The sequence below is a fragment of the Raphanus sativus genome, chromosome 6 (genome assembly GCF_000801105.2).
Source record: "Raphanus sativus cultivar WK10039 chromosome 6, ASM80110v3, whole genome shotgun sequence".
Taxonomy (NCBI): Eukaryota; Viridiplantae; Streptophyta; class Magnoliopsida; order Brassicales; family Brassicaceae; genus Raphanus; species Raphanus sativus.
The window spans coordinates 17,504,378-17,568,394 of record NC_079516.1 but is presented as its reverse complement, the minus strand read 5'-3'; the positions used below and the strand labels follow the sequence as shown (position 1 = coordinate 17,568,394).

General features: G+C 34.0%; 7 protein-coding genes and 1 non-coding gene across 9 annotated transcripts; 4 read left to right on the top strand and 4 right to left on the bottom strand.

The window, feature by feature from the left end:
- Window positions 1-15,158: 15,158 nt before the first annotated feature.
- On the top strand, window positions 15,159-19,016 carry LOC108831495 (dihomomethionine N-hydroxylase-like). Its single transcript, XM_056988376.1, has 3 exons — window positions 15,159-16,091; window positions 16,162-16,435; window positions 18,629-19,016. Exons 1-3 carry the CDS (start codon window positions 15,159-15,161, stop codon window positions 19,000-19,002), a joined length of 1,581 nt encoding a protein of 526 aa, XP_056844356.1. The 3' UTR covers window positions 19,003-19,016.
- Window positions 19,017-20,595: 1,579 nt separating this feature from the next.
- Window positions 20,596-22,656, bottom strand: LOC108809957 (NDR1/HIN1-like protein 13). Its single transcript, XM_018582087.2, has one exon. The coding sequence runs from the start codon at window positions 21,869-21,871 to the stop codon at window positions 20,774-20,776; it is 1,098 nt and encodes a 365-aa protein (XP_018437589.1). The 5' UTR covers window positions 21,872-22,656; the 3' UTR covers window positions 20,596-20,773.
- Window positions 22,657-22,744: 88 nt separating this feature from the next.
- On the bottom strand, window positions 22,745-24,020 carry LOC108831496 (uncharacterized). The gene is made up of 3 exons (XM_018605037.2): window positions 23,861-24,020; window positions 23,450-23,777; window positions 22,745-22,983 (listed from the first exon to the last, which is right to left on the bottom strand). Exons 2-3 carry the CDS (start codon window positions 23,740-23,742, stop codon window positions 22,974-22,976), a joined length of 303 nt encoding a protein of 100 aa, XP_018460539.2. The 5' UTR covers window positions 23,743-23,777; window positions 23,861-24,020; the 3' UTR covers window positions 22,745-22,973.
- Window positions 24,021-33,929: 9,909 nt separating this feature from the next.
- Window positions 33,930-34,036, bottom strand: LOC130497223 (small nucleolar RNA R71). Its single transcript, XR_008936233.1, has one exon. It is a non-coding gene; the product is annotated as a small nucleolar RNA R71 (small nucleolar RNA).
- A 12,554-nt stretch (window positions 34,037-46,590) lies between these two features.
- On the top strand, window positions 46,591-49,107 carry LOC108831493 (dihomomethionine N-hydroxylase-like). The gene is made up of 3 exons (XM_056988264.1): window positions 46,591-47,534; window positions 47,605-47,878; window positions 48,596-49,107. The coding sequence occupies exons 1-3, from the start codon at window positions 46,599-46,601 to the stop codon at window positions 48,967-48,969; spliced, it is 1,584 nt and encodes a 527-aa protein (XP_056844244.1). The 5' UTR covers window positions 46,591-46,598; the 3' UTR covers window positions 48,970-49,107.
- Window positions 49,108-56,372: 7,265 nt separating this feature from the next.
- Window positions 56,373-59,980, top strand: LOC108838051 (uncharacterized). Of its 2 annotated transcripts, XM_056987715.1 has the most exons (13): window positions 56,373-56,570; window positions 56,655-56,821; window positions 56,920-57,070; window positions 57,148-57,586; window positions 57,673-57,734; window positions 57,817-57,980; window positions 58,048-58,145; window positions 58,232-58,290; window positions 58,650-58,784; window positions 58,857-59,065; window positions 59,143-59,302; window positions 59,363-59,438; window positions 59,501-59,980. In XM_056987715.1, exons 2-13 carry the CDS (start codon window positions 56,742-56,744, stop codon window positions 59,791-59,793), a joined length of 1,926 nt encoding a protein of 641 aa, XP_056843695.1. In that variant the 5' UTR covers window positions 56,373-56,570; window positions 56,655-56,741; the 3' UTR covers window positions 59,794-59,980. The 2 variants fall into 2 exon arrangements, with proteins under 2 accessions (XP_056843695.1, XP_056843696.1); XM_056987716.1 differs by lacking the exon at window positions 56,373-56,570 and having other exon boundaries at window positions 56,650-56,821; window positions 59,504-59,980.
- A 200-nt stretch (window positions 59,981-60,180) lies between these two features.
- LOC108806922 (uncharacterized) lies at window positions 60,181-62,222 on the bottom strand. Its single transcript, XM_018579135.2, has 5 exons — window positions 61,948-62,222; window positions 61,666-61,877; window positions 61,129-61,446; window positions 60,901-61,050; window positions 60,181-60,816 (listed from the first exon to the last, which is right to left on the bottom strand). The coding sequence occupies exons 1-5, from the start codon at window positions 62,138-62,140 to the stop codon at window positions 60,265-60,267; spliced, it is 1,425 nt and encodes a 474-aa protein (XP_018434637.1). The 5' UTR covers window positions 62,141-62,222; the 3' UTR covers window positions 60,181-60,264.
- A 64-nt stretch (window positions 62,223-62,286) lies between these two features.
- On the top strand, window positions 62,287-63,972 carry LOC108805812 (glycine-rich RNA-binding protein RZ1A). Its single transcript, XM_056987717.1, has 4 exons — window positions 62,287-62,426; window positions 62,772-62,910; window positions 63,031-63,629; window positions 63,709-63,972. The coding sequence occupies exons 2-3, from the start codon at window positions 62,800-62,802 to the stop codon at window positions 63,610-63,612; spliced, it is 693 nt and encodes a 230-aa protein (XP_056843697.1). The 5' UTR covers window positions 62,287-62,426; window positions 62,772-62,799; the 3' UTR covers window positions 63,613-63,629; window positions 63,709-63,972.
- The last annotated feature ends 45 nt before the right edge of the window (window positions 63,973-64,017 follow it).

Below are 64,017 nucleotides of genomic sequence, written 5' to 3'. Positions count from 1 at the left end.
ATTTTCAAAAAAAAAAGCCTTACAAATTTTTTAAAAGATTTTGCTAGAAAGGTCAATTTAATTTATTTTCATATAAATTTTAAATTTAGAAATAAAACAAAAAATATTTAAAGTAGTTTTGTTACATAATAATATTCTCAAAAAAAAATTTGTTACAGTAATATAAAGTTACAATAATAAATAAGCCAATAAAATATTTTACTATAGAAAAAAAACCTGCACGGTTGTGCGGGTCGAGATCTAATGTTAAATTACGAAATAGTAGTTTTGCACGGGACATTTTAAAGAACTAGCAGTCGAGATGGTATTAGTTTGGGTATTGACACTCCAAACCCAAGTTCAAGTTTCCAAATAACACTTTTGTAATAATATTCTTTAAAATTTATATATGCAAAGAAAATTATTGGACCCACCACTAGAAAGTGTATTAAAATGATTTAGTTTAGGTTCTTTAATTTTCTAAAATATGCTTTCCACTAGACCATCACCTTGTCGTTAATATATTATACTAACCAATATAACAAGACCATGAAAATTTATAAAGGACAGATCAATTTTTTTTTTTTTTGAATTGAAGATCAAAATCAAATTTATGAAGTCTAACTGATATATACAAGAAAATGAATTTAAATTATTAACTGTATGAGTTAAACATTCAAGAAGCCTTCTAATTGTATACTATGTACAATCAACAGTCGAGAAAAGAGTCAAGAAGCCTTCTAATTGTAAACCTTCATTAGTATCAGTATATGTTTATTGTTTAACCAAACAACTTAAAGTTATATGAACCCAAATAAGCCTTTATTAAATATATATATGAACTCAAATAAAGGCTAGGTATTATCCGCTAACTTTGATTTGATTTGTTATTCGCTTCGATCCGATCAAAAAATTTGAATATCCATAAGTTTTTGAAGTAAAGCAAATAATAAAAATCAATAACCGTTAAAAACGAAGTAAATCACAAATACTTAAAAATTTAGAGACGAATATCCGATCCGCTCCAACTTTTATACAAATAGATGTATATCTACAATTAAATAAATAGTTTTAAATGTATAATATTATATAATTATTATCTAACATATATATTATTAATTTTTATCTTGAAATTTAGTTATAAAAATATTAAATTAAAAAATAGAATACAAAATCTTTATACAAAACTACTATTTTTCTAAAAACATTTGTTTTATAAGAAAATTATAATTTAAAAAGTTTATAAAACATATAGTTTCATTTTTTTACTTTATATTTTTACTATGTTAAAAGATATTTCTAAAAATAGATTGGTATTATTTTCTAGATATACTTGTATTGAACAAAGTGATGAAGTATCCGTAAATATACGTAAATATTCGTAAATATCAAAAAATCTAGATATCCGAAAGACCAAATATCCGTATTTTACAAAATAAAGTAATTCAAAAATATAATATCCGTGAAATACAAAATAAGTAATAAATACCGAAAATCCTCTATATATTAAAGGAGAAACATTTAAAAGTTATAATTTGTAATTTTTACTAATTAAAAATGATCTATTGAGTTGTCACATAATTAAAATGTTAATTTTGCTTACGTGGCGGCTTGAAAATCAATTGAGAATTTTATTGGTCCAAAATGAAATTGCTAGGTAATCCCCTAGACTATATTTGAGAAGTAATTTTGCCACATGTCCTCTTTACAATCATTCTCACAAAAATAATATGACATGGCTACTAAAATTGATGACATGTCTTATAAATTAATATGACATGTACAATTATATTTAATGTTAATTTATATTTTTGGTAAACTTTTTAAAATATGGTAATAACTCATATATTACATTTATTGTCGATTTACATTTTTAGATTTATTTAGAATATGGTAATAACTCATAAACCATTATTAAAATAAATATATTCAACTATGGCATTTCAAATTTCGAAATATCATTTAAATTATAAAATTTTCAAAAATGTATACATTTTTCAGAAAATTATAAAAATTAAATCGTAAAATCAAATTAAATCGTAAAATCATTAGTATCTTATATATATCTACAATTTTTATAAGTATTGTTTAATTTTAAATTTTGACAATTATGAAAATTTACATATTTATTTAATATACTTAATTAAAATAAATAGATAGAAAAATCTACCTAAGATTATAATTTTAAATATATACATGCACATTCTTAAATATAATTTAAAATAAACAAAATTATTTTATCTTAATTTTAATGTTTATTTAATTCAAATTTATATTAAAATATTGATAAGAAAAAGAAAATTTACAATATTAATTAAAAATTAAATATAATTTATATTTATCTATTAAACATATTTTAAACTTTTTTTACTGCACATGGTGCAGGAAAACACCTAGTTTTATATTATATAGTACGTCCATTATAGACCATTCATTTATCAAATTGAAATTTATTATCTACTTTTTCCTTAATAAAATCTACAGAATTACCTTATGTGATGAATATATATATATATATATATATATGACAATTAATGATTTAAATAATAAAGATTTGCTAATAATATGTATATTTTCTATCATTTTGTTTAATTCTTCATTATTAAAATAAATTATACAATAATATTAATCACATAATAAAAAATTTAGATTTTTTGTATATGTTGTATTTTGAATTTTTCAAAACGAGTATAAATTACTAAAACTGTTGAAAGTCTCACATAAACTTTTATGATTAAGCTTGATTTTTTATGCAATAAGATACAATGACTATAAAACCATATGAATAAATAATTTTATTTAATAGGTGTTTATGTATATATATATTTATTTATTTATTTATTTCATATTGTTTAAATTAAACTATACATCATATGAAAATACATATTTATATTTTGATATTTGCATTGAATATATATTGAAAAGTTAATATTTTAATTTTGAAATCTTCATTATTTTTAAAAATTATTATAAATTATTGAAACCACTAACTATCTCACATTAAAAACAATTTGTTGGTGTAAAATTTTGTTACACAATATGCAAATAATCATAAAATCATATGAGTAGAAACCTCATTTACTAAATATCGATATTAAAATTATACTATATATCTATGTTAATATCATTTAAATTTAATTATACATCATATACATATATAAGATTGATTGTTTTGATATACTTATCCCAAAATGATTTCCGAACAAACAAGAGTGATCATTTAATTTTTATGAGCACGGCAATTTAGTACAGAATAGTAACTGATTTCTTAGTTATTTAATATATAATTATTATTTCATAATATGCACAAACATAAATTCATAGATATAAAATATCTATTCTGCACAAGACATATATCTTAACATAAGTATGTATCTCTTTAATAATTTTAAATCTTAAACATTTATAAATCTTATGCCAAAACAAAATAACAAAATGAGAATAAATTTCAAAATAAATATTTATATCGAACAATAACTAAGATGAAAAAAAAGCGACATAAAAAGAGAAAAATATTGAAGATAGATATGATTGACATGTGAACGTAAACTTCTTATAACCATAACTAATTTTTAAATTGCTAAATCTTGATATAATACCGAGCTAACATAATTTCATTGTAATCAAATAGTAGGCACGAGATTCTTTAGTCTAAATGTTAGGTTCTTAAGCGATAAGTGATTTTTTGATCTAAAATACTTTAAAAATGTGATCAGCTCGTCAGTAAAAAATTATGTTATTAACAAAAAACCTTTTTTAAAAATTGTCTAAAGGGCAAAAATATTAATTCGATCAAGAATATAAATTTTTTTTTTCATACAATATTTTTTAAATAGTTTTAATATATATTCATCATGCGAAAGGCAAAGACGCATGTTTTATCCTATTATGCTATTATTCGTTATGTGTCTAGGCCTCGGCACAGATTGGATATCTCAGCTTTTGAAAGTATTTGTGATTTGCTTCGAATGTGATGGATATCTAATTTTCCGATTTGCTTTGTTTCGAAAAAATAAGGATATTTGGAAAAACGGATATCCGAAAAATAAATAGATATTTAAGGATATCTCATTTGTTTTGATTTATACAAATAATATTAAAAATTCTATACAAAATTTTTTTTGTAAAATATTTTTTTTTGCATGATATAAAAGATAAAACTAAAAGAAATAGTGAATCTACATATTTTGTAAATTTTTACACTTAGTTAACATTTATAATAATACAAAACTGAAGAAAAATCTATAATGGTCATAAATATTTTCTCTTCTTTTTATATAATACTTTGATATAAGTAATAATGTGAATATAATCTATCAAATCATATGTTGGAGTAATAATTATATAGTTTTATACATTTAAAACTTTAAATATAATAAAAAATACATGTATTTATATATTGACGGATCTGATCGGATATTCGCTTCCTAAAATTTTAATATTTGTAATTTGCTTCGATTTTAATGGATATTAAATTTTAGTATTTGCTTTGCTTTAAAAACGTACAAATATCTTAAATTTTTGGAAATGCGACGAAGAAAGAATCTAATCAAATTTAACAGATAAAACTATTTTAACTAGGTTTATCCAAGTACACGATGTAGACGATGGTAAAAAAAAAAAAAAAGTTAGATGAGCACACGAGTCACGACGACAAGACCGTAAAAAACATGAATCACGTGCGACAAAGACAGCTTAACTAAACCTACCCTTCCCTACCTCTTCATATTAGGATTTAGTCGAATTACTTGATCAGGGGTCGTCAATAAAGGCTACTAGAGTAGAAAGTCTGGAATTCTTTTCCCACGTGATTTTATGTAACTGTATATATTGTTATTATTTATACTTTTTTGATAAATAATAATAGTATTTGAGATAAATAAAATTATTTATAAAATTAATACAGTTTGAAATTACTTTTAAACTGAAAGTAAATATAATTTACATTAGATTTGTAAAGTAACATCTTTTATATAACGAAAAAATGTTATAAAATAGAAGGAGTATCTGCAAATTAATGAAAAACTGTTTAATATTAAAATCTTGTTGTTTCATAAAACGTATACACTATTTTTGTTATACAAAATATCACTTGACAATTTGACATTATTATTATTATTATTATTATTATTAAATTTTAAATTCACCAGCTTTGAAAAATAAAATCAGAAGTATATTTTTATAGTCTAGTATTTTTTATTTAGTTTAACTAGTTCAGTTTAATTTTATTTAAATTTCGATAGAGTAAATAAAATTTTACAAAAAAATACTTTTTATATTATATTAAATGATTATTTTAAATATATATTTTATTATTAAGTTATAAATTTTAATTTTAATTTTGCTTTAGCTAAAATGATTTAAATTGGTGTAAGTCATATGTTAATTAATCTACGAACCGATAAATTTAAATAAAAGTTTAATTATTTTATTCCTAGAAAAAATTAATTTGTTTAGTTATAATATATATGATATATAAATTGATGTTTAATCGTGATATATTAGTTATTAGTTACTCATGTATTTCAAATGTTTTGCCAAAAATAAATATTATGAATAAAATTTATATTAGTGATGATATAAAAATTATTAGTTATTATTATATTTAAAAATATTACCAAAAATATAAATGTGTATGAGGAAAATTTTCTATGTTACAGATTGATATCATGTAATTTTTTTCAAAATTTCGTTATATTGTTTTTGATACTGCATATGGTCATGATATATGTACAAATCTCTTTGTAAATAATACTTAGAAGATTTATACATATTTTAAATTTAATATTTAATATAAAGTGCCTTGTTCTTATAACTAGATTTTTTTAATCTCAGAAACTATTAGTTAAATAAATATAATTATTAAGAAAATAGATATATTTTCTTTATTTTTAGTTCAATCATTTTTATTTGTGTAAAATTATCAAAATAAAATCTTTTGTGAATTGGAGAGAGTAGTTGTGGGTTCTAGATGTAAAAGTATATGTCAATTTAATTTTGAATAGTTCTGAATTTTTTTTTTGAGCAAATAAAATTATTTATTGAAGAGTTATCTAAGAATTTTTTAATAATTTGTAGTAAAATTGTATATATTTAGACCACAGAAAAAAGAACTTTAAAGATTCTTTATATAAATTTCTTTTATTGAATTATACAAGACGAGAAAACAGCGGTCGAGGCCTTTTAAGTAGGACTGGGTAAATAAACCGAACCCAATCCAATAAAAATTTAATCCAAACCAATCTGAACCCGACATATACCGAATGGAGCTTGTTTTATGGTATTTTGGGTTATGGGTATTATCCAAACCGAACCTGAATCTAAATAGATATCCAATAGAACCCGAGACATTCAAAACCCTATAAAAAATATGTACCGAACATGATCTTAAATCCTAATATATATCAAAAATACACTAATATATATTGAACATCTAAGATATTTATCTACTACATGAAGGTTGGTGGTTCTATTACATGAATGTTGATGGTTGAAGGGGGCGGTTAAAGGTTTGAAGTTTTCAGATTTTGATTTTGTATTCACTGAACAATGTTTCTCATTTCATAAAACTTGGTTTTGGTTTTATGCTTTTCTTTATTTGGTTTTCTTTCTATCAATATATATATTTACCATTCGTTTGATTTCGAATGATCACGCTTGATGTTCATTTCTTATTTTTGAATCGATTTTGTTTATGTTTTGGTTACAAAATAGGTACAAATCAGGTATTTTAAAACCGAAGAACCGATTTTACATATGTTTTGGTTTAAAATAGGTATAAATTAGTTAAGTTTAAACCAAAAAACCGATTGGGACCCAAACCCGAAAATACATTGGGTTGTACATGTTCTTTAAAGATTTACTAATCCCGATTCGAATTCGATAGAACCCGAACTGGTCCCGAACCGAACTTATATATAATCCGTGTGGAATTGATTTTGATAAACCCAAAAAAAAACAAAATCCGATTGGACAAAACCGAAATTCGATTGGGATCCCGGATGCTCAGGTCTGGTTTTAAGTATCAGCCCAGAAAGAAGAAGTTCAAGACTAAAAAAACACATAGATACATCAATACATGCATTAAGGGCTAATTTTCCCGTACAAATTGGTTTAACTCGAGATCATTTTGTAGTTTTCTTTTTGATAATATAGTGATTGTAGTTCAACAAGGGTGTTCCACAAAGGAGTAAAGGATTATTGTTTAGTCAATCCATTCTATTATTCTTAATTTTCCAAATGGTGCTTAAATTATTCAAGTCGAATGAACTAGCGCTTAATAATTTATTTCAAGTAAAAACAAAAAATTTAAGTCAAATTTTTTTTTTCAATCAGTGCCGGTCTTACTATGGTTTATACCGCCGAAGCCAAAATGAAAGTAAATGTACTTATATATATTTTATCAAAATCACAAAATAATTAAAAAAAAAGATCACAAAATAATATTAAATAACATAAAAAATCAAATTACGGAAACTGTTTATAACAACTATTGATATTTAGGATACTTCCTATTGAAATATATATATATATATATATTTTAACTAAACATATATACTTTAGTCTTTCAACCATAGCTGTCAAAATTGATAATATAAAAATTCTATTTAACTTTTCTTGTGGCAGGTAGACTGCAAATAATTTTTTTATCACCTTTAGTTTCGAAAAAAAATCAGCTGTGGTAACTGGTATCAGTATAGTTAATAATATGCGATAAGAAATTTATGTGTTTTGATAACAATTTTTGATACTTTTGTTTCAAAACTCAAGCATTTCAATAGGCTTTCAACTCTATTCTCGAAAAATCTTTAGTTTTACAAATAAACCAATACCAATTTTGTGTAAATGCATACAAGTAAATAATTTATAAAAAAACTTAAAATTTTATATTAAAACTTATATAAAAATAAAAAATATTTATAAAGTTACTTACTTTGACTTGCAAAATTATATTATTAATTTATTTCTAATTTATTAAAAAATTGTAAGAGCTTCAAAAATATTTACAAAAATGTATAAGTATATATAAAGGATTTATAAATCATATAAAATTGTATTATACATAACTTAATTTATCAATATTTTTGAATTCTATAAGAGTGTAAAAATTATTAACACTAGTTTAAATTAATTTTAAGAGTTCTTATAAATAGCTTACTATAACTTACTATCCTTTATAAATTATTAGATAGTTTTATCTGTGAAACTTTAATGTTTATAAATGATTTATAAGAGCATACAAATATTTTATGAAATATTTAAAATTATAAACCAAAATAAAGTATTTATAAATACATATAAACAATTTATAGGAGTTTATATTTTTAATAAAATTTTAAAAATCTTTTATGAAGGTTTCTGAATCATTTAGAAGATATAGTTAATTTATTTTCATATATATAAATAACAAAAAAATATTATTTCTAATGTAAATTACAATAGTTGTATCTAAGAATGTTCTAATGGATCATGCTTAATAGTTTTATTAGAAAAAGAAACCGGCAATACAAGAATACAACAAGAATAGACAAGATAATCAAGGACTCTGCAAATTCAAGTTTGAACAAACTTACTTCACTTCACAGCTACCAAGTCAAGCCAAAATCATTAATAAACCAAAGAAGAAGACAAAATCAAATCAAGACAAGTTCAAAAATTACTGCAACATGAAGACACTACTCAGCACTCAAGGCTTCAATACAAGGACACGCCATCATAAATTCTTTCCATCAAGTTAGTATAATTAAAGAATCAAGGTTTTGTAAAAGGCAAAGTGAATTTGAGCGAGACTTCTCTAAAATTCCTTGCACTACAAACTCTAAATATTTTTATCTTTCTGTTGTATTTTTCACTTGTGTATTTAAAACTTGTATTTCAAATGAAATCAATAAAAGTAAGTTTTAATTCAAATATTGTTTACAATTTCATTTCAGCATTTAAATTTAATAATTTACACTATACGATCTCTTGTATGTTCTTAAATTATAAATATAATAATTTCTTGAATATTCTTAAATTATAAATATAAGATCATAACCTGGGTTTTACAAAGTAAATGGTGTCAGAGCCTTTCAATTTTTTGCCGATTATAAGTACTTAATTTCCAGTAAATAAAGTGAAAATTATTAATTAAAATTTTCAAAATTAAAAATTATATGTTTAAACTATACTTTTTCTTGTGAAAATCAAACTATCAGAATCTTGCCGGTTGTGTTGTCAACCTAGGTGTAAATCCTAAAGACAGTGAGTCCGTTAGTAAGCCATCATTCTGTCCCTGTTAAGAGTCGATTAGTTTGTATTTAAATTTGAGTTATAGTATAATTTAAACATGGCATCTTCAGGTAGGAAATGGTTTAAATTAAAACATGCATCTTCTTCTTCGTCTCAAAAGACAAATAATTTAAGAGAAATTATGTCAAAAATCACAACATTTAATCAAGAAATATCGCATGATTAACTACCCCAATTTAGTCCAGAAAATATATATCAAATAGAAAATTTTGATTTTAAAACTGCATATTCTATTAAAGAACATGAACAAACTATATCATTACAAAACGAATTTGAAGAAATTAAATCATTATCTTCTATTGCTTTGGACAAGTATATATAGAAGAAAAAACTTTAACAGTATTCATTTCGGATTAATACAAATAACAATCAAACCTTTGTCTAGGACAGGGATTGATTATCCAATACTTATGTTATTAAGGGATGAAATTCTATTAAATTTTGAATTCATTCTTAGGAGCTGTACAAGCAAACTTATGTAACGGAGCTGTATGTTTTAATTGCGCTATGAATTTTAAAGTAAATCTACATAATCCAATAATATTTAATACATTAGTTTAAATGTACACCTATCTGAAATTAAATTTCAACAAGAAAGACATGGCTATCTATTGTTATATAGAATATACTTTAAGCAATCTACATCAGAATTTAATCTTAGATGTTTATTACAAAACGATAAAGGAGAAACAACAATATTAGCTGTTTATAGTAAAGATACTCCCACATCTACTTACACTCCTAAGCAACTAAAATGGACAGAAAATAGTATTCATGACCAATGGATAATTGATATTACCCAACCACCAAGAAATTTTGAACAAAAAACTATCACTAGTATAACTGAACTACTAAAATTTGGATCCTTTAGAGAACCATCCTTATTAAAAAAAATCAGTTCCTTTTACCCAGGATCTTCCTTTTCTGGTATGGCTAATACTCAATCAGATGAAAGTGTAGAAAACAAATTAATTAGGAATCCAGAAAAAAAATTCCAATTAATTTGCAACCACCTATTGCTTAACCTATTCAAAAATCTGAAGTAGAATCTAATTTTCCCACTTCTCAAACACCTTGAGACTTTAAATCTGTAAATGTTATTTAAAAAAATTTGAAATTGATAGACAACATTTTAAAGAAGAATTTTTATCTCATAAGAATACAGATAAAAGACAATGGTATTTTAAAACATTTAATACTAAAGAAACAACTATTAGCTATCGAGAAAATTGGTATGATCATATGAATAATATAAAAACTAATATTCAATTCTTTACATGGTTTGAAACATATTCCCAAGAAAATGAAACAGATTACCCTTACAAAAATGAATCAATTAATACTAGTCCAACTTTGTATAATATATGGGAAATAACTAATGGAGAAAATATTAAATCAGTTCATCCACCTTTAAAAGATATAAAGTTATATACACCTCAAAGATAAGTAATAGCTACTCCATTTAGAACTGGGAAAATAGAGATGATAAAGACATAGTAAATTATATGTTTTCTCTATTGTAATACATATTATTAATTTTATTATTGAAATTTTTATGATTCACTTATGGCAATCATAATGCTCGCACAGCTCTATAAATATGACAGACCTAAAAATAGTTTACGAACAGAATAATAGTTAGCTACGTCAATCTTTAACTGCCAATAGTTAGACCACCCACAATAGGAGTGTTGAAACACACTTTCAACAGTTGAAATTCATGCAGTTTCAATGGCTGAAAAACAAATTGTGGTCCACGCAGCCAAATCTCACTCTATGGTTGGCCAGAATATTTAAAGCGTGTGTACACGCGTGCGGAGTACCACGATTCCTTTTTTATTTTTTAAATATGGATAAGATTTAAATGTTGTGTTCTAATTGGTTGTGTAGATTACTTTAGATTTTTATCCCCACCTAATAATTAAAACGCAACTTTATATAATAAAACTTTTTTCTTAAAATAAAAATTATATCAAAATTTTAGATATTTTTTCTCTATAAATAGAGACCACCCTCATTTCATTTGGACACTGGAAAAACATCATTTTCACTATAATCAACTATTTTAGTGTTTAATTTTTTTTTTTGTTAAATAGATCCTGATAATAATTCTTTAACACTCAAAATTCTTCTAATTTTCTTTTTACTTCCAAAATCCCAACAATTATCAATTATTAAAAGTTATGTTATTTTAATTTGGATAAACTATCTATTTCACCACGAGAATATAGCATCAAATCCTCATCGAAGTATGACCTCGTGCTAGATCTCTCCGGATTAAAAGTTTCAAATCTGTTTATCCACGAATTAAAAGTTTTAGATTTATTTCTCCCCAAATTAATAATGGAAAACTTATTTACCCATTGATCTTGGTTTAAACTTGTTTAATGTTAACCAAATAACTTTAAATTAATTAAACCAAAAAATACCAATTTGAGTAACAAAAAACTGACCTTAAGAGACGTCGGCTGGGTAATCATGATAAATTACTTTTGTTTTCCTGTGCTTTTGAGATCTTCTTCGTTTATGTGCTTGGATGAGAGAGCTGTTCACTTTCTGACTGAAGTGAAGGGCTATGAGAGACAACATAAGACTCTGGAAGTTTTGAGAAGGAGAAACTATGAGAATTTTTTTAGGCTGATAGATCTGAGCCGTTAGTAAAGAGAAGTTATATGGTTTCTTCATTGTCATTGCTACTGAGTTTGGAGCCATGAATCACATGTTGAATCCGATGGTTTTTATGTCAATCCGAGAAGTTAGACGACGTCTCGATGAAATTGAGTCGGAAATCGAATCTGGGCAAATTTTCTTGTTACTCGATTGGTTTTTGTTTGGTTTAATTGATTTAAAATTATTTGGTTAACATTAAACCAGTTTAAACCAATATCAATGGATAAATAAGTTTTTGATTATTAATTTAGGGAGAAATAAATCTAAAAATTTTACACTACAAGAAAAATAGGGTTTAATAGGAAACCAAAATAGCGTTTTTTACGATTGTGCTATGTTTGATATACATGTTAGTTTTAGATAGCGTTTTATATATTTGGAAACGCTATGATAGAGTGGTATATTTGAAAACACTATGATAACATATGGTTTTATATGTCACACTTAAGTTTAATAGCAAAGCATGATTAAAAACGCTATGTTTGGTTTTTGAAACACTAAACCCTAAAACAAGTTCTTAAACCTTAAACTCTAAATACAAACTTTAAACTCTATTTTAACATGAAATGATAAATTTAACTTCAAATGTTAGATATAAACTAAAAATTAATCTTTTTCAAAAATTTATCTCAAATCTTAAACCCTATATTCATACATTTATTCCAAACTCAAAATTTTAAATATAAACAAAAAAATTGGTTTAGTCTTTTGTAATACAACTTTATAATTTATAAATAAATTTTGATTTAAAATAAAATGTAATCATAAGTTCAATTTCGATTTATATTTTAATTTTTTATAAATATTTATTTTTAATAATGTAAATAATAACAAAATTTAAACGTTATTAAAGAATATTTAATTGCATACAAAAAACAGCGCTATGGTATATTACAATACGATACCAGTACAAAAAACGCTATTTAAATTCTGATCTACTATTACGGACGATGATACATCGCTTGTTAAAACACTATAGTATTGTTAGATAGCATTTTTTGACCGCTGAAAAAAAACTTTTCTCTTGTAGTGTTAATTCGTGGATAAATAGATTTGAAATTTTTAATTCGGAGAAATTTAGCACGAGATCATACTTCGGTGGAGATCTGATGTTATATCATACTTTTCGGGAAAAAATAGATCGTTTAACCTTTTAGTTTTTAAGTTAATTGTTAATATGTAATTGTTATGTTGTAAGAAACAAAAATATGAAATAAAATTTGTGGGGTAGGGTATTGATTTTTGTAAACAAACCATTGTATAGGCTTAGAATAAAATGAGAATAAAATATCATACATGTGTCACTTGGAGAGAGTTTCTTACAAAATCTACATAAATGTGTTCATACTATATATTTTTTTCAATATAAATTCACATGCATAGTTCTAATAAAACTCATGTTATCCAATTTTTTTTTGTTTCAATCAAAACAGACAACGAATTAAAGGACAAATTATATATTTTTATTGTTTACGGATAAAGCTGGGCAAAATATTCATAAATTGATTAGATTAGTTATCCATTTTTATTTGAACCAAAAAATTTAGATATCTGTAACTCTACGAAACAAATCAAATACTAAAATGCAATAACCTTAAAAAAAAACAAATCGTAGATAGCAATATTTTTAAGACGGAATATCCAATTCAATCTGTTATATGTATATATATATACACATATATTTAAAGAATTATATGTATATATAAGTTATATATAAAAATATTTAAATAAGTTTTCTAATATTTTATGTATTAAATTTATTATATTAGGTATTAGAATTTAAAATTTTAAATAATGTTTATTTTGTAATAAAATATTATTATTATTATTATATTTTCATTTATTTATTTTTTCATTTTATTTACGGATCAAATTGGATATGCTTTAAACTAAAAACTTTGGTTATCCGAGACATCGAATGTCTGGGTGGATACAGATCGAATAGACATGAATGCCTCCAAATACCTAAATATTCGATATGTTCCCACCCCCTATTTACGGATACAATTTGATTTTTTTATATGTAAAAACTCACTAATATCTAGACCTATTTTATTTTTATTTGTTTTAGGTTAAATGTTTTTATCTTTTATTTGTTATTTTGGATAAAAGTATCATTTAGTATTAATTAACAGTATTTTATATATTTATCAACCGTCTTTATATACTTTTATGTACACATACATGTGCACATTGACGTAAGCACTTAATAACTAAATATTCACCACAACTATCTAATTTTTTTGGAAATTGAAATATTCTTTTTTCTTAATGCGTCTTTCACTATCGACCAAATTGTAGTGAAATAATTTGTATTAATATTTTTATTTTCCTATTTTTAACTATTATCCGTTTAGAAACTATAATATGAAACCATTGATTCGACATTACGACTATCTAAAAATCATAACATAAAGACAAACAAATAATAGTAATTTTTGGTTATCACCAGAAAAATACAAAAAAAAATAAACATTTTAAACGAACAAACTAAAATAAATATTGATTTAGAATGATAATTATATTTTAAAAGATTAAAAAAAACCAAAAAATAACGTAAAACCGAATCGATATCCAAATTATATAGATTAGATTTAGTGTCTCTTTGTTAAAAATAAAGCAACTGATAATTACATTCTGTGCAAGACGCAGGTTATTACCTAGTGGGTATTAAATAAATGAATTGAAAGAAAAAAAGAAAATTGTGGAAGCATCGTAGCCTAATGGTTAAGGTTTAAAGGCTTTTACACCCATGTCTGGGGTTCGATTCTCAGACTATGTAATTTATTGCAGATTATCTCAAATTCAAGTTTCAAATCCCAGAGAAAGCGCGATTTATTAGGCAACTATGTAGATTATGGAAAGATGAATGAAGTATTACAAGGAAATTGTAATATCATAATAAATCAGCGTTAAAAAAAAACTACGTGGAATATTAAAAGAAAAAAATAAAGATGTTAAAAATGGGAAGGGTGTTGAAATCACGGTCTACGGTCTTAGCTACGTCAATCTTTATCCGGTTTTTGACTGATAATAATAGTTTTCCAGAAACTGAATATTTATACGGTTCTATACGGAAACTTGAAATGTATAAATAGATAGTACGGAAAACGTACGTATTACTCACTTGTAGTAAGAGTCATCCACTACTAATAGCTCAAAAGTAAAACCTCTTTACACTTCCAAATAAAAAGTCCAATATACCAAACTGTTTAGCCATGAGCATGAGTACCATGAACCCATCTTATTCTAGTTTCACATTTGTTGTGTTGTTGGTCTTGGTTCTCGCTATGATTTCCTTGAGATCCAAGAAACCAAAAGGCCAGCTTCCTTCGGGCCCACGAGGATGGCCGATTATAGGGAACTTGTTCCATATGATCATGAACCGACCGGTTCACGTGTGGATCCACCGTTGCATGGAGAACATGCAAACGGAGATAGCTTGCTTCCGCTTCGCTCGCGTCCATGTCATCACCGTAACCTCAAGCGAGATCGCCCGAGAAGTGCTTAGAGAAAAAGACGAGGCTCTTGCAGACAGAACAGAGTCGTACTCGAGCAATCTCGTTAGCCATGGCTACAAAGAAGTTGCTTTCTCTTCCTACGGAGAGAGATGGAAGCTGATGAAGAAAATGATGACCACAAAACTAATGTCTCCGACAACATTGAACAAAACATTCAGTGATAGAACCCTAGAAGCGGATAATATCGTCACGTATGTTTTCAATCTACCCCGACAAGGGTCCATAAACGTGAGAGATGTTGCCTTAACGTATTGCCATGCTGTGATGATGAGGATGATGTTTGGCCAGAGACATTTTGATGTAGCGGCTGAGGACGGAGGTCTCGGGCCAAAAGAGAAAGAGCATATGGACGCAATTTACCGAGCTCTAGATTGTCTTTTCAGCTTTAATGTAACGAATTACATACCTTTTCTTAGAGGGTGGAACATCGATAACGAGGAGGCAGAGGTCAGAGAAGCGGTTGATATCCTCAACAGATGCAACGACCCAATCATCCACGAGAGAATGAATCTGTGGAGGAAGAAAGGTGGAAAAGAGAAGGAAGAAGATTGGCTCGATATTCTCATCACGCTAAAAGATGACCAAGGAATGCCTTTGTTCACATTTGATGAGATTAGGGCTCAGTGCAAGGTAACTATCCAATTGTGACAAAACATTGATTAGGGTTTAATGTTTTACGCATACATCTTCCCATATTTAGGATATCAATGTTGCAACAATTGACAATACGATGAACAACGTGGAGTGGACGATCGCAGAGATGTTGAATAATCCTGAGATTCTTGAGAAAGCCACTAATGAATTGGACGTGGTAGTTGGCAAAAACAGACTCGTGCAAGAATCAGACATACCACAACTCAACTACATCAAAGCTTGTAGTAGAGAATCTTTCCGGCTTCACCCTGCTAATGCCTTCATGCCTCCTCATGGAGCCCGACAGGATACTACACTTGCTGGTTATTTCATTCCCAAAGGTAAAATCATTCAAAAAAAAAAAAAAAAAAAGGTAAAATCATTCATTTATTATTATTATTATTATTATTATTATTATTATTATTATTATTATTATTGTGGTTAGAAGAAACCAGTAAAATAAATATTTTGTACAAATATAATAAAATATAAATACGTATAGAAGTAATCAACCTTTTTTGGTTTTAAAAGTTAATAGTATCATACAGCTTAAGTTCGGGATTGTAAACCATGGACAAAACTTAGGATCACCTTTTAAAGTGAATCTTTAAATTTATCATACTCCTTCATAACTAATCAAAGTGTCACGTAGATAAATGAATAAAAATATTAAATATTTAAAAATTAAAATAGTTTAAAAATAATAATGATAGTTTAAAAATTGTCAATTTTTCTCTAACACACTTTCTTATAGTTTAATTATCTTTTTATAAGATATTTTTTTATTATTTTTGCTACCTAATAGAGAAGATTTTATTTTCCCCTTTTAATATTATAATTTCCAAAATAAAATTTATATTTTACTAAAGTTTAGTTTACCAATTATTTTTATTAAGTTTATATTTATTTTGATATTTAAATTAAAACTAAAAATTATAATAAAATTGTGATGTGCAGTATAATTTTACGGTTTTACTTAAAAGAAAATTTAACAATATGAAAATTGGTTTCTTTTTTATTTAACTCTATTTTCAAAAAAGTGAAAAAAATATTTTAGATATTTTAATTTAATTTAATTTAATTTGATAAATTATATTGATATACGTATATTGTTTTTCACATTAAGTTTATTTTCTAGATCCTGTATAGTTATTTTTTTAATTTATAACCTGTATATTTTTGGGTCTTAATGATCATATGTTGACAAAAAACATATATATAACCTGTATACGGTTATGTTTACGATGATGAGTCAAAATTGGCTTTAATCTCAGAATACTCAATTATTATGATATCTTGAAAAAAATAATTTAGCAATATATCAGTATATATAATTAAGAACACTATTTTGACATCAACTTGTCTTGTGCCATTCATAAGCGGTACAAGGTACAAACTATATATACTTGACATATCAGTTTAATTACAAATATTTATTTATTTTAATAATAGTCTTTTATACAAATAGAAACTATAAATAAAATTTCAAATAAAATGAATTAATCATTGATTAATCAGACCAATTAATTTGTGACGTAATTTGGTATGACATACTTTAGCAGGTAAGTAACGTACATGGGCAATAATCTAGTATGTGAAGAAGGAAACATTTGAAAATGCAATCTGACATATGTTCCTGCTGCTATATATGTTCATTTAGTTTAGATAAGAAAAAGACAAAAAGAGTAGTTTCTCAAAAGAAGAAAGTAGTATAATCGTTTCGTTATCCAATTAAGACAAAAAGGACGACGAGTACATGAGCTCTGTTTAACGTTATCCATCTATCTTATTAAAACAGAAATATTCTGTTGGACCTAACATTTATTTTATAAGTTTTTAAATTAAATACACATTTATACTTTATAGTTAAACCTACATTAAATCACTAATGTTCCTTTCTTTATACTACTATCCATATTTCCAAACAATATACTTATTTTTTTATACTACTATCAATGTTTCCAAACAATATATTTTTTATACTACTATCAATGTTTCCAAACAATACAATAATTAATCTTAGTTATTTTATATATATATCATTTTCTCTTTAAAATTTTGTAGAAACGTTATAATTTCATAAATTGCAAAATAATGAAATTTAAAATTTGGATTATAAGAGTACAAATTATGAAACTATTACAATTTAAATCCAATTAGATTACATATCGGTCATCCATCAGTTCGATCGGTTAGTCTCGGGTTTTAGTGATTTTTTAATATGAATATTTTAAAAATCTAAATTGAATTGTCAGATCTTCGGATTAATCGGTATAATCACAATCGGGTTGAATTTAAAAACACGAATTTAAATGCAAAAATGTTTTAAATACACACTCTTTAAAAATTACCAAAATATTTGTTAAGTTATTAGTGAAATTTTTCATCGTAAAATATTCCGAAAAATCTAGTTGATATTAAGTTCCGAAAAATATAGTCGAGCATTAAATCATTAAATGAAATATATATAGTACTCCAACTGGATGTAGGCGAACATTATATGACGTGTTTGATTAATCTTCTTGCAATAATAGGTAGTCAAATTCTTGTGAGCCGTCTAGGGCTTGGTCGCAATCCTAATATATGGGACGAGTCTAACGTATTCAAGCCAGAGCGCCACCTTGCTGGCCATGTTGGAAACTCAATGGACGTGACTTTGATGGAGCCTGAGATGCGGTTCGTAATATTCAGCACTGGTCGACGTGGCTGCGCAGGTACTAAAATTGGGACATCTATGACTATAATGTTGCTAGCCAGGCTTCTCCAGGGATTCGAATGGACCCTCCCTTATGATACAAGTCAAGTCGAGCTTGTTCCGGGGGATACTAACTTGTTCATGGCCAAACCTCTACTTGCATGTGCGAAACCTAGGCTGACTCCAACTTTATATCCCAAAATTCAGGTCTAAAATTCGGAGAAATTATTCGCTGGAAAAAAATTATCAAGATATGTTATATAGTTGAAATAAGGTTGTGTATATATACTACTAAAACCATGTATCCTACTACTTACGTTGTACTCTTTCGTCATCTTTGTAATCCAATATTGCAATAATAAGACTTATTGTTATGTCAACTTAACAACGGATATATATGTGTGTATATATAACCATATTTTTGTTGCTTTTTATTATGCTACGCTTTCTTTGAGTTTCCCGAAGGTTATGCGTTTTTGATAAAATGAAACTCCAATAACCATTTTTTTGTTGTTTTTTTTTTGTTTTTTTTTATAAAAAATTAAATCCAAATCTATTAAAAATACAAACTTAACTTCCGAGTGGAGGTGTAGTCTCCGAGAGACTCTCTCTCTGAAATTTATACGGATGTATCCACAATCATGGTAAATAGAACAATGGCAGGAGGATCAAACCAAGAATGCAGTTGCTTTTTTATTATGGTACACTGTCTTTGAGTTTCCAGCTCCAGCACCTCTTCTTGTTCCAAGAGAAGTAATGTCTGAATTTGAGATCAACGGCTACATGGTTCAACCCAAGACACTGCTCTATGTGAATGCATGGCTATCGGATTCGGACGTGATCCAGAGACATGGAAAGATCCAGAGATGTTTCTCCCCGAGAGGTTTATGGATAATACCATAGATGCAAAGGGGCGGAACTTTGAGCTGTTAACCTTTGGAAGTGGTAGGAGAATATGTCCTGGAATGTACATGGGGACAACAATGGTGGAATTTGGTCTTGCTAATATGTTGTTTCAGTTTGACTGGAAATTACTAGAAGACATGGTGGTCGAAGATATGGACATGGAAGAATCTCCTGGACTCACTGTGGGCATGAAAAATGACCTTCTACTTGTTCCTGTCAAGTATTGAGAACGTTGATCGCTTCAAAGTTAAAAACTATATATATTGTATGTGTGTTCTTTACAAATTAAAATGTAGCACCCATTGTATCGAAATAAAGTATTTCTTGTGTTCATTTTTTTTCTTCTTATCGTATAATCCAACCAGAATTGTTGCATTACGTTCCAAAACATTGTTATTTGTTCATGAATCATGGATTCATGGGACATTATTTGGCTTGTTTCTTAGTTAACACGTCTACGTATTGAATGTAAATGATGTCTCTCAAGGGATAGTTTATATTTTTTTTTTGGTGCTTTAATGGACAAAAGAATCTCATATGACTTTTTTGAGTTTTAGTATGCAAGTAATCAGGAACACAAGTCAAAGGTTTAACATAGGAAAAAAAACATTACAAGCAAAACGTTTGGTATTATTCTTTTCCTCTCGTGTAACATCTATAAAGTTAAAAGTCATAAAACAATTACCTCTTAATTTTAGTACATCAGAACACTTTAATAGGTAAGTATTACAAGATTTTTCAGAAAAAAAATAAACAAATCAAGAAGAGACTCATATTAGAACTTGTGAAATATTCATGAAAAACTAGGTTGTTTTTGGTATCTTCAAATTGGTTTAATTTTGTAATATTAGAAATAAGCAAATAACAAACTTGTACTAAATTACTATATTAAAGTATTTAAACTATATTATACTAATTGAGATGTTTGTTTAGTTCTACTTTGCGAAAACTAGTACAGCATATGGAATCAAATGATTACAGAAAATTAATAAACTTTGTAGCATCAATGAGTACCGAAAATTAATTATTTCTAAAGATGTCAAGAAAAAAAAAATGGAACAAACGCAATCACAATATGCTAGCGTTTGGTACTGCATCTTCTAGCTCGCATAGTTCCTGAAGGAGGACTATTCAAGGAAAAGCTACAATGAGTATGCAACCGATACGAGTACCTAAACAACGCCCCTAAGTTCGAACGTGCATGAAACGTTCCCCTCAGGTTCAACAAGACCGGACCGGTTTCAATCTGACGCTGCAGCTCTCTGCTCTGCTCTTGCTGGAGCCTGACTTGACTGCTCACGAGATGAACGTTAGCAAACATTGACATCTTCTTAGGAATCTCGAAAGGCGCGACGTACGAACTCGCTATAAGAGTGTTGTAATAGTAAAGATCGAAGGTCAAGTAGTTGAACTCAACGCTGCTTTTCTTGTTTGGGTTTGTGAAGTTCGCTAAAACGGTTAGGTCACCGTTGAGGAGAAACCCCATGTCGAGGTAAGCAGCGTGTAAGTTAGCGGATGAGATGTCGATGTGAGGAGAGCGTGGACGGTACACTAGGTAGACGATGAGGACGATAAGACCTGCGAGAATGAGAATGATCCAGAAGATTACACAGCAGAATGCAGCTGACCAAGTCATTGCGTTTGTTTGGTCTGTTGAAGGTGGTGGTGGATGTTGCTGGCCTCTGCGGTGATGTGGGGATGGTGTTGGAGCGTTTCTCCATGGAGTTGGTTTGGCTATTGGAGGTAGTGTTGTTGTGTAACCTCCGGGGGAAACACGTGGTTGTTGTTGTTGTTGTGGTGGTGGTTGAGGTGGAGACCTTTGTTGTTGTTGTTGTTGTTGATGATGGCCTTCAGGGCTTAATAGTAATGGTCTTTTTGAAGATTTTGGAGGTTTTTTGGGTAGTGGTTTCTCTTGAGGGGGTGATAGTAATGGTATTTTGGAAGAGTTTGAAGTTTTTCTTGGTGGTAGTCTCTCTTCAGGGCTTAGTGGTAAAGGTGTTTCGGAAGGAGGGATAGGAGCTTTACGGTGGCGATCACGAGTCTTGATTAGGATTCCAGGTGGAGGAGCATTTGGGTGAGATTGTGAGGTAGAGGCACCACCACCTTTGAGAGGTTGATTCTGCGATGGAATGCGCGCGAAATGAGGGTTGGTTTCATGGTGATGGTGGTGAGACATTTAGAGGAAGAAGGGTAAGAGATCATCAAAAGGAAACTGAATCAAAGAGGAGCTGAGATGAAAGCATGAGAGGAGGGAGGGAGGGAGATTTCAACTGTTTCCCAGTTTCTAAATTGGTTAGAGAGATAGATGATAACTTGATGAGAAGTTCAAGTAAGGATTCTTGTTGTGGGGGAACTAATCTCTCCAACATAAAGAATGAAACTAATACACCCAAGCAAGTAATCTTTTTTTTTTTTGTAGATTCTTTGTCCTTTGCACTAAACAAAACACAAAGAAACACTATTGAACATTCTCTCTTTTTTTTCCTCTCGTTTAATAAGTTCCTTGTAATTACTTAGCTCAAATTTCTTTTCTTTAATCCAGGGGTTAAGAACTTACAGGTTAGGAGTACTAGAGATTCTTCTGATGTATATATGAGAACTTCTTAAACAGACTATACTCTATCCAGATCGGCAGTTAAGAATCCTCAATCCTTAATTTGTAAAATGTTACAGAGAGGAGCCGTTGCGTGCCTCACTGAGCTATCATGGCCAGCGTTGGTCCTATCCTTATGAAGGCTAGAAGCCAAAATCATAAAAAAGGCCGAAAAATTAATGTATGCAGTGTGGCCTATGCTTCCCTGCTTGTGGCCAGGGCCGGTACTGATCATGGCTTTGAATATGGTTGTTCACTACTATGCCTTCTTTAGCATGAATAGTGGCTAGAACAGAAAAGACAATACAAGGAGAGAGGCTGATCGTCACTCAACGGCGCAGATAAGCAGGGCTCTGACTCCTCCTGTCATGATCTATCTAATATCACATTTTCAACTTTCAGTATATTAACACTTCTTGGATCTGAAGTTGATTATGGAAATTGGAAAACTTAGAAAAGAGAAGAGCATTTATTCATATAGTAAACAACTACTGGTATTCCAAGATTATACCAAATTCCACATAGAATGATTCCATTCCTCAACAAGTTCAAAACGAAAAAAAAAAAAACAATTATGGATCACAAGTGTGTTATATCACAGATACTAAGCACTGATCAACACTCGTTCCTCCGAAAATGTAATGATAAAAAAGATGATGAATGGTTATAGCAGCAGCTCAGGCTCTCATAAACCTCTGCAAAGAAGAACATGAGAGAAACCATTACAACATGTTGATTCCTATTATAAACAACAATGGTTCGAGAAAAGATCCTAGAGTGATTGTTCTTGCAGCATCTTTACTGAAAAAACTCAAGCTTTTTCTCATACCCAAATCATTCAAACCAAACAAAACCAAAAAAATAGTTCATAAGCAGATCAACCAACAATTAAGCTTATTCTGCAATAAATAGTCCAAGAACAGATCCTTGAGTGTATGTTCTTGCAGCATCTATACTAAAGTCTCAACCTTTTTTATCAAAATGAGTACACATATCTCATCTCACCAACCAAACAGAGCAACCATTAAGCTAATTATACAACAATGGTCCAAGACCAGAACCTAAAGTCTAAGTTCTTGTACCATCTTAACTAAAGTCTGGACCTTTATTTTATTCTCATCTCACCAAACCAAAGCATCAACCATTTAAAAACTCCCATACCTGACTTTCTTGATGAGGATGGACTGTAGCTTGCGAGCAAAGTCAATGGATTTGATCTTGCGTTCAAGATTCTTCCTAGCGAGGACCTTCTTCTCCGAGTTCTTGATGTGATGAGTCTGCTGCGCTTTGATCAGCCTCTCCATCCCGCTCGACTGCATCTTCCTCTGCAGAATCGTCAGCGCCTTGTCTAGATCCCCCGAGAACACCTTCACCCTTATCCCTCTCTCCTGCTGCATCTGGCTCTGACTCGGTCGAGTCAGCAGTCCCGTGACTCGCTTCGCTATCGTGTTCATCTTCGCAAATGTTATCTCTTTCTTTCACTTGGTTTCTGAGACCAAACAGAGTCTCGAGATTGTGAGCATATGAGAGAGAGAGAGAGAGAGAAACCTAACGGATCTGAGTTCGACTTACCTGTCACTTCGTTTGTCGGAATCTCGCCGGCGAGAGATCAAAGATGATGGAAAAGAATAATGACTAAAATTAGATACGGGCTTAAGCTAGCGATGGAGGAAATGAGACAAATCAGAGAAATTAGGGGTGACTATGTAATTACATTAGATTATGAAGACATGTTTGCAAATATCAAGTAACATAAACCTCTGACTAACTTAGAGAGTGTTGACTTTTTAAGATGAACATAAAAGTTTAGAAAAAGTTCTGATTAGTGGCGAGCTCTTGCTAGGGGATAGGCCTGGGCATTCGGGTCGTCGGGTCGGGTTCGGGTCGGGTTCGGATCGGGTCCTTTCGGGTCCGGGTCTTTCGGATCTAGGAGCTTAGGATCTGATAGGGTAATTTTAAATTTTCGGTTTCGGGTCGGTTCGGGTCGTACCGGGTCCGGGTCGGTTCGGGTCTTATATAGTTGGACCCATTCGGGTAATTAGAATTTATCGGTTCGGTTCTGGGTCGGGTTCGGGTCGGGTTCGGTTCGGGTTCGACCTAAAATATACCTAAAAATACAAAAAAAATTTGAAAATATTTATATATCCGAAAATAATTAAAATTTTATTTAAAGTTTGTGTTTTTATTATATTAAAATATGTATATATACTAAATTATGCGAGATAGAACAATAATTGGTTGTATCCTAGTGGCTAACTCCCTTACTCTATAGACAAATAACCCGTCTTTGACTCCCCCTCAATTCATTTTATATAATTTACATTATTAATTCGGGTATCCGTCGGGTTTCGGGTTCGGTCCAGGTCGGGTCCAAGACCCGCGGGTCCTCTACAACAAGACCCGATAGAGTAATTTGATCGGATCGGTTCCTACCCGGACCGGGTTTTTTCGGGTCGGTTTCGGGTCGGGTCTTCGGGTCCAGGTAAAATGTCCAGGCCTACTAGGGGAGTCGTTTGAATTTTCGGAGATAACAATTTAAAGTACATTTGAATTTTATGATTTTCGATAAAATTCGCATCAATATTACATATACAATTCGGATTCGGATATTCATTTCAATTATTTAAGAATATCAAAAATCTAATTATACCTTAAAATCCAAAAATTGTATAATATATAATTTGAATAATATAAGATTAAATACATGAAAATGGTATAATTTGGAAATATGGCAGATAATAAGTAGGTATTTAGAAATTTCTAATGTTTTGAGCATTTGAATAAGTTTATTTTCTTGGTAATTTTTGGATGATTTCATTTATTTTGAATATTTTTGTAGATATTAAATCTACAATAATTAATATCTAATCTAAGGTAATTGATATATTTATTTGAGGGTGAAGTCATGACTCTACCTTTAGTTAAAAACTAGAAACATATATAAAAACTAGGGGAAATTTGTGCTTCACGTGGAATATGTTATTTTGATCTCTAATATATTTACTTAAAATGATTGTTATAAAGTTGTGTGATTGAAAGATGCTGAATCCAGATATTGGTTTGGTTTTGATTTGGTTCTAATTCATTTTTTTGTATTCTGGTTTATAAAAATTAGCTACCATATTAATTTCATATCTACTTTGGTTTGGCTTATATACTATTGTATTTTGGTTTGTTTGATTTTATACCAAAATCATTACTATATTTACTTCTAAAAAATTAGTTTATATGATTAGAATTTATTAAAACGTAATTTATATTCCGTATTTTAATTATCAAATAAAATAATTTCTGTTTTATTTAACTATCAAAAATAATAATATAGTAATAATATTAAGTAACTATATTACATCATAAATATTTACCAATTTAATAAAAAAAGAAAAATAAAATAACACTTTTTACTCAGAATGAAATAAAATTATTAAAATCAATGTTTTAAATATAAATATCACATTAATAAATAAATCATATATATATGATTCATTTTATTATAAATATATATAAGTATACGAATATATTTTAGTTAATTGGTTTCTTTAATTTATTCGGTTTTATCGGTTTATATCGAATCCATATACCGTGATTTTCTTAAAAATATTCTCCAGTAGATTTATTCACAGTATTATCAAATCCTAACTAATTTTGTATTTTAGTTCAGTTCGATTTTAGTTGGTTCGATTTTATCCGATTGAACACTCTTAATCTTGTGTCTATGTAACATATAAAGTAATTTTTGAAATTTAATCCAGATATTACAAAAGGTATACGGAGACCACGTGGTTAGATATGTCTGCTCAAATTATGAAAAAGAATTTAGTTATTTATTTGTATGAGTACTTAGTAGCATGAGCCACATCCATTTTAAATGTTATTGAGGTGGCATGTAGTTGCAAGTCTTGTACTCCCTATAATTTTCCGAATAAGCTAAACAACATTCAAGTTATTTGTCTGTTTTTTTTTTTTGACTAACAGTTATTTGTCTGTTAGGTAGTCATTGTTTGTGAAAATTATACATTTCCAACATGGTATGTTCATCGTGATTGTTTTTGATAAATAACAAAAAGCAGAATATACAAAAAGATTTGCTTTCCATGATTTTCTAGTTTCCTGTGTTTTCTTAATCTAGGTATATTACACGTTAACCCCGTTCATAATTAATAATTTTGAGAGATAAAGGTGAGTCTCCAAAAGTTGAGACCTTCCAAACAATCCATAAGGTTTTACTCTGAATCATATGAGTCATCTAATATCACTAAACTCGTAAGAGAACTTCAATTCGATATAGAAACACATGGTCAAAATTATAAAATAAGAAAAATTAATTACTAAGATATAAGAGCTTTTCTACTTACGACGTCCTTTCTCATCATGTAGTGATGTTTCATCTTTAGCCTAATGAGAACTGAGTTTATCTATAAATCTATGCTTCAATAACACTGCTCGCAATAATAATAGTAATTACTTCTTTCCTTTTATGTAAGTGCGTGCAATTTTTGTTACAAAATAACTACCGAGTTAGAATTTAGGTAACAATTTTTTTAGAATTATATGTTATATGATTTTATATTTTATAGTTTATTTTTTATTGGTTGAAATGCAGTTAATTACCGAAATGAAATGGAGTATCAAATAAAATATAATGAAACTATATTATATACACCAACATAAATTAATTCTTATTTCAGTAGTTTAATATATGTTTTATCAATAATTCTACATCAATAGATCGGGATTTCGAAGTTGTTAAGAAGTTGGTATTTCAAATTTATTCACAATTTATATGGAAATTTATATAATTACATTATTAATAATATTTAAATAAGCCAAATGTCTATTTTATGACACCAAAGGCAAATATACAATTTAAAGGATTAACTTTTCATCATATTTGAAGGATTTTTTTCAAGAAAACCTCTAAAATGATTTTTTTGCGTATTAAACCGCAAACTTGAAAACTCAGAAGTGTCAGGTCAAACTGTCATACAATCCTTAACCGTGTTGTATAAGAGTATATTTTTAGTTGAAATCAAAATGACGTTGTTTAAAGCAATTTATTTATTTTGTAAATACATAAATAGAGTATCTCTAGTTTAGCCATCGTTGACCAAACCATTTACGCTATCGTGTTTCCTTTTGTAAACCATTAAACACAACCAGAGTTGGCCCTGGATTAAAACCCATAAAGCAAAAGATTTAAAGACTGGGATTTGTTTAGTTGTAATGAGAGATATTTGGTGTAGTGGTATGTATGTGAATTTAATTGGATCTGTAGGCGCAAGTTAGAGTGTGCTTGTTTTATTTTTTGATATTTTTTTGTCTTTTTAATAGTCACACAATACGTAAAGAAGTTTGATCGTAAACTATGATTACCCAAAAATGTAATTTCGTTTTATGTCGATATCTACTATAATAACTGAAAAAGTTTAGAATAACTACATAAATTAAATAGTAATTAATTATCTTCTTAACCTTTACCATTGCATCTTATAATGTACCTGGAGATGAAGAGGAATTGGTTTCAGATCCATGAATTCAACTTGGCCCTTTTAGCTAAATAGCTGTGGCGTCTTGTTCAGTTCCCAGATTCGTTAATTGCAAGGGTATTACGAGGCAGATACTATCGACTGAGCTCGCCGTTGCGAATATGTTCAGTAGATACCCATCTTATGTGTGGACAAGTATCATAGCAGCAAAGAAGCTATTGATGTTGGGTATTAGAAATAAAGTACATTCAGGATATGAGATTAAAATATGGAAGAATCCATGAATCCCATCATTGCCAGCAAGATCAGCCCGACCTAGTGCTCCAATGGTACATCCGGATATGAGAGTTAGTAGTCTTATTAACTTTGAGATAAAAGAGTGGAATTTACGAATGCTGGAACAGTATGTGCATCATGAAGACATACCAAGTATACAGAGTTTGGCCTTAAGCCTGACTCATCGACAAGATACATTATGTTGGAACTATACCAAAAATGGTCAATACACAGTAAAATCTGGATATTGGACAGCCACAAACATACTGAAGGATGACTGGGAAAAACAAGTTCTGGAACCCAGCATTACTAAACTCCAGACCTTTGCATGAAAAGTGAATGCTCCACAAAAGATTCGCCATCTTATGTGGCAATTGATTACATGACAAGTAGCGGTTACGAGGAACCTAGTACGAAGAAATATGCACTGTGACAATTACTGTCCAAGATGTGGAGAACCAGAAGAAACCGCTTCTCATGCAATCTTTAAATGTCCATCAGCTCTACAAACATGGACGTTATCATCAACACCATCCAGTCATCAAATATTCCTTACCTCGAGCATATACTATAACATGGATTATTTGTATTGGAGGAAGAATAGCATAATGGAGCCAGAAAATGATAGGGATCGATATATGGATTATTTGGTACATATGGACAGCTAGGAATGACAAGCTGTTCAGGGGACTAGACAGAGATTATATGGAGTTAGTCAGGCATGCAGAGAGTGAATGCCAAGCTTGGCACAATACCAGGCTCGAATCAAGTTACTCAAGAACCTCAAACCTTATGCTTGGGCGACATATGCATGATAGATGGTTCTTGGACCTCTACAGATCAGTTTAGTGGAATTGGAAGGCTCCGATAATCCACCACGAACGGTGCCCGACTGGTCTGTTCGGATCTCCGCCACGAGCTCTGATCAAACAGGTCAACACGTACGAGTATATATGTTACTACAAACGATGGTAAACGAAGATCTTTAGGTGACGACAAAGCAGAAGATTCTCTCTTGAGTCGCTCTCGAAGCGTTTGGATATCTTCATGAGTGAGATCGAGAGTGAACCGAAATATCTTCGTTTGCCATTGTTTGTAGAAATTATGAAATTGTTTAGAAGACAATCATTTTTGAACTACTTCTCTTTGATCAAAACAAAAAAAGAACTACTTCTCATCTAGTCAGGTTCTAAAGTTTTTCAAAACAAATATCTGAAGTTTAAAATGTGAATTTCGGAAATGATAATTGTTTTGTTCTTTTATCTCCAAATATTTTATTTATCACAACTAGATTAAGATCCGGGCCTTACGCAGAATAAGTATTATATATAAATTGCTTTTATGTATTATATATTTTTTACATATTATGAAATAATAATATATATATAATAATTAAAAATTCAGTAACTGTTACGTCTATAATTAAATTGGTACAAACACATAAATAAATTTTATTAATTTAAACAAACACGTTTTCTGTTTTTTGATCTTTTGTATTTTTAATAACAAAAATTTACAATCTTTGATAAAAACAATTTCTGGGATATTTAATAGTTATAGTAATTTGTAATTTTTGTAACATTCAATGCAAAGTTTAAAATATAAATATTAAGTTGTCAATATTTGTTAAAAAAATTCTCAAAAAAATCAAAGCAGATTTCAGAAATTAAAAAATTATGTATTTTATATGGTATATAATTTACTTTAAAATATATATATATATATATATATATATATATATATATATATATATATTAATATTTATTAAATAAACATTCCTATTTATATAATTTTGTAATTAATTGTATCTTGTTATAACAGAAATTTTAAAACATGGATCACAAAAGTTCCTTTTTTTTTGGCACCCAAAATCAAACTTTATTAAACTAGTGGTTCAAACAGGCAAGCTTCAAGAGCTAGCCATGGTGGAGTCTTGCTATCCAAGAAACAAAATTCTGACTCTCGTGATCGACCTGCCTTAGAGAGGCAGTCTGCACGGATGTTCTCAGAACGTCGAATAAACTTAATAGAAAAGGATAAAAATTCAGAGCAGAGGAAGTCAATCTCATCCAGTTCAGAGCTAAGGGCTGGCCATTCCTGCGGAGTTTGGATGAGTCGGACTAGCTGTTGACAGTCCGTTTCAAAACAGACTTCACTAATCCCCATTCGTCTCGTCTCTTTCATTGCCCAACATAAGCTCTCTGCTTCAGCGTGTATTGGCGATCTCACCCCCTTGCTCTTTCGTACACCAAACAGCTTGACGCGCCGGTCTTCGAAGAGGATGAACCCGAAACCTGCGCCGTCGTCCTTGTCCTTCCATGAAGCGTCCACTTGACATCTCCATTTGGGCTCTGGTACTCTTGCGTTTTCTATAATCTGCGGCCTTTCCTCCGGTGTCATATCTGCCACTTCTTCTACTATCTGCGCGATACGCCACTACTATCTGCGCGATACGCCACGTTTCTGCTTCGCTACTTGCTAGCTGTAACGTATCAATTGGCGTAATATATTTCCCATTAAAACATTTTTCATTACGGGCCTTCCATATGTACCATATCAACCAAGGAAAACTCAGAACCTCTCCTGGTGTTGTGTTCGCCTTCGCTACATAGCCCAATAATGTATCGATGTTTGTATATAGGGAAGAACACAGGAAGAACCCCGGAGCTGTAGGAATTGTCGACAGTGCCCAAACTTGGACTGCTGGCGGGCATTCAAAGATGATGTGATTTATAGTTTCCTGCTCCGCCCCACAGCGTTGACACACAGCGTCATTTCCACAGTGTCTTTCTTTCATCTTGCTCGCCGAAGCTACAAAACCCGACACCGCGTTCCATACGAAGTGTTTTATTTTACGTGGGCATTTTAGCTTCCAGATCGCCTTCTTCAGTGCCGTTGTACTCGGTTCCATGATCCCTTCTACTCCCTTCTGTTTCCGTTGTTTCACTGCGACCTCGTAACCCGATCGGACTGTATAGTTTCCAGACTTAGTAAAGTTCCAGGAGTAGCCATCTCTTCTTCCCGTTCGGCTTAGTTTCAGGGATAAAACTCGGGGGATATCCGGCGCAGCAATAAACTCGTTGACCAGTTCCTCGTTCCACTCCTTTCTTTCATAATCAATTAGGTGATGGACTTTTAAATTCATATCCATATGCTGGCTTCGTGGAACTGCTGGCCGGGGTGGTGTTGCTGGTATCCATAGGTCTTCCCAAACCTTAGTTTCTTCCCCTGTTCCAATGGTTCTCTGTAGTCCTCCTTGTAGTAGATGTCTTGCCGCCATTAGGCTCGTCCAGCCGAGAGAAGGATTGTTTGCCTTGCCTACTATAAGGGGGTTTGTGTGCCGGTAATACCTGCCTTTAAGGACTCGAGCCAGGAGAGAACTCGGTTTTGCTAGTAGGCGCCAAACTTGTTTGGCTAGGAGAGCCAAATTAAAATCACGGAAATTACGAAATCCCAAGCCTCCTTCTTCTAAGGGTACACAGATTTTATCCCAAGCTACCCAATGTAGACCTCGGTTATTATTCCGCGTGCCCCACCAAAATCGCGCCACTGCGGCGGAGAGTTTATTACATGTGTCTATGGGCAGTAGGTAACAAGACATCACATATGTAGGTATTGCCTGCACCACTGATTTGATTTGAACCTCCTTGCCTCCTTTAGATAAGAGTTTACCTGACCAGGAATTAATTTTTCCATTTAGCCGATCTTGGACGAAAGAGAAAACTTGTTTCTTTGAACCACATATTTTCTCTGGCATGCCCAAGTACATACCCATCCCACCTTCTTTAGTGATACCAAGTGACCGTTTAAGGTCGGTTTTAGAGGACGCTATGACCTTAGAACCGAACAGAACTGAAGATTTCTCTTTATTCAGTTGTTGTCCTGAGGCTGTTCCATAGACGTCAATGATTCGAACCAATTCTTCGCATTGGGATTGCTCCGCTTTGCAGAAAAAGAGGCTGTCATCTGCGAACAGAAGGTGGGATATCGATGGGCTAGCTCGCGCGATTGATATATGGTGTTTTATACATCATTGTATATATGTTTTCTAATTGGTTTTCAAGTCTTTATCGAGTCTTTCTAGTCCTTTTCGAGTCATTACAGGTCTGGAGTTGCACTGGATGGGAGATGGACCTGCTGGAACAAAAGAAGCAGAAAACAGTGCAGTTTGGTGATTTTCACGCAGAACAGTCTGATGACTGCTCCCGATCAAGCGGAACAAGCAGACGGAGTGATCCCGCGGTTGTTCCCGACGAATAAGGAAAATACAACATCTCGGGATTTGCCCTAATTATCCTCTTTTTCTCTCTGGCCGCCTGTGGCCTTTGATATATCATATTTTCTGTTTTCTCTTTATCATTCTACGCTATTCTAGACACAAGAAACCATTGGAGACTTTTAGATTATTGGATTTGCTTATTGTAAAGGGAGAAGGCTCCATCTCTCTCTCCATAGAGAAGATTATCCTGAACCCTCTCTTTGTTTCTGTTATATTTATGCAGTATTATTCATCTATGAACCCTGTGTTTTCTCTGTTCATGGCTGAGTAGTCGGCTAGCTTGTCTAGGGTTCTAGGGTGTTGATTTCGTGAGCTGAACATAGATAAGTGAATCACTCGATTGTCTTCATTCATAACCATTCTTACTGCTTGCATTAAACTGGCCGCTTAATGTTAGATCATAGGTTTAATCTGATCATCAAAAGTGCTTAGGTTGCTAGATCTGTTTTGAATGAGCATTGCATCCCTAATCAGCGAAAGTAGATATTAGGGTGTTCTGTGAACCTATCGGACTTGATCTCTATTGCTTGTTGTCGCTTCTCACCTCAACGACAGTTAGACGGTGAGATCGATCAGCATAGGAAGCAGTATCACGATAGTGGACTGTTCTACTTGAGTGATCCGAGTTCTAGACTGTTCTATTTAGCACTTGAATAATTGTTTGGCTCACAAGTATTGACACCCGATGAAGTAACCCTAGGCTGGCTTCTCTTTAATCTGAATTCACATTTACTTTATTTTATTTGCTGCTTGTTACAAAACTCAAAACCCCCATATTGTTTTAGCTTAATATTGATCCTATAGAAATAAAGTGTAAGAGTTGGTCTCTGTGGATTCGATCCTAAAGTGCTACATCGACATACCATTCGATTGTGGTAGTGTGCACATTAGGTTAATTGGTGTGCGTGAACACGAATATCAATTTGGCGCCGTTGCCGGGGACCATCTTTTTACCTTTATTTTTTGGTTATTTATTTAGTCTAAGACCTCTAACTTGCTCTTTTCTCTTTGTTGCAGGAGATCGCAAGGTTTAGAAAATCAGAACAGACAACAGCCAAGGCCTACTGACACCACCATGGGTGATCACGGTCATCAGGATGATCTCGCTGCAGCAATGCAACTGATGCAACAGCAGATGCTTCAGATGCAGCAGACCATCCAAGCTCAGCAAGCAGCTGCAGAACAATCTGCTCAACAGGCTGCTCTCGCGCGGCAGGAACAAGCAGCGCAGACTGTTCCAATCGGGGAGAGAAACCTTCCGCGGAACATTCCTACTACGCGCTCTGCCATTGTTCCTCCACTCTGCACCAGGCAGGACTTCGAGATCAAGCCTGCTCTGATTGATCTGGTGCAGAGAAAAGTGTTCTCTGGTCTCTCTGCAGAAATTCCAATGGAGCATATTGAGAATTTCGAAAAAGTCTGCAGTTTAACTCGTGCGAATGGTGTGCCACCAGACTACATCAAGTGCATGCTATTCCCATTCTCTCTTGATGGAAAAGCTGCACGGTGGTTGAACTCCCTCCCTACCGGCTCTCTCACTTCATGGGAACAGGTCCGATCAGCGTTCCTCAACCATTTCTACTCTAAGGCGAGAACAGCTGCATTGAGGAACAAGATCACTTCATTCAGACAGCTCCATGATGAGCCTTTTTGTGACGCATGGGAGCGCTTCAATGACTACCAGAGAGAATGTCCTCACCATGGATTTGATGATGATTACCTCCTGGGCATTTTCTATGATGGGGTGGACTGGAAATACCAAGGTGCTCTAAACTCTTCGAGCAATGGAGACTTCATGACTCAGACCACTGATGGAGCGCTCAAGCTGATTGAGAACATGGCAGCTAGCTCAGCCAATGAGAATCAGGAGAGCAACCGCTCCAAGAAAGGGAACAGTGTACACACTCAGAAAATTGATGAGCTAACAGCTAAGGTCGATCAACTACTGCAGAACAACCAGGCACAAGGATCTGGGTATCAGAACACCATCCCGCAGAGCAATCAGCAAGTTGTTCCAGCCGCGAGTGCTCCGACTGCAGGGAACAGTCCGCCAGATGATCTGAAAAATCTGAACATTATGATGCAGCAGATGCTCCAGAGCCAGCAACTTCAGGTCAAGGCACTGAATCAGGTTACCACAGACATCAACACCAGGATGGACAGCATGTTCACCGAGCTGAATTCAAAATATGATACTGTGAGCAACCACATAAAGAAGATTGATGTTCAGCTTGCTCAAACTGCTGAAACTGTTAAAAGACAGCAAGAGATCATTCGCGGAAAGAGTGTGATGAATTCTAGGGTTGAGCACTGTAATGCAACCGAGCAGAGAAGTGAGAAATCTGAGGAAAAACAAGTGGAACAACTGTTCGCTGAGACTGTTCTGGGCACAGAACAGAGAACAGAGCAATCTGCTAGCTCTAGAGTGACTGCTCCCGCGACTGCTCCCACGACTGCTCCCGCGACTGCTCCCGCGACTGCTCCCGCTCCCGACGGATCTACTGATATTCCACCAGTGCGAGTCTATGTTCCTAAGGTTCCCTATCCGATTCCACCTAGACACCTGAAGGTGTTGCCTAAGGTTGATGACCCTGGAAAATTTGCTTTTCCATGTTCTATTGCTGGAGTAGAATTTGAGGAAGCTCTTTGTGACTCTGGATCTTGTGTGAATCTTGTCTCAAAGGCGATTGTAGACAAGTTGGGCATTACTGAAGTTGAGTCTTCTCAGGTGACTCTGACTTTTGCAAACTCTTCCAGAGCAGTTCCTTATGGCACCATTCGCAACCTTCCTGTCCAAGTTGGGGACTGTGTTCTCCATACTGAATTTCAGGTTGTTGAGATGAACAAGGATCATGAGATGCCTTTGATCTTAGGAAGGACATTTATGGCTACAGTGGGAGCAATCGTTGATATGCCTAATAAGAGAGTCTCCTTCTCCCACATCAACAAGAATGTCTTCTATCAGGCTGTTCCCACCAGATTTCAGAAACTACACGCCTCTTGCATCTCAGTATTCTGTGGAGAAAAGCTGAAGGTTGTTCCAAGGAAGGAGCTTGGTAAAAACAGTGAGTTCAAGGAAGTTCTGAATGGAGATCCTCACAATGATACCAAGAAACTCAGTGGGAATGCAAGGGTGAAAGAGAAAGTCCAGAAGAAAATGGTCAAAGGAGATCCTACTATGACTTTGACACCTCACTGGTGTGATGAGAAATTCATTGAGTATGAGGTAAAGTGCAAGGGTACCTCTAAACCTTTCTCTAAAGTCAGAGTTATTCTCACTGATGAGCTGAAAGAGAAAGGAGAAGCTGCTGTGAAAGGGTTGTTGAGCAGAGTTTTGAAGCTGAACATGTCAGATTGTGGAGCTTGTTTTGGAACAAGTCCTCATGCTCAACCCGACTGATCCCTGTCACCAAGTCAAGCTAATGACTTTAACCAAGCGCTTGGTGGGAGGCAACCCACTGGTAAGTGTAAATATAACTTGGTTTTGATTTTGTTTGCTTATTTTCGTTTTAGTTTATTGAGTTTCAGGTCAAAAAACAGAAAAATTCGAGATACTTCGAAAAATTCTGGGTTGCAGAAACGGAGTTCCCTGTTCTGCAGGAGCCGAGAACAACCGCCCAGGTGAACATCTGGCGACAGAACACCCATAATTTTTCGGAGCACCCGCTCCAGGTAAGTATCTCGATCTAAAAAAAAAAAAAAAAAAAATTGTATATTCTGGTTTTCACCTTCTCTCTGATTTATTTTCACACCGAGACGTTGTGAAGTAAGTCTGGGGGAGGGTCTTCGTCGTTTACTAACTCGTTTCTTTCTTTTGTTTTTCTTTTGAGTCAGTCTGAGGCAGTTTTTTTGATCGAGTCAGTCAAAGTTTTGTGGGAATTAGGACCTTATTCTGTGTTGATCACTAACCACCTCGTGCTTTAGTTGTCTTATTCAGTGACCTTAGCAGTGGCGAAAGACACACATGTGGACCTGGAACACCCTGACATATCTCACTTGATTCTCCAGAAGTTCTCAGCCGATCAGGTTACACTGGGTAGACTTAACTCCAAATAACTTGAACCTAATCTTGACTGAAATTCTTCTTGTTATGGGCACTAGATCAGGGAAACGAGAACTACACTCAGGACTTCTTATTCTTTCTATCCATCTTGCTGTTCCTGAGTGGCTAGCTCATCTTTAGCTAGTTCCCACCCTGAACCTTAGCCTTTATCCCACCTTCATGCATTTGTTTTTCAGTGTTATATGTGCAGATATGTGCAAAAAGGTCGGAGAGGAAAGGATCGACGCAGCCTCTTACTCGTTACTGCTGCGCAGATTCAATCAGAAGGAGAACAAGCAGATTAAGGGAGCAACCGCTCCATAACCAACGAGCTGTGCAAGAACATGAGTGGAGAACCAGAATGATCTGAACCAGAAGAACCACCAGTGGCAATCCAAACATTACATGTTACCTCCTTCTTCGTCACCCCACCATCTTTGTTAAAAAAAAAAAAAAAAAAAAAAAAAAAAAAAAAAAAAAAAATCTATCTTTCATTTTGTTTAGCATATGGTGATGGAGAAGGAGAAGAATTCAGGATACATGAGCCACTGGAAAGGTCGAGCAGAAGAGTAGGTATCAATTTGAAGGGATGAGGAGCAGACAAATGAGCAGAGCAGTCTGATGATTGTTCCCGAACGAAAAGAACAGTCGCTCCTGAGATAGCAAAACGAGTAAGGGGCTGTGGACATCAATGGAGCCGTCCTCTCACGACTATTTTGCGCGATATCCTGCATCCACTACGAAAAGTTGGTAGCCCCTAAACACTCTTTAGCTCCACCATAAAATTAGCCTATTCCACACCTAGCCCGTCTACCCTGAATAGTGCCTGTGATGAGAAGCTCACGCTGCTCTTAAATGAATGTAGGGAGTTGTGTCTCGATAGTGTTGCTTTTTCAGGTTTGAGATGTAGAGTATGGAGCCGATTTTCGAACAGCAGTCAGTGGGGTTCTGGTAAGGGTGTGTTGTCCTAGTTTACTGCTTGTATGGTTCAGAGATTCGTGGTTAAGGTATGGTTGCTGAGAATAGGAGAGTTCCCACACTTTCAAACCTTTCTCCCTGTTCTTGATACTTGGCCTTGTTCGAGGACAAACAAGGATCTAAGTCTGGGGGAATTGATATATGGTGTTTTATACATCATTGTATATATGTTTTCTAATTGGTTTTCAAGTCTTTATCGAGTCTTTCTAGTCCTTTTCGAGTCATTACAGGTCTGGAGTTGCACTGGATGGGAGATGGACCTGCTGGAACAAAAGAAGCAGAAAACAGTGCAGTTTGGTGATTTTCACGCAGAACAGTCTGATGACTGTTCCCGATCAAGCGGAACAAGCAGACGGAGTGATCCCGCGGTTGTTCCCGACGAATAAGGAAAATACAACATCTCGGGATTTGCCCTAATTATCCTCTTTTTCTCTCTGGCCGCCTGTGGCCTTTGATATATCATATTTTCTGTTTTCTCTTTATCATTCTACGCTATTCTAGACACAAGAAACCATTGGAGACTTTTAGATTATTGGATTTGCTTATTGTAAAGGGAGAAGGCTCCATCTCTCTCTCCATAGAGAAGATTATCCTGAACCCTCTCTTTGTTTCTGTTATATTTATGCAGTATTATTCATCTATGAACTCTGTGTTTTCTCTGTTCATGGCTGAGTAGTCGGCTAGCTTGTCTAGGGTTCTAGGGTGTTGATTTCGTGAGCTAAACATAGATAAGTGAATCACTCGATTGTCTTCATTCATAACCATTCTTACTGCTTGCATTAAACTGGCCGCTTAATGTTAGATCATAGGTTTAATCTGATCATCAAAAGTGCTTAGGTTGCTAGATCTGTTTTGAATGAGCATTGCATCCCTAATCAGCGAAAGTAGATATTAGGGTGTTCTGTGAACCTATCGGACTTGATCTCTATTGCTTGTTGTCGCTTCTCACCTCAACGACAGTTAGACGGTGAGATCGATCAGCATAGGAAGCAGTATCACGACAGTGGACTGTTCTACTTGAGTGATCCGAGTTCTAGACTGTTCTATTAGCACTTGAATAATTGTTTGGCTCACAAGTATTGACACCCGATGAAGTAACCCTAGGCTGGCTTCTCTTTAATCTGAATTCACATTTACTTTATTTTATTTGCTGCTTGTTACAAAACTCAAAACCCCCATATTGTTTTAGCTTAATATTGATCCTATAGAAATAAAGTGTAAGAGTTGGTCTCTGTGGATTCGATCCTAAAGTGCTACATCGACATACCATTCGATTGTGGTAGTGTGCACATTAGGTTAATTGGTGTGCGTGAACACGAATATCAGCGATCTTTATCCCGGTAATCTTCTTCATTTCCTCCGCTTGCTTTATATGGGAGATTAAAACTTCGGTGCACAGGATGAAGAGAAATGACGACAGAGGATCTCCTTGTCGCAGACCTCGAGAAGGTTGTATATGTCCTTTTGCTTCTCCATTGATCAGGACCTGATATGAGACTGAGGAGACACATTTCATAATCAGATGGACCCATTGTGCGTCAAAACCAAACTTTAATAAAAGTGCTTCCATGAAGCTCCACTCCACACGGTCGTAAGCTTTGCTCATATCAGTTTTGATCGCCACAAATTTATCTTTGCAGCTAGGGTTTGTCCGGAGAGCATGGAACATTTCCTGGGCCACAAAGATATTATCAGTGATCAATCTCCCCGCCACAAAGGCGGACTGCGTCTCAGAAATAATATCTGCTAGTAAACGTTTCAATCTGGCTGAGAGTATATTGGAGATGATCTTATAACCGACATTACATAGACTGATCGGTCGAAATTCAGTCATCGATGTTGGTCGCTCTGTCTTTGGTATTAGACATATATTGGTCTGATTTAATCTTTCATCGAACTCTCCTGTAGTGAAGAAATCTCGGACCATTGCACATACGTCTTTGCCCACCGTTGTCCAAAACCTTTGGTAGAATAGGCTAGTCATACCATCAGGTCCAGGTGCTTTCTCTGGATTAATCGCGAAAGTTGCCTCTCGTATCTCCTCATCCTGAGGGATTCTTAAAAGTCTTTGGTTCATCTCAGCATTAACCTTCACGGCAATATGCCGGATCGTGTCATCAATGGATGTCGGGTGTGACGTCGTGAAGAGCTCTTGGAAGTAAGTCGTAGCCAGTTCCTCTATGCCCTCCTCCGTTTCAACCCATTGGTTCATCGAGTTTTTTAATCTCGTGATCCTGTTTCTGGCTCTTCTTTGTTTGGTCTTGGCATGAAAATATCTTGTGTTTCGATCTCCTTCCCTCAACCAAAGCATACGGCTTTTTTGCTTCCAGTACAACTCTTCCTCCCTGTATGCCGCACACAGCTTCCATTTGAGCTCGAGCTCTTCTTCACTTGAGACCGAGTCATCCATTTGCGTTTGTTCGAGTCTTTCTTTCAGCTCCGCTATGAGAATTGCATTATTTGATGGGTTTCGTCGCTTCCACTTGGAGATCGCCTTCCTCGTCCTACTAATCTTCTCGTATAAGCTCGCATGACTATCTGTTGCTGTTGATTTCCAATCTTCCATCACCACTTCCCGAAACCCTTCCTTGCTCATCCATCTTTTATCAAATTTGAACCCTCTTCTATTCTGCTTCTCTTTTGAAAGAAAGTGAACCAGAATGGGTCTGTGATCAGAAACCCCATCGAAGTAAATACTCCACATAAGTGTGGGAAAAAATATTGTGCCAATCCTCGTTCCCGACTGCCCTATCCAGACAGCATTGAACTCTTCCTGCTCTAGTTCTTCCTGCCCAGGACAGCGAGTTCCCTACAAAAGGGAAATCAATCATTCCACAACCTGCAAGCATTGATCTGAAAGGTAGGAAGGTCGAGTCGGCACGCTTCCTCCCTCCTTTCTTCTCTTCGTTACTTATTATCTCATTGAAATCTCCTAAGAGGAGCCATGGTCCATATCTATTTGCGTGCAGTCGCAGTAATCTCTCCCATATATGTTCGCGGTATTCCACCACCGGATCTCCGTAGATAAAGGTGATATACACCTTTTGTCCCTCCACCTGAGCTTCAATATCTATCATACGGTTATTTGAAAATTTAATATCCACGTTAGAAGCATCCATATAGAACAAAGCCAGTCCACTGATCACAAAAGTTCATGTGTGAAAGTTTTAACAACTTTAGTTATTTATAATCATATTTAAAAAATGCAAAATATAATATATACAGAAAGATTTTTTTTATTATATAGTTTATTTGGTTATTTAATTTATTTTAATAAATTGTAATTTAAAAATGATAGAAAATAAACTAGTTTTTATCAGATCTTTATTATTCAAAATCATTAATTGTCGTATATACTTAAACCACATTAGTTAATTTTGTGATTTTTATTAAGGCATGAAAAATATTAATAATTAATTTATGATTAGTTTGATAAAAAGTTTATTATATATTTAGATTGACCAACATATTTTTCTAAGAATTTTAAGAATGACTGTGGTGATGACATGTGACTACAAAAAATATTGTAAGAATTTTTCTAAGGGATGATCTCTTTTAGAATATAAGGGATGAGTTCCACAGGTTAATCATATTCATAAAGTGTCAAATTAGCTTAGATGCCACTTGTTTTAATACGCAACTAATGAAGCGACTTTTGTAAAAAAAGGTTTGGTCCTTTTTATATCAGGTAATGTGGACTCTATATTAATAAGACTAGTAATGGACTTCATAATTTTCATCCAATTATTTAACCATGCCCATTATGCAATTAATCAATGCATATATATTGAGAACGTATACAGGTCATTATGCGATGAGGATAAGATACATAAACATACCTCATAAACATACCTCATTTTCCACTAGATTACATTTACAAATTAGTCGGTTATTGAATATAAAATTCAAGAAGAAAAATAGTCGTTTCTATATTTAAAAGAAAGTCTTGGAGACTTGGACCATGCATTTTAATCATGCATGTTCTTGGAATCCTTTAACTAACAAAATTACTTGGAATCTCTTAACGAACGAAATTAGGTGGAATCGACAGGGAGCTATATTTTTCTGGTCGACGAGATAATAAATGTTTGAACTATTTATTTACGTAACTGGAAGTAACTAATTAAGTTTAGGCGAAACTAAGTCGAATGTTTAATTAATATATATATATATATATATATATATATATATATATATATTTATGTGTGTGTAAAGTTTATGATTATACACATAGGTTTATATACTTTAATGGAATTGAAAATACATGTCAAATCTAGTGTTGTTGGTTCTATAATTTTAAAATATACTAGATTTTGATCCGCGTTTTGAAAGCGTGGAGTTATCTTTTTCAATTATTTTATTTTATAACATATATATATACATGAATATAAATATATTATGTCTCACATATATGTGTAATCGTTGTTTCATATTATTTTTTGAGACATCAGTTGTTTTTATATGTTTAGAATGATCATTATTGAGATATACAGTAAAATAGGATTGCTTAATCCAGTAAAATTAAACTAATAAAACCGAACAAAACTGAAATAGAGAAAATAATTTGGATTTGGTAGTATCAAATATTGAGAATATATTTTACTTTTAAAGAAACTGTGGTATATGAATATGTTTGATATATAAACTGATCATATCGAATAAACCAATTTATTAAGATATAATTATATGTAAACTGCATAATATAATTAAATAATATATACATATTTTTTGTTAAGATCTTCATTTTTTAAAATGTTGATTTTAGTAATTTAATATTTTAGCTTAAAAGTTATCTTTCTACTTCAAATTAAATAAAACACAATCTTTACTTATTTATGACAAATATGTATGCTAATATTTAGTTATTTAATACTATTATGTTATTAATTTTTTATTATTTTATCTCATGATTATACATACTATTAAAAATTAAATAATTATGTAATTTTTTCTTCTAACTATACATACTATTAAAATTAAATAAATTTTATAAATGAGAAATGTTAAATACATATTTTATTTTGTGTAATACTAAATATTGTATGGAAAGTTTAATCATTTTTTGAAATATTATCATTTTATAGGATTTACCGGATTAACCGGTGTCGGTGAGGTTGTTGCGGGTTTTTAGCTTTTTACAGATTTTATCATGTTTTTAATTAATTAGTTTTTTTGTTAAATCCGAACTGGATCACTTATGGGGTCACCGGGTTTTGGTTTGACCATGTATTTGGATCGAGTACTAAAACATTTAAAATGCCAAATAATATTTTTTTTAAAACTAAGTTAACGGCGTTTCATGAACCAGTTTCATATAAATATTCAAATAATAATTCATTAAAATGTTTTTTTATATTAAACTAAGCAAGCTTTATTTCATTAATATTAATTTCATTAGAAACAATGGGGATTCTGTTAAGTAAAGGAATGACGATTGAACTGATCCAGTTTTCAAAACAATCAATATCAATTTTTTTACTTAAATATTAAGAATAATATACTAACATAATCTAAACACAACTAAAATAATAATCTTAATTATATTCTTAAAAAACAAAACTAATAATATTAATTATATTCTTAATGATTACCCTTTGTTAAAGTAAATAATATTCCTATAGTAATCATCATATGTGCTACTTATTTACTTTCATGTTGTTTAATAAGGTTTTTACCCAATCAATCAATTTATTAATCAAATAGTATATCACATGTATCAGTTTTCATGTAAATTATTACCTTTGTATATAAAGCATAAACTATAAAATACTTATCTTGGTAAGAAAAAGTGCAACGGAGATGAGAATTCTAATTACTCATGTTTCTTGGTTGGATATAATTTCACATGATCTCTTCTCTTTTAAAGAAGATAAATAATCCTGAAATATTCAAAATCTGCTCATATAAATATGGCTAAACATCATTATATAAATCTGATTTAATAAACCATGCGATTCAATAAGTCACAATAAACCAACAAAATGTGTTATACCATATCAAATAGAACAATAATTTGCCATTAAGTAATACCATTAAACAATATAATATAAAACAAAGAGACAGAATCATAGTAAGGTATTCACTATAGCAAAAACTATATTAATTTTTTTTTTGCTTAAAAACTATATTAAATTGATAACTAAAACTACTCAATTACCTTTTACATGCTTATATTAAAAACACCGAATTTATAAAAGTATAGCGACCAACTAAACTTTATTAATTATATGCATGAGCTATTAATAAATCAGTATAAAACAAGTTACCGAGAAAGACACTAAGCGAAGTTAGCAAACTATCTTATTCAATTCAAAAATAATATTGATTTGTAATTTTAGTAAACATGATTTTATGTATCAAAAGCGAGCCGATCGAATCGTACCATAAAATTTCTAATAGACAAAGTCAATACTATCAATATTCTTGACATGAAGAATTATAAACAATGATATTTTATAAATAATATAAGAAAATAGAACTATCTTTTTCAGGATTTAGATATATCACTTGTAAATATACTCATGAAATAAATGTAAAAATACCATAAATATAATTCTTCATGATTCATGCAATAATATATATCATATTTCCAATTTCAAAGATGAAAAATAGTATTCATATAAGCAAGCATATATGTACATGCAGTATTCGTTCATTAAACTAATAGCTTTTAACATGCTATGAACAAATAATAAAAACGGAACAAGAAAAACAATCGGACAAATAACGATAGAACAATATGAATCAAGTTATCACATGTTCTGCAACAAAATATAATAACTAAATGTATTATTAATATCAAACTCAAAGTATTTCTTTCTCAAACTCGAACGAACGTAATTATTGCGAGAATGAGTATTAGCTTATAAATGTCAACATGATCTGACCAAAGTGATCTGGCGATTTTTTTTTTATCTGGCGATTTTACATACCTTGAACGAAACAAATCAAGTTTGTTTTAGAACAAGGGCAAGACAAAATCGGTGTCTAAACCTTGTAACTTAAACGATTAGAGATCCATGCTGATAAGTGTTAAAAATAAATAAAAGAAACAAAGCAAGTTTATTTTAGAACAAGGGCAAGACAAAATCGGTGCATAAATCTTGTAACTTAAATGACTAGAGATCCATGCTGATAATGTGTTATAAATAGATAAAAATATAAAGAAATTAATGTGTATTATTTCATGAGTACTGATTCCTCTATATAGAATTATAATAATTTGGACAGAAAAAATAATTCGGAGAATAAGTAAAGTTTATAGAACAAGTATATCTAAAACTTTCCATATGGATATCACCATAATATTCATAACGTTTTCATAATAGATCTCGTTACTTTATTTCATGTACTGCTATCGGTTACCGTTAATATTTTCGGTGCACTACTATACCATTTACCATTGCATATTTTTATCCTTCTTTACAAACTTCCAAAAACATTTTTATTACACTGCGGGCTTACGGAAACCTATCACACTAACTAGTAGGGCTGAGAAAAAAATCCGAACCAAGTCAAATAAACATAACCAACCAAAACCGAAACCGATTCAAACCGAACCACAGTTTATTTCAAATCATCCGGTTGAAGATTTTTCCAACCCGGATGGTTGGTTAAGTTCGGTTTTAAACCAAACCTAACCAAGAAACCGATGTTGCTTTTTAATTATTTAAATTTAAAATATTAGTAATACAAATATACTAAAATTCTAATACTAAACCACATATTTTCCATTTTTTATTCATTAACATATATCCTTCTAATCTAATATGTAATCATCAAAATATTTGATTTTAAAAAGAATAGTTAAGTCTGTAATCTTATATTCTTATACTGTATATATAAACGTGGATGTTAAATCTAAACCTAAAACCTAAAGTAAATTTTATTAAAAACATAAGTTCTTTTACACATTGTTTTTTATCTGCATCTCCTGCATATTTTTCTTGCATTCATATCTTTTTGTGGTGTCGAATCTAAACAACTTCAGGTGAGATTTTTAATACGAAGTTCTAAAATAGACTAACTATAGCACTATGTAGAAGATTTTCTATATAGAGGTAATAATCTTTGTAAAATATAAAAATAGTTATATGTTTTCATGCTTTTAAACAAAGAAGAACCTAATTAAACCGGTTCAAAAAATCGAACCAAATACAAACCAAACCGAATATAAACCGAACCTAACACAAACCGAACCAATCTAACTATGATTTACCTCAGTTGAAAAATTACTAGAACCAACTAACCGAACTGAATTGAACCCGAACCGAACCAAGAAAATAACCGAAGTGTCCACCCCTACTAACTAGTTCCAAAAAAGACTATGATCTACAAAGGTCCTCCATTAGATTCGATTTGATACTTTGAGAGAAAACAGAACCATTGGACATTTTACAAACTACTCCCTCCATTTTACGGCTTCAAGTATTATTTTAACTTTTAGTGTTTTATTATAAGTGTTGTTTTATGTTTCCAACGCAAATAATTAATAAAAAAATTCAATTTCTACCTTTATTTTTAATTCACTAATTAATAAATGATATGTATTCAATCGAGAGTTTTAGGTGATTTGTATCAAAATGACAAATTCACTGTTATTTAAACATGAATTTTAAAAATTCATTTAAAATGGAGTATTATTGAATTTGACATTTTATAAAATACTCTAAAATTCACAGTTGTTGAAAATATTTTACGTTGTGGAGTTTTAAAGTTTTCAAGTGATTCTAGAGTGTTTGGGTGGGGTTTATTAGTTAAAAAAAATTGAAACACAAATCTCATGGTTTTAGTTGATATTTTAAAGTGATTTAGAAAAAATCACTTAAATCTCTCTAACTTATTGAAATCATCTAAAAAATTATTAAAAATTAATTAACTCAAATTTTAGATTGAATATATACCCCTTAAGACTAAACAAAACTATCTTAAATAGAGATAAAACAGAAAATTTGACAATTTTCTTAATTCGTATGCAAAGATCTCAAACAACACTTAATATGAAACGGATTGAATATTATTTAAGTCGGTACTAATAGTTAGCTACGTCAATCTTTATTAGGGTGATAATAATAATTTTCCAGAAACTAATAATATTATACGGTTCTATATGGAAACTTGAAATGTATAAATAGAAAGGCAAACGTACGTATTAATCAACTTGTAGCAAGAGTCATCCACTACTAGCTCAAAAGTAAAACCTCTTTACACTTCGCAATAAAAAGGTCCAATACACCAAACTGTTTAGCCATGAGCATGAGTATCATGAATCCATCTAGTTTCACACTTCTTATATTTTCCTTTACTTTGGCTTTGGCGCTCGCTATGCTTTCCTTGAGATCCAAGAAACCAAAAGGCCAGCTTCCTCCGGGCCCACAGGGATGGCCGATCGTAGGGAACTTGTTCCATACGATCATGAACCGACCGGTTCACGTGTGGATCCACCGTTCCATGGAGGACATGCAAACGGAGATAGCTTGCTTCCGCTTCGCCAGCGTCCACGTCATCACCGTAACCTCAAGCGAGATCGCCCGAGAAGTGCTTAGGGAAAAAGACGAGGCTCTTGCAGACAGAACACAGTCGTACTCGAGCAATCTCATTAGCGATGGCTACAAAGAAGTTGCTTTCTCTTCCTACGGAGAGAGTTGGAAGCTGATGAAGAAAATGATGACCACAAAACTAATGTCTCCGACAACATTGAACAAAACCCTCGGTGATAGAACCCTCGAAGCGGATAATATCGTCACGTATGTTTTCAATCTACCCCGACAAGGATCCATTAACGTGAGAGATGTTGTCTTAACGTATTGCCATGCCGTCATGATGAGGATGATGTTTGGCCAGAGGCATTTCGAAGTAGCGGCTGAGGATGGAGGTCTCGGGCCAAAAGAGAAAGAACATGTGGACGCAATTTACCGAGCTCTTGACTGTTTTTTCAGCTTTAATGGAGCGAATTACATACCTTTTCTTAGAGGATGGAACATCGATAACAAAGAGGCAGAGGTCAGAGAAGCGGTTGATATCCTCAACAGATGCAACGACCCGATCATCCACGAGAGAATGGAATTGTGGAGGACGAAAGGTGGAAAAGAGACGGAAGAAGATTGGCTCGATATTCTCATCACGCTAAAAGATGACCAAGGAATGCCTTTGTTCACATTTGATGAGATTAGGGCTCTGTACAGGGTAACTATCCAATTGTGACAAAACATTAATTAGGGTTTAATGATTTATGCATACATCTTCCCATGTGTAGGATATCAATGTTGCAACAATTGACAATCCGATGAACAACGTGGAGTGGACGATCGCAGAGATGTTGAATAATCCTGAGATTCTTGAGAAAGCCACTAATGAATTGGACGTGGTAGTTGGCAAAAACAGACTCGTGCAAGAATCAGACATACCACAACTCAACTACATCAAAGCTTGTAGTAGAGAATCTTTCCGGCTTCACCCTACTAATGTTTTCATGCCTCCTCATGTAGCCCGACAAGATACTACGCTTGCTGGTTATTTCATTCCCAAAGGTAAAAACATTCATCTTATTATTATTTTAAAAAATATATATATATATATATATATATATATATATATATATATATATGTGGCCAGAGGTGGAGCCACATGTTATGCAAAGTAAAATAAATATTTTGTACAAATATTAAAATAGTGTGTGAAAAAGGAAACATTAGAAAATGCAATCTGACATATGTTCCTGCTATATATGTTCATTTATTTTAAGCGAATATTCATTCGGCAATTATTAAAAAAGAAGGTAGAGTAGTATAATCGATCGTTTCGTTATCCAATTAAGACAAAAATGACGACGAGTATAGCGGCGCTGTTAAACGTTATCTTGTCTTTTTAAAACATTTTCTTAGTTTTTTCACATTAATTTTTAAGTTAGAATCAAAAGAATTTCTATTTTCTAATTTGAAAAATTAAAAAAATGGTAAAACGTACAATTTTTTATATTTTATCTTGTATGTGAATTAATTTTAGCTAATTATAAACTTTATATTACATAAAAATTTATGGACTTTTAACAAATTAAAATATATCTTTATATTCAATTAAATAACACTAAAAAAATTTGGACTCTTAGACCTAGGACCACCGCCCCTATGGCCATGGCTAAGAGCCTGGGTTGGTCAAGCATTAAATCATTAAATAAGATATAGTATTCCAACAAGATGTACTCGAATATTATATGACGTGTTTGATTTATCGTCTTGCGATAACAGGTAGTCAAATTCTTGTGAGCCGTATAGGGCTTGGTCGCAATCCTAATATCTGGGACGAGCCTAACATGTTCAAGCCAGAGCGCCACCTTGCTGACCATGTTGGAAACTCAATGGACGTGACTTTGATGGAGCCTGAGATGCGGTTCGTAATATTCGGCAGTGGTCGACGTGCCTGCGCAGGTACTAAAATTGGGACATCTATGACTATAATGTTGCTAGCCAGACTTCTCCAGGGGTTCGAATGGACCCTCCCTAATGATACAAGTCAAGTCGAGCTTGTTCCGGCGGATACTAACTTGTTCATGGCCAAACCTCTACTTGCATGTGCGAAACCTAGGCTGACTCCAACTTTGTACCCGAAAATTCAGGTCTAAAATTCGGAGAACTTATTCGCTGGAAAGAACTATCGAGATATGTTATAATTGAAATAAGGTTTAGTGTACTACTAAAAGCATATAGTCTAATTAATACTTACGTTGTACTCTTTCGTCATCTTTTTAATCCAATATTGCAATAATAAGACATTGTTATAGCCCTTGTTATGTTTGAACAAAAAAGAAAGACTTATTGTTATGTCAATTTTTAGCCATATTTTTTCTTGCTTATTTAATACATGTGAAACTCCAATGAAGTTGGCGATTAAAAAAAAAGATTATGATTTTAGCCCGGTGGTATTTCCGTAGATTAGAATAGAATATAGACTTTTGCAGTGTATTTTTATAAAAAGGATTGAATATAGTAGAATAAGTGATGCATGACGATTGTCCATTTGTCCTGTACGTCTGACTCAAACTATATATTAACAAAAGAGTTTATTTGTGTAATAGTGTCAATGTTACTTAGTGAATTAATGATAAATTCTGTTAGCTTAAGACACAAGAATTGATCACCGAGTTCCCGGCCTCTAGCACGGTACGTTTCGGGTGGGAACCCTCTCCCACAACACTTCACTAGTAGAGAAAGATTACACAACACAGAGATTGAATCCTTCTTGCACAAGTAGACTGCAAGATAGGAAACCCTCAAGTGTTCAACAACGTCAAATAGAGTATAAGCCTATAACCCTAGCCTCCAACAACACAATACGTAACACACACAACTCTACGTATTTATACTGTATACATTAGGTCATTTGCAACTAACCAATATATACTGGGCTTTGGGCTTATTTTATTTGACTTAACCATTGTGTTTCTTTATGCAGGCCCAAGGTGAGCCCACACACAGCTCAAGACCAAAGCTCACATCGACAAAATTCCTCCTTGAGCTTGGTCTCTTCGCGTTCTCTCTCTTTGTCTCCTCAGGCGATTTCCTTCACCGCCTCGATCGTTGCGCACCGGCAATCAGTGAAGTGTTCTCAACAAGACTCCCCATGTCCTGTCGTCTTCCTCCTCTGGTTCCTCTTCTCGTTGTGTCTCGAGAAGCTATACGATTTTCCCAATCCATATCTAACCAGTCATCCTCAAGCTTCTGCCTTTTCTAATTCAAGCTTCTTCACTACTCGTAGCTCCACCATCGCTGTCCCTTTGGTCTTTGCATGCATATCGGTAACGCCTCCTGTTCCGATTCAGACCTAGTTCAGCTTCCGATGTAACATTCGATAATTCTGAAGCTATCCCCACTGCAGTAGCTTCCTCCTTGAGTCTCCGATTATTTGACTCAGTTGGTCTCAGACCAGAAGATTTCCATTCATCCTGAGCTCCCGACTTCCATTACCGCAACTGTTCCTCCTCGAACCAGACCTCCTGGTTCTGTCATCAGGTAACTCCTTTACCTCTACAAATTAAAGACATCGACTTTGAAAAAACAATAACCTATTTCATCATATAACCGAGTTAATTGTTTTCCCTTTTGTACTTGCGAGAGCTCCCAAGTCGATGCGGAGTTACCTGTCTCAGCTGCTTCCTCATATGACGCCAAGAATATCGCAGCAGAGTTCAAACTTTGGCCCAGGTAATGCCTTAGTTAGAAAATCCGCTGGATTCTTGCTGGTGTGTATCTTAGCTAGAGTAATCTGCCCTTTAGATACTGTGTCTCTGATATGATGGAACTTAGTATCGACATGTTTGGTTTTCTCGTGATGCACATGGTTTTTAGCTAGCGCCAATGCACTCTGTGAATCACAATGTAGTAGTACACTCTTTTCTCCAAACCCCAACTCTGTACATAGTCCTCGAAGCCATAAAGCTTCCTTTGCGGCTTCACTGAGGGCCATGTACTCTGCTTCCGTAGTCGATAGTGCCACAACCGACTGTAGATTAGACTTCCAACACACCGTGTTTCCCCATACCTTGAATGCATATCCAGTTACTGACCTCCGTTTGTCTAGATCCGCTGAGTAGTCTGAGTCACTGAATCCCTCAATCCCAAACTCTAAATGCTTCCTAAATGTCAGTCTCGTCTTTAATGTCCCCTTTAGGTACCTTAGGATCCATTTCACAGCCGACCAGTGGTCTCTGACTGGTGACGACATGAAACGACACACTAGTCCCACTGCATAACCTAAGTCAGGTCTAGATCCTACCATAGCGTACATTAAGCTTCCCACTGCGCTAGAATATGGGATATTCTCCATGAATTTCTCTTCTTCTAGTTTCTCATCCTTCGATAAGCTTCGTAATTTCACATGAGATGCAGTAGGAGTCACGACTGGTCTTGCTTCTTCCATTTTAAAGTTTCTTAGCACTTTCTCCAGATAGTTTTCCTGTGATAAGATCAACCAACCTTCTTCTCTGTTCCGTATGATGTCCATTCCCAGAATCCGAGAAGCCTTCCCAAGATCTTTCATCTCAAACTCTCTGCTCAAACATTCCTTCACCTGTTTGATCTCGGCTTTGTTACCAGAAGCAATCAACATGTCGTCTACATATAGTAGCAAATAGATAGCCTTCTCTGTCTGAACATTTCTCAAGTAAACACACGCATCTCTGCTGCTTCTTTCGAACCCTTGTCCCCTGATAAAGATGTCAAAACGTTTGTTCCATTGTCTAGGTGATTGTTTAAGTCCGTACAGAGACTTACGCAGTAAACACACCTTGTTCTCATCTCTTTTCTTTATGAAACCTTCAGGTTGTTCCATAAATATTCTCTCCTCTAAGTTTCCATGAAGAAAAGCCGTTTTGACGTCCATTTGCTCTAGTTCATAGTCCAAGTTTACGACTATAGATAGCATGATTCTGATGGAAGTGTGCTTAACCACTGGGGAGAATACCTCATGATAATCGATACCCTCCTTTTGGGAGTAACCTTTAGCCACCACTCTCCCTTTGTATCTATTATCCTCAACACCGGGTATTCCTGGTTTCAGCTTGTAGAGCCATCTGCAGCCAATCACCTTTTGTCCTCTTGGTCTCTCTACTAAGTCCCAGGTGTGATTCCTATGTAACGAATCAATCTCGTCGACTGAAGCACTTTTCCAAAACTTCCAAAATTTACTCTTTCTCGCTTTCTGATAGTTTCTAGGTTCTTCAGTATCCAAATCCTCTATCACTATAAGAGCGTAGGCCACAAAGTTTCCATCCTCAAACTTCGATGGAGGTCTGATATTGCTTCTTCTCTTCCTATCTCTTGCCAATAGGTAGTTGTCCAGATCTCTTTCTTCTTCAGAAGTCTCAGAAGTGTCATCATTTACTTCAGAATCATCACCATCAGTCGATGACTCTGAATCTCTCTCATCGTTAGTTTCACCACCTGTTGAAGTCGGTCCCTGTATTAGATCCTCAGAAAATGTCACCTTTCTCAGTCTTTTCTTATCTCCAGTCTCAGATTCAGCCACTTTAGCCTGAGTAGACTTATTCTGTTTATCCTTTTCTGAATCTTTGATGGTGTCTTTGTAGAGTTCTTCCTCGTTGAAAACCACATTTCTGCTTGTTTCACATTTCTCAACATCTGTTAACCACACTTTGTACCCTTTAACGCCGAAAGGATAACCCATAAACACCCCCTTAAGAGCTCTCGGTTGTGTCTTTTCCTGAACCTTATGCACATAAGCAGTGCACCCGAATCTTCTTAAATGAGATAGGTCTGGTTTCGAACCGCTCCACACTTCTTCTGGCAGTTTAAACTTTAGTACTGAATTAGGTGTTCTGTTTATAAGATACACCGCTGTTGAGGCAGCCTCAGCCCAAAAATCTTCTCCCAAACCTGTCTCTGAGAGCATACATCTTACTTTGTCCATGATTGTGCGATTCATTCTTTCTGATACCCCGTTTTGCTGTGGTGTGTAAGTGCAAGTCTTGTGCCTTATAATCCCTGACTCCTTGCATAACCTATCAAACTGAGCATTACAAAACTCAAGTCCATTATCAGTCCTTAGATACCTTATGTGTCGTTTAGTCTGAGCTTCAACCGTGTCTTTCCATTCTCTGAACCTCGTGAATGCCTGATCCTTTGATATCATGAAGTAGATCCACACTTTCTTACTGTAATCATCTATAAACGTGATGAAATACTTGCATCCAGCCAAACTTTCATAAGTAGATGGAGAACCCCACATATCATAGTGGATGTAGTCGAGTTTTCCTTTCGTAGTGTGCTTCGCAGTAGGAAAACTTTGCTTGTGTGATTTTCCAAGTACACAACTCTCACAGAAACCCAGTTTATCAACTTCCTTTCTCGATAGATATCCTTCCTTGACCAAAATGTCCATATTGTTTAGGCTCATGTCCCAGTCTGGAGTACCACATCTGTGTCATGTCAACAGCTTTCCTCGACACATTCACATCTCCACTAACTACTTTACCTTGTAAATAGTATAGGCCCCCTTCATACTTGCCTGTTAGAACATTTTTATCACCTTTGTAGAACCGTACCATGAACCCACTTCCTTCGTATCTGCAACCAGCCTTTTCCAACATGCCATATGAAATGAGGTTTCTACTCATGTTTGGTATGTATCTCACATCCTTTAATATGACTGTAGTTCCGTCAGGATTTAGGATACGAACCTTTCCTATTCCCTTTACTTCACTCTGAGTATCATTAGCCATAAGAACTTTGCCACCATCGAACTCTTCCCAGTCAAACAGTGCGTCCTTGTAAGGAGTGATATGGAATAAACATCCAGAATCCATCACTCATTCTCCCGCAGGACTCTGGGTGCTGACAGTGAGCACAATGGGTTGTTGGGGCTCACTGGCAAGATTAGCAACATCTGCATTCTTCCTATTAGTTTTATCTGGACATTCCCTCTTCCAATGACCTTCCTTTCCACATATGAAACACCCGCCTTTACCAACCTGAGTAGGAGCATTAGATGACCTCGGTTTTCCTCTACTCTTAGATCTTCCTTTCCACACTGGTTTGTTTCCTCCTCCTGATCTTCTGTTAGTCCTTCCTCTGGACTCAACATATAACCCTTCTGACTGTGATTTGCCTTTGTTCAGTAACCCCTTCTCATTCAGTTCTGCTTCTTTGGAGTACGCAGAAGTGGTGACCGCCGCTACTGTTAGAGTATCCTTACCACTACCATACTTCAGCGTGTGTACGAATGGTTCGTATGGTGAAGGTAGACTCGTCAGCAGTTGTATAGCCTGATCCTCGTCACTTATCTGAATGTTGAGACTTGCTAAGTCATCTACTAACTTCTGAAAACTGTCTAAGTTCTCTTCAATGCTCTTAGCTTCGTCCATCTTGAACCCAGCAAACCTTTGTTTTAGGAAGATTCTATTTGGTAGAGTTTTAGTTTGATAATCTCTTTCAAGAGCCTTCCAAATATCGAGTGTTGTTGCCTCCTTCATGACCTTTCTTAAGATAACGTCACTTAGACTCATCTTCAGTAAGTTCTTGACCTTCCTGTCCTTCTGATCCCACTTAGGATCAACCTTTCTTTACACAGCCTCCCCTTTATCATCAGTCTTGGATGACTCAGCCGAGTGATCCTCAAGGACTACTTCTAACTCTAGAAGTTCCAGTTGGCACATAACCTTATGTTTCCATAGACCAAAGTCTCCTTTCCCATCAAACTTGTCCACATCCAGTTTCCCCTGGATGTGTTCCACGCGCGTCACCATTAGCGCTTCACCAATCGTTGACGTATCCCTCTTTCTCGTTCAACGTAGATAGAACCTTGTAACCTCGAACCCGTGTTGCTCTGATACCACTTGTCAATGTTACTTAGTGAGTTAATGATAAATTCTGTTAGCTTAAGACACAAGAATTGATCACCGAGTTCCCGGCCTCTAGCACGGTACGTCTCGGGTGGGAACCCTCTCCCACAACACTTCACTAGTAGAGAAAGATTACACAACACAGAGATTGAATCCTTCTTGCACAAGTAGACTGCAAGATAGGAAACCCTCAAGTGTTCAACAACGTCAAATAGAGTATAAGCCTATAACCCTAGCCTCCAACAACACAATACGTAACACACACAACTCTACGTATTTATACTGTATACATTAGGTCATTTGCAACTAACCAACATATACTGGGTTTTGGGCTTATTCTATTTGACTTAACCATTGTGTTTCTTTATGCAGGCCCAAGGTGAGCCCACACACAGCTCAAGACCAAAGTTCACATCGACAAATAGCTATATTTTAAACATATATTAGGTGAGTAGCCATGATTTTGACATAATACAATGTTAGACATTTTGACTTTAAACAATCCAGTTTTGTTCATGTCCATAACAAGTTTGCAGTTGCAAATAAAAAAGTAGGTTATGTCGTGCTTTTAGTGACTTATTTACAATCATATATCGAAAAACATCACATATTTCAAATTTATTTATTACCTACAGTTTCGCATAATACAGTAAAATGAGGGAAACAATAGTAGATGTTTTAAGACTTTTTCTTGGGTTCACCCCCTAGGGTGAACCTTTAGGTTCACCAACCAATAGAAAGTTGTTATTTTAAATTTTGTATCTTTTAATTAAGGAAACAAAAATAACTTGCCAAATTATATTATGCTTTTAAAATAAATAAAAAAGATTAAATAAATAAAAATAACAATAGTTCTCAATAAAGATTATTTTAAAAAATATTTATTTATAAGATTTGGAGTTTAGTGTTTAAGATTTATAGTTTAGAATTTATCCAAATGTTTAATGTTTTTCCAAGGGTTAGGGTTTACCCAAGGATTTAGGGTTTAGGATTAGAGTTTAGGGTTTAGTATTTTGTTGACAACATGTTTAGTGTTTTTTCCAAGGGTTTATGGTTTACCCAAGGGTTTAGGGTTTATGATTAGAGTTTAGGGTTTAGTATTAGAGTTTAGGGTTTAGTATTAGAGTTTAGGGTTTAGTGTTTTGTTGACAACATTAATTTTTTTTAATTCGTTTTTATATACTATTTTATTTATTTTTAAATTTTATTTTGAAAAAATAATATAATTTGACAAATTATTTGTTTTCTTAATTAAAAAATACTAAATCTAAAATGACAAGTTTCTATTGGTTGGTGAATCTTTAGGTTCACCCTAGGGGGTGAACCCAAGAATAACTCATGTTTTAAAGTAGAAAATGTATTCAGAGAATGTAACATATGTTAATATATATGATGGACTAAAAGTTACAGAGTTACACTGATCATTGGAGCAGGGAGATAAACGGGTCATCCACAGAAATCAATCAAACCGGATAAAAGGGTTAATGTCGAAATCATTGGGGATCCTTACATAGTTACATGGGATGGGAAACATTTTCGGAAGATGTAGTTATAACCCATCAAACACGGACTTGGTTTGCCTGAAGAAACTTTCCTTAACTACGATCCTTGAGAAAATCCTCACTCGGCTCACATTACTTATGTTTCCTCTAACGACTTTTGTAAATCTAGTCTAGATACATGTTTTTATTTTTTAATCTGTCTCAGGTGCATATTTCTCACATGTCTGAGTTGAGTGGTTGAGTAGTGAATCAGGCGTGAATGGGCAGTGTCATTATCAACGTTCCTAAAACATGTAAAGACTTACTGATCTGAGATATCTCAAAACAGAGTGTGACAAAAAAGTGGAAAGTCTTTTCACAAAATAGGTTTGCTTCATTAAATATCTCTTATTAAAATACTTGCAACAGTTACTAATCTAATTCCTTAAAAAGAGCTCATTTCTTGTGAAGCTACTAGGACAAGTACTTGCCATTAACGACACTCACAGTAGCGTGTTCTATCGTCTCCCAAGGTTCTGTCATCAACAAAGATTCGATATGAACCGACACTCCCGTGAAAGAACCGGGTCGTCGTCCACCCTCTTCTTCCTCCTCCTCCTCAACCTTTCCATTTATAGGTACTCAACCCTTTCCTTTTTTAATCCTCACCCATCTCGAAAGTTTCAACCTTTCTTTGTTGGGTCGGTTCAGATTCCGATTCTAACTCGAATTTCAGTGTCTCGATTCACGCAAGGTCGAATGAACATGCGAGCTTTCCACCAAGAGGATGGAACTCATACGACTCCTTTTGCTGGACAATCTCTGAATCCGAGTTCTTACAGAGCGCTGAAACCATTTCAAAGCGTCTTCTTCCTCATGGGTATCAGGTAAATTAAGCTCCTTTGTGCTGATTACAATCTGAAAGTTTACTCCTTTTTAATGTTCGTGTGGATTTTGGATACAGTATGTTGTGGTGGATTACCTTTGGTACAGAAAGAAAGTAGAAGGAGCTTACGTGGACTCTCTTGGTTTCGACGTGATTGATGAGTGGGGAAGGATGCATCCCGATCCCGCTAGATGGCCTTCTTCTCAAGGCGGCAAAGGCTTCACACAAGTCGCTGAGAAAGTTCATAAGATGGGTTTGAAGTTTGGGATTCATGTTATGGGTGGGATTAGCACACAGGCTTATAACGCGAACACTCTCGTTATGGATAGTAGTGTTAAGGGAGGAGGTGCTTATGAAGAATCCGGTAGGCAGTGGAGGGCGAAAGATATTGGGATGAAGGAGAAGGCTTGTGTGTGGATGCCACATGGGTTCATGAGTGTGAATACTAAGTTAGGTGCTGGAAAAGCCTTCTTGAGGTCGCTTTATCGGCTATACGCTGAATGGGGAGTTGATTTCAGTAAGAGAAGCAGTACCATCTTTTACATAGCTTTCTTTGTTTGAATCTGAGTACCTTACTCTTTGTCTCTTTTCTTGGTGTTTTAGTAAAACATGACTGTGTGTTTGGGGATGACCTTAATATAGATGAGATAACTATTGTGTCTGAGGTACATAAACCGTTTCTAAAAATCTTATGGTTAGAGTTGAAGAAGGTACATAGATGTGAAAATTTGGTTTTTCTTTGGGCAGGTTCTGAAGGAGCTTGATCGGCCTGTTTTGTACTCAATATCTCCAGGGACGAGTGTGACACCTACAATGGCTAAAGAAGTTAGTCAATTGGTTAACATGTACAGAATAACAGGTGATGATTGGGACACATGGAGAGACGTTGTGGCACATTTCGATATCTCGAGGTCAAGCTTCTTGTTCATTTACTTAGACTTAGTGGCAATGATGTCATATAATCTGCTATTCTTACAGGGATCTATCTGCTTCTAGTATGATCGGTGCACGAGGGCTACAAGGAAAATCATGGCCTGATTTAGATATGTTACCTCTTGGATGGCTTACCGATCAAGGTTTGACTTCAAAATCATGAGACCTCAACTTTGAAGCTGGTTCCAAAATTCCAATTAACGTTGTAGTGTCCTAATGTTTGGTTAAGGTTCGAACTTTGGACCTCATCGAGCTTGTAATCTTACTATGGAAGAACAGAGGACACAGGTTATAACTCTAGTTTCACAGTCAATAGTTTACTAAATAATAAATTTTTCATTACATTTAGTTTTTTAAAAAGTATAAAATGATCATTTATAGTTTTCTATTTAGTTTAATTTTCTAATCCTATTTAGTTTTTTAAAAAGTATAAAATGATCATTTATAGTTTTCTATTTAGTTTAATTTTCTAATCCTAATTGTATTTGAACTAGTTTAATTGATAAATTAATTTCACTTTTCGAAATAATAGTTTTTATACTATTTTATTTTAGAATGCAAGAACAGAGGACACAGGTATATCTCTAGCTTCACAGTTCATAGTTTATTAGCATGTCTCTTAGGCTCTTTTTTGGTTTACTATGCAGATGACATTGTGGTCTATAGCAAAGTCCCCTCTCATGTTTGGAGGTGATGTGAGGAAGCTTGATGACACTACTTATAATCTCATCACAAACCCTACACTTCTGGAAATCAATTCTTATAGCTCTAACAACAAGGAGGTTTGAAGATATCATAACTCACTTCTCCATTTTTGAAACTATCAAACTCTGCTTGTTTGCCTTTTTTTACAGTTTACTTACATCACCGCGGCAAGGAACAATCCTCATCATCCAACAGTCAACAACTTTAAAACCAAACATGCATTTGCTCTGACTAGCTGCAAAGAACCGAAAGCCAACACATGGTCAGTTGTAGACAAGTCCAGTGGAAAAATCTGTTGGAATAGCGAGAAACCAGAGAAGCCCTTTTGCTTATACAACAGAAAAGCTCTTATATCTTAGTAATGACCTCTTTTCTTTCTTCCACTCGCTTTACATTTTTCATTAACACCACTTACCTGCTTCATGTTTGGTGCAGCAATGAGGAGATAGAACACAACCAGCTCTATCAAGGTAAGCTTCATTTACAAACAAATGATAAAGCAGAGTCTTGTTTAGGAGCTTCCTCGAGGCAAAAGCTCACTTCCAAAGAGTATAGCCGCGGCGCGTTATCACCTTGCAAACTAGACGCAAACCAGGTATATTACAAACGATTCTCTTTATCTCTCTCTCACTCTGTCTGACTTTGTTATCTTCAGATGTGGGAGCTTCACAGTAATGGAACACTAGAAAACAGTTATTCTGGTCTTTGCGCCGTGTTAAATCCAGTGAAAGGTTAGTAACTAAATCCACATTCTCCTTCTATAACCATTAACACTATTAACAATCTTCTGCAGCAGCAGCTGAAGCTAGCTCCAATGGTGTTCGTTCTTGGATTGCTACGGGAAGAAGAGGAGAAGTGTACGTCGCCTTTTTCAACTTAAACCCGGTGAAGACGACGGTATCAGCCAAGATATCAGACATTGCCAAGGCTCTTGAGAACAAGACGCATCTTGAAGGAGCTTCGTCGTGTAAGGGGCACGAGTTATGGAGCGGCAAAGATTTTGGACCGACGAAAGATTCGGTGACGATTCAAGTTGAATCTCATGGTCCTGCTCTGTTTGTTCTCCATTGTAGTAGCCATGCATGACTATATCAGATCAACAGGCTGCTCTTTTGCCTTCTACTTACGCTGTTTTTCATTATATAGTGTAATGTTCTATCTTTAGCCTAATGAAAACAGTTTTATGTAATAATCTATGCTTCAATAACACTGCTCACGACAATAATTAGCAAAGAATCTGCAATTGATTAATAAGGAAATTTATAAGAGATTATTTATAAGAGTTCAGTGGAGACGTGTGTCACAAGAAACTCCTGATTTTTGTTGTCTTTTATGTTCAGCGGAGACGTGTATCACAAGAAAATGTCAGGTTATATTTTAAGACTTTTGAATCCTCATTGTTATATTTTTGTTGCTTGATCAATGTTTCTCATCTATTTTGTTATGTATTTTTGCACACATTTGATTTGACAATAGCCCTAAAAGTTCAATTTGTATTGGAAAATGAAAATACATCTTCACAACAACAGCGTTCAGCGTAAACCAACGAAATAGTGCTTACACATACTTTCCTCTATACTTAGGTTTAGGATCTTTAAAGCTTTTGGTATCAGTATGAACCTGGCAAGAATCAGAAGGTTTAAACACAGAGGAATGAATATTACCTTCCTCTAACCACTTAAGATGATTCTCCCTAAACTCCAAATGCATTAAACGAGCAGCCTCTTCAACCTCTTCGCTATAAGGCTCCACTTTCACCATGGTCAGCAAAACCCTACTGTACCGAGAGCTCAGGATCTGTTCAGAGACAGCTACCAACTTGAAACACGGGTGCTCCGGAAACTTAACCTCACTGCCATTCTCATCTCTCAGAACAGGGAAGAAAAAGACGAGCCTGCCTTTCATCACCAGCATTCTCGCAGCAAGGTGAAGCAGATCATGAACGCACTCCACTAGACTATATGCGCCAGTGGATGGGATGTGATCTGATCTTTTGTCTTCAGGGACTGTGTATGGATCCACTGTCCCTCTAAGGATTTTCCTGCCACCTGATTTGCGTCCACCAGCTCGTACCCCGTATGGTGGATCACATATAATCGCATCAAATATCTGAACCAATGAATACACTAGCTTATGATCTAGACTAAAAACCACAGGTGATAATAATAAACGAAATGAGAGAGTGTATATTACCTCCTTAAGCCCGGAACGCCAAGGAGGAAGATTATTATCCATTCTAAGTAAAGCAACAGGCATAGGTAGTCCATACTGCTTGAAATTGCTCCAAACATTACAGTCTGGACCACGTCCATCACGCACTACTCTGATATCAATATCTGCACCCTAATACAACAACCCTCTTCCATCAGTTTCAGATTCCAATAAGCCGCAAAAAGGGTATCAAAAAGGGAGGTTACAAACCATTGTCATTGCACCAAAACGTGCAGCAGAGACAAGAATACTCCCTGTACCAACAAAAGGATCATACACAAGCTTTCCAGATGTAGCTTTCGCTTGATTAGCCATCAAGAAAGCCATCTCGGCGTCCATAGCGGTGGGGCCAAGGTAAGTTCGAGACTTGAGCTGAAAAGTAGGTAACAGCTTCCTATCGGCAAAACCAACCTCCCTCCCAAAGAAGATTCTTCTCTGGAGAATGGGTTGAAGTCCATTGTTCTCTTCAGACTCATCCATCTCTATTATAAAAAACTTGTGATCCGGCTTCTTCAAGTTAACCTTTCCCTGCAAATGATCAAACCACACCCAAAATGTTCATATAAAGAGAGACTAAAACAAGAAAATTTAACCACGCGTCTGTGGTCGGGTGGCACAAGACGTTCCGTGGATCACTAAGAGACCCGAGTTTGAATCCGCTTGGTGCATTCACATTCTCTCTCCAGGAAAGGTCAACTTTTTTTTTTAAAACAAGAAAGTTTCCTTATTTGGAAAGTGGAAACATACCTGGAATGGGATGTAAGTAAGTGAGTTGATTCTCTCCCTCTGCTCATCGAAAGTCAGAGCCTTTCCGAAAGTTTCGACGGAGATTCTAAAGGTGGAATCAGGAGCGAGAAACGGGAGCTTGCGAGAGTCAGGGAAGGTTTGAATGGAGTCTTTAAGCTCTTCGTAGGAAGAGCCTTGGCCCCAGAGCTCGTACATTCCTTTCACCAATATGCCTACACTAACCACCATTTCTTTGTGAAAAAGGAAAGAAACAAGGAAAGATAAAGAATCATATGATCTTACTTCGCTTGGCGATGTTTCGAGCGATTTCTTCGGAAGAAAGGTGGACGAAGTGGAATGGAGTATCGTTATGGTGATGTTCAGGGAGACGCCATTGGAGAAGAGACTCATCTTCTCCGAAGAGTTCGGCTAAAGCTTCGACCTCTGGCTTTCTGAAGTCTAGTAGCCTGTGGTAGAAGACACATAGAAACCACATCTCTTGTTCGAAACCCTAATTCTCTTCTTCACGAGACCTGAGAAGAAGAAGACGGAGAAGGAAACGGCGGCGAGTAAAAACTTCTCTTAAACCCCTCTTTAAAGGCCCATTAAAATCCTATTTAACAGAAGGCCCAATATATGCAAACGGATGAAAAGACGGAATTACCCCTAGGTATGTACGATAAGACTTGTTGAGTCGTTTTGCTTTCTCTCCGCTTTCGAGGAATTAGGGTTCTGGAGAAAAATCACGATCAGGATTTCATCTTCGCCGCTCTCTCTCACTGGTGTGATTTGTCGTTTCTTTTTAATTTGTTTTATCAAGTAATTGATTCTCTTGTATGTCTTTGTCTACCGATTGTGATTCGAGTTTTTTCTAATGAGTATATGTCGTTTGCGGATAGATTTTGATTGAAAATTAGCTTCGTAGATACATGACATAGGTGGTCATAACTGTGTGTATGATCCTGATGTCTTGTTACCATGGTAGAGAACAAGACCAGGTTTAATTTGCTGTTTGTTGTGTACTTAAGGATCTGCTGTCCTAAGTTTCTTTCTTTAGCTCCTTGTTAAAGGAACTTACAATGTAGCTTATTGGATCTTCTATGAAATCGTATTTTATTTTTCTTCAGACAAAAATTTAGGCAGTTGGTAGAAGATATGTCAGAAGAAGTGGAGTACCGGTGCTTCATTGGTGGGCTTGCGTGGGCAACGTCTGATCGTGGCCTCAGAGATGCCTTTGAGAAGTATGGTCACCTCACTGAGGCTAAGGTAATAATTAAACTCATGTATCTGAGACGTTAGAGCTGTCTTTAGTTAATTGTTTAGTTGCTTGCTTCTTTGAGTGGACTCTATGTTATCCACATTATTAGCCTTTCTCTTTGATGACAGGTGGTTTTTGACAAGTTTTCTGGGCGTTCACGTGGTTTTGGGTTCATCACATTTGATGAGAAGAAAGCTATGGATGAAGCCATTGCGGCGATGAATGGGGTGGATTTAGATGGGCGGACTATCACTGTTGATAAAGCTCAGCCACAGGGTGGTGGATCCGGCAGGGATCATGATGGTGACCGCAGTCGTGATCGTGATCGCGGGTATGACCGTGACCGTAGCCGTCCATCTGGTGGTGGGAGAGGTGGTTCAGGTGGTGGAGATTGCTTTAAATGTGGCAAGCCTGGACATTTTGCGAGGGAGTGTCCTGATGAATCCGGCAGAGGTGGTGGTGGGGGAAGGTACAGCTCGAGAGATGATAGGTACAGCTCTAGGGATGATAGGTACGGTGCAAAGGATGATAGGTACGGTGCAAAGGATGATAGGTATGGTGGAAAAGAAGATAGGTATGGTAGGGATCGGTATGGACCTGATCGCAGTGGGGAACGCTCTGGAGGAGGACGAAGCAGGGATGATGGCAGCCGTGGAGGTTCAGGAGGGGAGAGGCATGGCCGTGCTCCATACGATCGCCCCAGAGACTAGAATTCTTCTCCAGAGGGGTATGTATTCCTTTATTCAAACTTTTTGTTTAATCTGTGTTGGTCTTATGTTGAAGTCTCTTGACATCTTGTTGTGCAGTCAAACAAGTGGAAGGTTTCTGCTTTCAGCTCCTCATCAAGCGGGAAGTTAGATGGTCTGCTTTGTTGAATGTATTTGGATAGCTCGAGAAAGAAGATGTGTATCTGTTTTGGCACCTTAAACTCAAGAGTCGGCTAATGTCCTAAGTACTCTCCTTTTGATATGTTGATCCTTTGGAAACCTTGTGCTTAGTTGGTTTGAGATTGAGAGACACAAATGTGCTACTTTAAGCTTAATCGTAATGAATGAGTTGGTTACCCCCAACACCATATGGAAAAAAGCCAAAGGTACATTTGGTAAAATTCAATG

Bases quoted from the DNA above. Each gene is read 5' to 3' on its own strand.
- LOC108831493 (XM_056988264.1), top strand. From the start codon at position 46,599: ATGAGCATGAGTATCATGAATCCATCTAGTTTCACACTTCTTATATTT. The intron at 47,535-47,604 runs GTAACTATCCAA...TCCCATGTGTAG, and splicing joins AGATTAGGGCTCTGTACAGG to GATATCAATGTTGCAACAAT. The intron at 47,879-48,595 runs GTAAAAACATTC...TTGCGATAACAG, and splicing joins TGGTTATTTCATTCCCAAAG to GTAGTCAAATTCTTGTGAGC.
- LOC108806922 (XM_018579135.2), bottom strand. From the start codon at position 62,140: ATGTGGTTTCTATGTGTCTTCTACCACAGGCTACTAGACTTCAGAAAG. The intron at 61,051-61,128 runs GTTTGTAACCTC...TTGTTGTATTAG, and splicing joins GTTTTGGTGCAATGACAATG to GGTGCAGATATTGATATCAG. The intron at 60,817-60,900 runs GTAATATACACT...TCATTGGTTCAG, and splicing joins GGCGTTCCGGGCTTAAGGAG to ATATTTGATGCGATTATATG.
- LOC108838051 (XM_056987715.1), top strand. From the start codon at position 56,742: ATGAACCGACACTCCCGTGAAAGAACCGGGTCGTCGTCCACCCTCTTC. The intron at 56,822-56,919 runs GTACTCAACCCT...CTCGAATTTCAG, and splicing joins CTCAACCTTTCCATTTATAG to TGTCTCGATTCACGCAAGGT. The intron at 57,071-57,147 runs GTAAATTAAGCT...TTTTGGATACAG, and splicing joins TTCTTCCTCATGGGTATCAG to TATGTTGTGGTGGATTACCT.
- LOC108831496 (XM_018605037.2), bottom strand. From the start codon at position 23,742: ATGAACACGATAGCGAAGCGAGTCACGGGACTGCTGACTCGACCGAGT.
- LOC108805812 (XM_056987717.1), top strand. From the start codon at position 62,800: ATGTCAGAAGAAGTGGAGTACCGGTGCTTCATTGGTGGGCTTGCGTGG. The intron at 62,911-63,030 runs GTAATAATTAAA...CTTTGATGACAG, and splicing joins GTCACCTCACTGAGGCTAAG to GTGGTTTTTGACAAGTTTTC.
- LOC108831495 (XM_056988376.1), top strand. From the start codon at position 15,159: ATGAGCATGAGTACCATGAACCCATCTTATTCTAGTTTCACATTTGTT. The intron at 16,092-16,161 runs GTAACTATCCAA...TCCCATATTTAG, and splicing joins AGATTAGGGCTCAGTGCAAG to GATATCAATGTTGCAACAAT. The intron at 16,436-18,628 runs GTAAAATCATTC...TTGCAATAATAG, and splicing joins TGGTTATTTCATTCCCAAAG to GTAGTCAAATTCTTGTGAGC.
- LOC108809957 (XM_018582087.2), bottom strand. From the start codon at position 21,871: ATGTCTCACCACCATCACCATGAAACCAACCCTCATTTCGCGCGCATT.